Source organism: Heloderma suspectum, chromosome 2 (assembly GCF_057233095.1).
Source record: "Heloderma suspectum isolate Gila_16-S chromosome 2, 16-S_ref, whole genome shotgun sequence".
Classification (NCBI taxonomy): Eukaryota; Metazoa; Chordata; class Lepidosauria; order Squamata; family Helodermatidae; genus Heloderma; species Heloderma suspectum.
This window is the reverse complement of record NC_139459.1, coordinates 398,574,670-398,646,758: the sequence shown is the minus strand read 5'-3', so window position 1 is coordinate 398,646,758 and position 72,089 is coordinate 398,574,670. Positions and strand designations below refer to the sequence as shown.

Sequence of the window (72,089 nt, the reverse complement as noted above, 5' to 3'; positions counted from 1 at the left end):
ATTTCCCATTCTATTGTTTTCCTCCATTTCTTTGCATTGTTCATTTAAGAAGGCCTTCTTGTCTCTCCTTGCTATTCTCTGGAACTCTGCATTCAGTTGGGTATATCTTCCCCTTTCTCCCTTGCTTTTCGCTTCCCTTCTTACCTCAGCTACTTGTCAAGCCTCCTCAGACAGCCACTTGGCTTTCTTGCATTTCTTTTTCTTTGGGACGGATTGTGTTGCTGCCTCCTGAACAATGTTACGGACCTCCGTCCATAGTTCCTCAGGCACTCTTTCTATCAGGTCTAATCCCTTAAATCTATTCCTCACCTCCACTGTATATTCATAAGGGATATGATTTAGGCCAAACCTGAATGGTTTAGTGGTTTTCCCTATTTTCTTCAATTTAAACCAAAATTTTGTGATTAGAAGCTCATGATCTGAGCCACAGTCAGCTCCAGGACTTGTTTTGACTGACTGTATGGAGCTTCTCCATCTTTGGCTGCAAGGGACATAATCAATCTGATTTTGATATTGACCAACTGGTGATGTCCATGTGTAGAGTTGCCTCTTGTGCTTTTGGAAAAGAGTGTTTGCTAATATCAGCGTGTTGTCTTGGCAAAACTCTATTAGCCTTTGTCCTGCTTCCTTTTGTACACCGAGGCCATGCTTGCCTTTTGTGCTACTCCATTTCTTCTATGGGATCCTTGCCCACAGTAGTACATATAAAGGTCACCTGAATTAAATTCGCCCATGCTTGTCCATTTTAGTTCGCTGATTCCAAGATGTCGATGTTCAATCTTGCCATCTCATGTTTGACCACCTCTAGCTTACCTTGATTCATTGATCTGACATTCCAGGTTCCTAAACAATACTGTTCTTTACAGCCTCGGACATTCTTTTCACCATCAGACACATCCACAGCTGTGTGTCCTTTCGGCTTTGGCCCAGCTGCTTCACTCTTTCTGGCGCTACTTGGAAATTCCCTCTGTTCTTCCCCAGTAGTATATTGGACACCTTCTGACCTGAGGGGCTCATCTTCCGGGGTCATATCTTTTAGTCTTGAGGTACATTCCATGGGGTTTTCTTGGCAAGAATACTGGAGTGGGTTGCCATTTCCTTCTCCAGTGGACCACATTTTGTCAGAACTCTCTGCCATGACCTGTCCATCTTGGGTGGCCCTGTACGGCATAGCTTGTGGCTTCACTGAGTTATGCAAGCCCCTTCACCACAGCAAGGCAGTGATCCATGAAGGGGACAGTCTTAACTACCTTATCCTTATTAAACATTCCTAAAAAATTAGAACATTCCCCCTCCCCCCAGTCTTGCACATACATCTTTCAGGCTAGATAAGATCACTTTGGAATTACACCTTTGAGAAGATAACTCCCTCCCCAAGATTTGCAGATTAAACATAAGTCTATAAATTCACCCAGTCATCTATATATTAAGGTTTTTTTATATTTATAAGAACATAAGAAGAGCCATGCTGGATCAGACCAAGGGTCCATCTAGTCCAGCATTCTGTTTACACAGTGGCCAACCAGCTCTCGACCAGGAACCCACGAGCAGGGTAGGAGCACAACAGCACCCCCACCACCCATGTTCCCCAACAACTGGTGTACATAGGCTCACTGCCTCTGGTACTGGAGGGAGGACATAGCCATCAAGACTAGTAGCCATTAATAGCCTTTTTTTCCAGGAATTTGTCCAACCGCCTTTTAAAGCCATCCAAATTGCTGGCCATCACTACATCATGTGGTAGCTAATTCCATAGTTTAACTATGTGTCGTGTGAAGAAATACTTCCCTTTATCTGTCTTGAATCACCCACCAATCAGTTTCATAGGATGACCAGTTCTAGCATTTCGAGAGAGGGAGAAAAATGTCTCCCTATCCACATTCTCCACACCAGGCATCATTTTGTACACCTCTATTATGGCTCCCCTTACCCTCCTTTTTTCCAAGCTCAACAATCCCAGTTGTTGTAGCTTTCTCTCACAGGGGAGATACTCTAGCCCCTTGATCATTTTAGTTGCCCTTTTCTGAACCATTTCCAGCCCTACAGTATCTTTTTTTAGGTGTGGGGACCAGAACTTTACACAGTATTCCAAGTATGGTCACACTATAGATAGGGGAAGTCTGATGTTGGCAGTTTTATTCTCAATCCCTCTTCTAACTATGCCTGTTGATTACTCAAATAACATTTTGGCCCAAATGACAGGGCTTTAACTCAGCATTTTTTCTTTGGATAATATCCAGGTCAACTGAACCACTATTTTTTATGCCAGTTATCCAGAATTCATTGTGAACCTGATTGTGAACTTGTTATCTTCCCATTTATACTATTACTAATTTAATAACTAACTACTTTATTTATTTATTTTACTTTTTTTACATTTTTGAATTCTTAATTATTTGTCATTCGCCATTTGGCCTTTGGGGTTCATACTAAGACACATTGTTCTAACAGAAGTAGATTAGCCTTTTTTTTTTCAACAAGTCCAATAGATCGAGATCAGCTATTTCCCAAAATCCCTGACAATGCCTAATTCCAGTGGTGCCATGAACATCTGTACTAGCTTTGCTTTAAAATGGATTGTGGAGACTGAGACTTCTAGCTAGGGGTGCACGAAAGCCACTTACCTGGTCTCGCAGCTTTTCGCAGTGGGAGGGAGGTGCTTCGCTGCTCTCCCCCCTAAGTTCAGGCCGGGGGGGGGAGGCTTCCCGCCTCGCCCAGCCAAAATTCAGGCCGGGGGGGAGGCTTCCCGCCTCGCCCAGCCGAAATTCAGGCCAGGGGGGAGGCTTCCCGCCTCGCCCGGCTGAAATTCAGGCCGGGGAGGAGGCGCCTCGCCTCGCCCAGCTGCGAAATTAAAAGTTAAAAAAAAAAAAACGCCCCCGTGATAGGCTACGTGATGATTAACGTAGCCTATCACGGCTGACTTTGCAAATCTAGCCGTGATAGGCTACGTTAATCGTCACGTAGCCTATCACGGGGGCGTTTTTTTTTTTTTACTTTTATTGGAATGGCGGCGGCGGCAGCCGGTCGAAAGATTGGCTGCCGCCCCCGCCCCTGACGAAGACCCGACGAACCGCCGCCGGGACCCGCCACCCGGAGGGACATTCGGGAAAGGTAAGTCCCATCCCTGGGGGGGTGCAGAGGGCAGGGGGGTGCGGAGAAATTCTCCCCGAAACATCTTCGGGGGGCCGAACACGTTGGCGCTCGGGGTCCCGAAGTTTCAGGGAGAAATTCTCCTCCAACCCTACTTCTGGCCTTGGCTTGGAATCAAGTGTTGGCATGTGGATAGTTTCAGAAAGATAATGCAGATGTGTACATTGTCTCAAGGTCAACAGCTGCAGCTACAACTGAATATGTTAGTTTTATTGAAGATGGGATGACACTGTGACATATTTATACTTCTTTTTCTTTTTTTCCAGGAATGGATCCACAGATTACTGGAAGATCCTGTCCTTCCTCTTTGCCATTCAAGAGACCAACCAGAATCCCGGGCTGTTACCAAACATCACCCTGGGCTACAACATCTATGACAACTATCGCAATGCCAGAGTGACTTTGGATGTTTTTGTAGACCTGCTCTCACCTGGGCAGGCAAATGTTCCAAACTACAGCTGTGGAAAGGGGAAGCACCCATTGGCTGTCCTTGAAGGGGCCGGCTCTGAAAACTCCATCCAGATTTCAGCCATGTTGGGGATCTATAAAATCCCACAGGTATGGTGAGGTGGCACTTGCAGCCTGAGACTAATTCCACTGTAAGGATTGTCTTGGGCCTTCCAATTTACATTTGGGTACAATATGGGATATGGGGAGTTTGAAGTTCAAGGGGGTAAGAGGTGATCCTTATAGAGGGTTGATGCTTGGGGCAATGGGGCAAGTAGGAAGGTAGGTTTGTCAGTTTCTTGCCAGAGCTTAGAGGGGTAATGGCATAACTTGTTCAATTGACATCGTGTATGCTATGAGATGAGGCTGCATACATCTCAAAGGATGACGTTGCTCTAAGTAGAAGGTTATCACAGGACATTTGGAGCATGAAGAACAGAACTGGTTTCAACTGGTTTTAGGAAAAGGAAAAGGAGAAAGGATTTATTTCACTACAGTCAAGGGGAACTGAGGCATTTTGGGACTAAACAAAATGCATCAGAGATAGGTGGGAATTTCTGGGAAATGTGTGAGGAAAATATGCATATGAATCGAGATGTTCGAAAAAGATAGTTTTTGGAATATGTATTAGAGAGGAGAACATCAACATAGAGGGATATTTAAGTCTGAACTTGGCAAGGAGCGGAGTCTTGTTTGAGGAAAGGGTCCCTTTTACCAGAAAAAGAACTTGTATGAATGGCAACCAAAGAGAGCTTCTAAAGTGTATGTCTTACTTTTATCTTTGCTTTGCTGGCTGAACATTTGTGTGCATGTTTATTGTTTATCTTTCTTTAATAAATGCATTTAGCTTATGTTGTTGTTTTAGTCCTTATTTGTAGAATTTAAGTAAAATCTGAGTGAATGTGAACGCTCTGTTCTTAGTCCCCAAAGGAACCTCATCTCCAACATCAGGGCCATGCTGAGGCTTATAAAGTAGGTGTGCCTAGATATTCAATACCAGGGGATCTGAAATTTTGCCCCCAGTTTTTTCCTTACACCACTTACGGTTCTCTCCCAAGAAATCCAAATATGCTTCAGAGAACCCCACCAGAAGCTTCTCCTCCCCCTGAAAATAGGTGACCTGGATCCGCTGTATGCCACAAAGAATTATAGAATCATAGCATTAATAAATCCCTTCCATTCACAACAGGGTCCCATTCTGTCCTGGTGGGCCCATGGTGTCAATTCAAATCAAATCAAATTTTACTGAATAAGTCTTCAGACCATTTCAAACATGAAAAACACACCTTAAAACTAACCATGAAGACATGCATCTTAAAACATGAAACTAACATAAAAATAGTTAAGAGCAGAGACATCACACTGACAACAAAGGTCCGCATAGTTCAAGCAATGGTCTTCCCCGTAGTAACCTCTGGCTGTGCGAGCTGGACCATAAGGAAGGCTGAGTGAAGGAAGATAGATGCTTTTGAACTGTGGTGCGGGAGGAAAATTCTGAGAGTGCCTTGGACTGCAAGAAGATCAAACCAGTCCATACTCCAGGAAATAAAGCCAGCCTGCTCACTTGAGGGCATGATATTAAAGGCAAAACTGAAGTACTTTGGCCACATCATGAGAAGACAGGATACCCTGGAGAAGATGCTGATGCTAGGGAAAGTGGAAGGCAAAAGGAAGAGGGGCCAACCAAGGGCAAGGTGGATGGATCATATTCTGGAGGTGACGGACTCGAGCTTGGGGGAGCTGGGGGTGGCGACGGCCAACAGGAAGCTCTGGAGTGGGCTGGTCCATGAAGTCACGAAGAGTCGGAAGCGACTGACAGAATAAAACAACAAAAACATAGAAGGGTATATAGATGTATAGATATATACATACATCTTGATACAATAAGGGTTTATATACCCATTTTGACTGTACACATTTTTATTTTTGTTTTTAAAAAACTGCTACATGGTTCGTTTAATCAGTCATTTTTTCCCCATTCCTTTTTTCCTTAAACTGGCTGCATAAACTGCAAAGAGGACCACCCTCTGAGTCACAAACTGGTTGGAACCTCCTATGAAAAAACTCAGTTTCTCCTCAGCTGCCCAATTTCTCATAATGCCAAGAATTGAAAATCAATACTGTTCCTTGCAACTGAAATATAACTGGCAGGCCAGTGAGAGGTGGGCCGGAACTTCTACTTCAGGTGCACCACAAATGCTGTCTTGCCCCGGAGTGCCCCCAAATCTTCCTTGTTGCATCGTCACCTCCATTTGCTCGAATCAAAGAGAGGTGAAGGCTGTTAGTTTACTTTTTCCATTGGGAGGGAGTGATATTTTTTCTTCCTGAGACTGGATTTCAGCCGTGGCGAACTGTTTCACAAACCTTGTGTTTGACAGAGCAGCCATGGCCCTCTACACACTAGTATCTGATAGGGATGGGCAGATTCCCTACCTGTCATTCTGTGGGGGAATCCGCCCACGGGGGGAGGCGATTGGTCCCTCCCCCCAGAATCCGTCCAGGCTGGCTCCACTCCGCATCGATCCTGCAGAGCCGGCCACCTGCTCTGCATCACTGCTGAATGTCAATACAGCCGGCAGCTATGACGTATCGCTGTACGTAAGTCTCCGGACCGGACGCAAATGGTGCCCATTTTCTAAAGAATCTGGCCTCATTGGAGTCCGTGGCAGAAATCTCCGCCATCCCTATTATCTGATAATTGTTGCGCTAAAACATTTCCAATATTACAGCTAGAAACACTTAGAGCCTCACCACTAAAACCACAGTTTAATAACAATTCTGAGGAATGACACAGCCAAGATTGTTCCAAGGTTTTACCCGTCCAGTTCATTTAGGCATTTCTCAGGAGCCTGGCTTCAATTGAACTCACTTGCAGTTAGATAACATAAGTTGATGCAGATCTCAAAGTGCCTCTACTCCAAGTTCACTTCAAACTGTGTGACCCAGAGGTTCTGGACACACCTAAGCTGTTCATGCTGTCTATTTGTTAAAGAGAATTCTACACAAGGGCAAATCATGTGATTAACATGCCGTGAAGTTTTGTCCTCATTCATAGCCATAGAGCTTAGAAAGGAGAGGGCACTCTGGGACACCAGTACAGTGGGGCAGGTAAAATTATTTAGGGCACCCCTAAGAATTAAGCATGCTCCTATTCCCAGGAAACTTGGATGAACTCCTGTGACCTACCTTCCATTATGGAGGCTCAGGAGATGCTCTCTAGTTTAGGCTCTTTAGGGCATCTTCATTTTTCAGGGTTTTGTGACTGTGAAGCCTAAAGAATTAATTACTTCATCATTAAATTAAGATGATTTCTTAATTTACAAGGAGGTTTCACACAGCTAATTGCAAGGTAAGAGGCACCATCTTAAAAAGATGAAGAACTGGCATTTAGGGCTGAAACACAACAAACCACCCATCTCTTCCTTTCTTGGCCAGGTCACTTATGCTTTTGATTCTCAGGATCTGAGCGATAAAACTCAGTTTCCTTTCTTCTACCGGATGGTTCCTAAAGAAGAAACCCAGTACCCAGGAATTGTCAAAATTCTGCTGCATTTCAGATGGACAATGATTGGTCTCTTTGCAGTCGAGACCGATAACGGAAGTAGGTTCATGAGGATGTTGGCACCTGAGCTCATCAGGAATGGCATTTGTGTCATTTTTTCAGAAAGCCTATCACAACTGAAAGCAAATTCTGCCCGAGTCCGTCCTGGTTTATTACAAAGATGGCAAGAGGTCAATGTCTTTGTTTTTTGTGCCGAGATTAGTTCCTGGTTACAGGGAATACACATGTTGCAAGTTTCACTTGAAAGAGTGATGAAACCCAGTGAAGGGAAAGTCTGGATCACAACGGCGATGTGGGACATCACTTTTGAGTTAAAATATAGTAATCTACCTTTCCAGCGCATCTATGGGTTATTTTCATTCTTTCTCAAGAAAAAGAAAAAGCCAAATTATGGTGACGGTGTACTCGTTTTCTTTATGGAACAGTTGGTGGAGGAAGAATTTAATTGTTCTTATTCAAAGCATGCATTGTCTGTAAAAGGCTGGAAAAGATGCACAGGAAATGAGAAACTGGAGGCCCTGCCCCAAGAGGACATTGACCGAATCCACTCTCTAGACACCTACATCACCTACAACACTGTTCAGGCTGTGGCACATGCTTTAGATGCTGCTTATTCATCCAGACCGAGGAGGAGGAGGCTGGAGGGTGGAGATAGGGTGGACGTTCAAAGGCTTCAGCCATGGCAGGTATGCCCTTTTCCATCACATTTACCCCTTCTGATCAGACATCAATTGTACAATTCCGGAATCATTGCCTTGGATTTACAATATGAGACACTGAGGTGAAGTGTTGAAGACTTATGGGGGAAACCCAGTTGTGAAACTCCCGGGATTGCTCCCTTTTTTACCCCTTACACAGGCTTCAGAGGATGCAGCCCTTCTGGTAATGCCCCTGTCCCCATAATCACTTCAAGCTAGGGATGGGGGAGAATTTCTCCCGAAACTTCGGGGGGCTGAGTGCCAACGCATTCCGTCCTCCGAGGGTTGTTCGGGGAAAAATTCTCCGCCCCCCGGAATGGGACTTACCTTTCACGAATGTCCCTCCCGGCGGCGGGTCCCGGCGGCGGTTCGGCAGGTCTTCATCAGGGGTGGGGGCGGCAGCCAGTCTTTCAACTGGCTGCCGCTGCAGCCATTACAAGAAAAGGAAAAAAAAAAAAAAACGCCCGTGTGATAGGCTACGTGATGATTAACGTAGCCTATCATGGCTGACTTTGCAGATCTAGCTGTGATAGGCTACGTTAATCGTTACGTAGCCTATCACAGGGGCGTTGATTTTTTTTTTCTTTTGAAGTTCATGGCTGGGGAGACGTGGCGCTTCTCCCTGGCCTGAATTTCGGCCTGGCGAGGTGGGAAGCCTCCCCCCTGGCCTGAATTTTAGCTGGGCGAGGAGGGATGCCTCCCCCCCCTGGCCTGAACTTCAGGGGGAGCAGCGAAGCACCTCCCCCCCACTGCGAAGCAAGCTGCGAGACCAGGTAGCTTTCCCTATCCCTAGCATAGGGATGACTTTCGTGCATCCCTACTTCAAGCCATCTTGCAAGAGCACATATAAGTAGGGTAGAGAATCAATAGGCCTTTGCTTACATTCATCTAGATCCTTGTTTGTCTGTAGGATTTTGCATGTAGTTCCAGACTCTCATCGTGGTGTTGGAACTGGTGGGATTATTTTTCTCAGGTAAGCTAGAGAGGTCCTAAGGCCATCTCTGCTCAAAATCCCATGAATTGACTGACTGCAACACAGCCCCATCCCAACAACGTGCAGATGAGGTTGCAATATTCCCAACATAGAGATACTCAGGTGCTGATCATCTTTGATATTAAACCTACCTTTTATCAGAAGTGGACAAAGGTTTTGTTCTGAAAGCGTTCTTTAAATCAACTTGTGCTATTCAATGCCTTGAATTCAGTTCTCCCAAGCACAAGCTACGCATTTCTTTTTACAATGTCATCCTCTGTGAGACTACTCAGAAAGAAATCCTATGGAGCACAGTTGAACTAGCCCCCAGGGAGGTGTGTGTAGGTTTTCAGCCCCTGTGGCATCACTGACAATGATGAATGCTTCCTGAAAGATGCCCATGAAGGGCTGTCCTCCCTTTGCCTAAGGGAAAGTCCAGGCCCAGATCCAAGAACAAGGGTATATGTCTAACGGAATCTGCTCAGCAAACTCCTCAAGCAGACAAAGGGACTTGAGGAAGGAAATCAGGCCCCTTGTGAATGTGAAGCGACCCACCCAGACGTTTGAGTATGGAACAAGCCCTGGGAGATTCAAGCATGAAATGGGCAGAATTGAGATATGAAAGGAGGAACTGAAATCTCAAGTGTGGCTTCTTGTTTCCTCATTGCTGGTGCTTTCTCTGCCATTCTAGCTTCAACCTTTCTTGAGCAACTTCCAGTTTTACAATAATTCTTTGGATGGAATGTATTTGGATGAGAATGGAGACATGGCAGCCAACTTTCACATTGTGAACTGGGTGAAGTTTCCCAATAGGTCTATTGTTAGAGTGAAACTTGGGAGTATAGAAAGACGGGAATCCGCAAGCCTCAAAGTCACCATTGATCAGGATGCCATTGTGTGGCCCCAATGGCTCAACCAGGTGAAGGAAATAATTCCTTTCATGTCACAGTATTTGTTTATCATCTCCTAACCTCTATTTAACAGGTACATTTAATCAAGGCAATACATGACTTTGGGAAGCAACATGCCATTCCTTCAGTTGCACAGGCTTAACCTTTGGTATGGCATCCAGTTGAATTCTAGAAGCTCTTTTGGGATGTCTCCAACTCTATCCCTCCTTTCGACAGATGAATGAGCCCTAACACATTTTCCTTGCTGTTCCTTACCTTTCTGCTTAGGCTCTGCCTCATTCCAGGTGTGTGGAAAGCTGTCTCCCTGGATTTGTCAAGGTGGTTCAGGAAGGAAAGCTCACTTGCTGCTACGACTGTGTTCCCTGTATGAGAGGGACCATCTCCACACAGGAAGGTAGGTGGCTCTACAGGAAAATGCCATTGCTGGGGAGGAGGTCAACGATCCACACAGATATTTTTCTGAAATTTTCCCCTATAGGATTTCTAAATTTGGGTCCTATCTTGAAATATCCTCAGTCTGTCTGTATGTATGTCTGTCTGTCTGTCATCTATCTATCTCATCTATCTACAACAATTGTCTACCGCTCGATATCTAAAGGAGATTCTGGAGTGCTCAACATAAAAAGGCTAATCCATAAAAAGATTAAAATATTAAAATACCATATTGAAATTATCCTTTGAAAAACACAAAGGCAGCAGCAGGTCAGTTAACAAATATCTCCAGGAAAAGAGCTTTCTTCAGGAGGCATCAGAAGCAACACAGTGACCTAGAGGGGCAGGGAGTTCCAAAGAAAGGGGGCCACCAAGCTGAAGGCCCTTTTCCGGGTGGGCCATAGGTCCATGTGGGTCACACAACATAAGTTTGGAGGATGGACGGTGGGAGATGGGATGGTGACTCCATATGCTTACTTGGAAGCTTTTAAGTTGTTTTTTTAAAAATGTAAACCTGGATCCTTCCTTGCAATATCGATAATTCATTTCACAAAGTGAGTCTCAAGCCATGATGTCATAAGACGGACCTCTCCCTGCAGTTTGGTGGTTGAGACAGTGTATGATATGTTCCACCAGCCTACATATGTCTAGGGATGGCGGAGAATTCCGCTACGGATTTCAATTAAGTCGAATGCACTGGCATTTGGCCCCCCAAAATCCGTGGTGGAACGGCCTGACTTATTTACGTAGACTAAAACAGCGAAAAATAAGGAACGCTAATGGTGGCCGCCGTAGCCACCACCATTTGCGTGTGCATTGTTTTTTTTACTTTGCCATGATAGGCTACGTTAGTATTTACGTAGCCTCTCAGGGTTAAATACAGGGACGCAAACGGCGGCAGCTACGGCAGCTACCATTTCTCTCCCTGCTGCCCAGTGGCCGGATGTCTGGCTGTGGGTGGAGCAGGATGGCAGCTCCGCAGAATCCCCATGGAGCAGAGCCAGCCAGGCAGGACTCCGGGGGGAGGGACGGAGCGCCTCCCCCCCACCGTGAAGCAGATCCGCGAAACGGTAAGTGACTTTAGGACATCCCTAGATGTGTCTTCTCTATGTCACATCATACACACACTCCATGGTTAATACTGTTATGTTCACCCCACATCTCTGAGCAGTGGGAAATGCCAGGGACGGAATGTATTCCAGTGTTTGGTTTCCTTTGAAAGGACGTCAGTGGAGGCTTAGTGGCATTTTCCAACATATGTATATAAAAAACATGAGAGGAGGTATGGTGGATAAGGTCAAAGTTTTCTTTAGTCCAGTATTCTGTTGCCAGACAGGCTAATGTGAAGCACATAAGGAGGACATGACCGCAATAGCATCCTTCCACTCAAGTTGCCCCGTAATGGGTATACAGAGCCATGCTGCTTCTGACACCTAAAGGAATATGCAGCCATCATGACTAGGACCCCCTGAAAGCCTTTCCTCCATTTCTTTTTCTAATCCTCTTTTGTTTGAAGCTGTCAATCTTGTTGGCCATCACTACACCTTTTCTAAGCAAATTCCATACTTGAACTATGCATGTGTGAAGATGGAATCCCTTTTAACTGTCTGGAATCTTCCTCTGTTCAGATGCACAGTTGTTTGACCGAACATTAGGCAGCAGTGAAAAAAGAGATTGAAAAAATGGCCAGTGAGAAAAAAAAAAAAATCTGACCACATTTGGTTGTTCTATTCGGAACTGTGGCTTAAACGGAGGTCTGTCTCTTACCACTTCTGATGGACCATCAGAATGGGCACTTTACCAGATCTCTGTCTCTTCATTCTCACACCTGTGCATCCATTTGGAAATTTCCCCCCCTGTTTCTTTGTTTTTCCCTCTTCTCTTGTTCATAGGCTTTGTAGTTTCACACAATTCATGTCACCTTTTGTACAATAAATTGCACAGATAATATTGCTTATTACCACAGTTGGGTGTTAGTATTCTTTTGGTGATATTCTGCAACTCTTGATGGCCATTTCCATTCAAGCGCTCCAGGTCCCATCTCAGCCAGGGATTCTTCGCAACTTCATCCATCTCGCTAATCCTAAATTGGGAGGCACCACAGATGCATGTCCCTGGGACGTCATGCACTACAAATCACCCCATAGAGAAGGTGCATGTCTTGCAACACAGCCAATGCTGTGAGGTGCTGGGCAAGTCCCCTGCTGCCCACATCCCCTGCTGTAATCTCCTATCACAGATCATAGATACCAACAGGGACTCTTGCAAGAGAGAAGGATAAGCCGCATACTAAAATAATCCATGAAGGTCTTGTGGGTGAAGTGGGAAAACTTCACAGGCCATATTAGGCTTGCAGGCCAGATATTCCACACTTCTAGATTAAAGTCGTATTTAAAGATGGATTCTAAACACAGGAATCACCACATGCAGCTTGCTGACATGGGACAATTATGAATCCTAGCGTGTCTGACTGTGCCCTGCATGAAATTAATGTGCGCTGCCTATTACACTGAAAAAAAACTTTGATGGAATATAAAGGAACTGAGATTGCTAAGGATGTAAGGGAAATGCTCCTCTTGTTCTCTCCAGATGCAGAGCTTTGCACCAAGTGTCCAGACGATCAGCATCCAAACAAGGACCAAGACCAATGCATCCCCAAGAGATTAACCTTCCTGTCCTACAGTGAAATGTTGGGGAGCATCCTGGCTTCCTTTGCCTTGGTCCTGTCCTTAATCACAGGCTTTGTGTTAGGAATCTTCATTAAATACCTGGAAACCCCAATAGTCAAAGCCAACAACCGGGACCTTTCCTACATTCTCCTCATCGCCCTCCTGCTTTCCTTCTTGTCCTCCTTGTTATTCATTGGCCGGCAAAGGATAGTGACCTGCCTCCTCCGACAAACGGCCTTCAGCATCATCTTCTCAGTTGCCATCTCTTCTCTCTTGGCCAAAACAATCACTGTGGTGCTGGTCTTCTTGGCCACCAAGCCAGGGAACAGGGTGCAGAATTTGCTGGGAAAGAGTTTGGCCAGCTGTGTTGTCCTTTCCTGTTCCAGTGTCCAAGTTGTCATTTCCACCATCTGGTTGGGCACCTCTCCACCCTTCCCAGAGTCTGACATGGGCTCACAGGGAGGACAGATCATCCTGCAATGCAACGAAGGGTCTGTCGCCATGTTTTACACTGCCCTTGGCTACATGGGCTTCCTGGCTGCCATCTGCTTCACGGTGGCTTTCCTAGCCAGGAAGCTGCCTGGGGCCTTCAATGAAGCCAAGCTGATCACCTTCAGCATGCTGGTCTTCTGCAGCGTCTGGGTGTCCTTTGTGCCCACCTACCTGAGCACTAAGGGGAAATACATGGTAGCCGTGCAGGTCTTCTCTATCTTGGTCTCCAGTGCTGGGTTACTGGGCTGCATTTTTCTTCCCAAGTGTTACATTATTATTCTGAGGCCTCATCTGAATACAAAAGAGCATCTCATGATGAAAAGCAAAGAATAAATCCGATGCATCTTTTTACCAGACACCTGGATATTCTACTTTTATGCAAGAGTGTGTATTTGGAAAAACCGGCTTCTTTCCAACTTTCCAGAAAAGCAAACAAGGAGACATTGTTGCCATTTTTATCTTGCTAGGAATGGATTTTATGTTTACTTTAGTACTCTCGTTTTTATTGCTTCCTGCTTTTAACTTCTATTGAAATTCTAGCAATGTAAAATGCAAGGGTGGGGGGAGGGACTTCTCAGGCCTGAAATGTGGCACACTTTTGTTTCTATAAATAAACAAGAACAAATGCCTAAATTTTAGAAACAATGCCTGTTAGTACAGCTTTTGGATGGTGCTTGGAAAGGTTTGGGCAAGCACTTCCATACAGGAGAGGGAAATGTCATGCCCCACTGGAGGAGTCTTCCTCAAAGGAGTTAGAGCTCCCAGTGAGGAAGAACAGTACCGAAAGGCCATATCAGAAGACTGGGGAGACCCTGGACCCTTGAGGGCAATGGCTGTGGTTCCATCCCCACAAGGGGCTTCCTCTGCCCAGGATGAGGGCCTATGGGGGCTATTTATTTATTTATTTATAACATTTCTATCCTGCCCTCTATCATTACGATCTCAGGGCGGCATACAGGTAATATCAATGTAAACAGTATAAAACAATAATTTAAACACCTAAAAACATATTAAACTATAAAACAAGCTAAAACCAGCTAAAATCTAAAACAATAAAACTGTTAAAACAATGTTCTAGGGAATGCGTTTAGCCCTCAAAGGCTTTGATCAAAAGCCACGTTTTTACTTGGTGACAAAATTGGGGAGGTATTTCCACAACTGGGGTGACACAGCAGAGAAGGCCCTCTCCCACATCACACCATAGTGTAATTATCAAGGTCCCAAGCCACTTAGGGCTTCAAATGTCATCATCAAAATCTTGAATTCCAACCAGAAGAGTATTGGCAGCCAGTGCAATTCCTTTAAAACTGATGATATGGTTTGTATGAGGTGTTCCGGTCAGCACTCTAGCTGCTGCATTTTGTGCTAGCTGCGACTTCTGAGTCATCTTCAAGGGCAGCCCCACATAAAGTGCATTACAGTAGTCTAACTGGGAAGTTACCAGCTCATGGAGTACTGTGGCTAGGTTACCCCTGTCGAAGAAAGGCTGTAGCTGGCAGATCAGCCGAAGGTGGACCCAAGTACCCCAGGCCACGGAGTCTACCAGGGGCTCCAGTGACAGGGATGGGTCTAGGAGTACTCCCAAGCGATGCCCCTGCTCCTTCAGGGGGAGTGCAAGCCCATGCAGGACAGGTTGCTTACCCAATTCCCAGACTCGGGAACCACCTATCCACAGAGCTTCCGGCTCGTCAGGATTTAGCTTCAGTGTATTGGTGCTCATCCAGTTCATTATAGCCTGTAGGCACTGGTCCAGCACCTTCACCACCTCCAATGACAAGGAGAAATTGAGCTGAGTATCATCAGTGTACTGGTGACACCCCACCCCAAAACTCCTAATGACCTCTCCCAACAGCTTCATATAGATGTTGAACAGCATGGGGGATAGAATAGAACCCTGTGCCCCCCCACAGTTTAAAAGCCATGGAGTAGGACAAGAATCCCCCAATACCACTCTCTGGAATCAGCCCTGCAGATAGGAGCAGAACGTCTTGAGTCGTCTCCAAGTCATTGTAGCACAGTGCCCCCAACTCCCATCCTGCAAAGCCGATCCAGTAAGACACCATGATCAATGGTGTCAAAAGCTGCTGAGAGATCCAGGAAGATCAATAGGGTAGCACTCCCCCTGTCTTTCACCTGGAGTAGGTCTTCAGTCATACCACCCAAGTCCATTTCAATGCTGTACCCTGGCCTGAAACCAGACTGAAATGGGTCCAGATAATCACTTTCCTCCAGGAAGGTCTGAAGCTGCCCAGCCACCACGCGCTCCAGCACCTTGCCCCCAAAGGGGTATTGGCAATGGGGCGATAGTTCTCACACACCTCTGGGTCCAGGGAGGGCCTCTTCAGGAGAGGGCGCACTACAGCTTTTTTCAAGGCAGCAGGAACCACACCCCGAGAGAGTGAAGCATTTACCTCTCCCTGGACCCACCCAGCCAATCTAACCTTGCTTGATCGTATAAGCCAAGAAGGGCAAGGGTCAAGTTTACATGTGGTGGGCCAGACTGATTCAAGCATCTTGTCCACATCATCAGGCTGCAACAACTGGAACTGATCCTAGGAAACACAACCAGATGGAACACTGGACACCTCCCCAGACTCTGCAGTAACTGTGGCGTCAAGTTCTGAGTGAATATAAGCGACTTTCTCCTTGAAGTGCCTAGCAAATTTATCAGAGCAGATGACCGAGGGTTCCAACTCCACTTTCTCTGACCCTGCCTGTGCAAGATCCCAACAGGCCCTTCACCACTCAGAACAATTCTACTGGGTGACAGTTTGAGGATGAAATAATAGATGTATAATAAGATTTTTTTTTTTTTGCCATCTTCACTGCTGCATAATAGGCACAGTGAAGAGTCTTTGCTAATCGTCAATCATACGTGCTCCGAGACCTGCACCACCTGCACTCTAGTCATCGTCCTGACTGTTTCATTGCCTGTAGACCTTTTGTAAACCAAGGTGAATTATGGGCATTAAAGTGCTGGAGTGGGCGCTTGGGGGTGATTATATCGAAGGTCCTTCCCATCTCACCATTCCATAGTGAGACCAGAGCCTCAACCGAATTGCCAGCCCTATCAGACGGAAAATCCCCCAGAGCATTCAGTAATCCATCGGATTCCATAAGTCTCCAGGGGCGGACTATCTTAATTGGTCCCCCACCCCTGCAGGGAGGCTTTGCTACTGCCAATCCAAACTTCACAAGAAAATGATCTAACCATGACAACGGGGTTGTTGAAACACCCCCCAAAACCACATCATCCCTCATCCACCCAACGGCAAAAACCAGGTCCAGGGTTATGTCCTGCCACATGTGACGAGCCAGTGATGTACTGAGACAGCCCCATGGTTGTCATGGTTGCCATGAAGTCCCGAGCAGGCCCTGTCAGGATAGCCTCGGCGTGGATGTTGAAGCCTCCCAAAACCACTCTCCTAGGGTTCTCCAACACCACCTCTGAGACCATCTCAGCCAGCTCAGGCAGGGAGACTGCTTGGCAGCGGGGTAGGCGGTACACCAGCAGCATACCTGTTCTGTTTCTTTGGCCCAACACAAGGTGCAGATCCTCAAAACCGGTGCTAGGATAGATAGGTTTCATCATGAGGGAGATGGAATCCTTATGGACGACAGCAACTCCTCCCCCCACCCCGGCCCTCCAATATAGGACGGTGCTGTACTGAGTACCCAGGTGGACAAAGCTGAGACAGATCCATCCTGCCCAGCTCCCCCACCCCAGTCTCAGTAATGCACACCAGGTCAGCCCATTCATCCACAATCAAATCATGGATAATAATTGTGTTATTATGGACTGATTTGGCATTCAAAGCAGCACCAACAGATCAGAGGGTGGGGTGATAGGGCAACCTAGATTTTGAGGTATGGGGGAAGAACTGAAAGATGACAGATTTCAAATATCTTTCCCGCCTTTCTTTTACCTGACACATCCAACCCCCAATGCCATACCTCCCTCTGCCCGAGATTACTTCAATAGGGGCACCCTGTTTCTCCCTGTTCCCCTGGGATTCACCTAAGTACATGTACACCTCTAAAATGATATAAAACTAATGCCAACAGGCCAGTACAGCCAGACAAGAAGCCAGGCCAGTCAAAACTGTAGGAGCAACCTAAAATTAACATGAGCCTACTCCCCCTCCCCGCTCAAGCACACCACACTTTTACGCTTGCATCAGGCTGTCATCCAGGTCATGGCTAGCCTCTCATGCTAGCCAATTGCCCCCACCCCTCAGTTCTCAGCTAAGGGATGGTTGGGACTTAGCCTCCCCAGCTATCCCACACTGTCACCCTGGGATAGCTCACTCACCCAAAATGTGCACACACTCAGTTGCTCAAGGGAGGAGGGCGGAGGGGAGGAACCCGAGCCCTCATAACTCCCCAAAGGAGCAACCCAACAGGCCTGGACCAGTGGCACATGGACCACCTGAGCCAGCCAACTTATGTAACTCCTTCCAAGAAGGGACAGGTGGAGGTGGCCAGCAATAGCTGCCTCAGTACCCAGGGGCCTGGTCCTGCAGGGAATGGTTGTCTGTCAGGCAGAAGTCCACAGTAGCTCTGTCTCGGCAAGAGTCCACAGAGGAGAGCAGTCCTGATGCTAGTGGGGGAGGTGGCACCGGCAGCAGCAAGCAGCAGCAGGCACTCCCTCTTCACTGGATGGTGGCTTCTCCTTCTCCAACCGGTCCTGGCTAGAAGCTGATATCCCTCTGGGTAAAACACGGGGGGGGGGCGTTATTGTAACACTCCCGGTGAGAGATGGGCTGTTCATGACCCTGCCGAAGTCTCTCTGAGTGACTGGGAAATGGTTTGATGGTGGGGTAGCAAGCTTGATGTTGTTTCTGTGACCCTGCCCTGGTGAAACCGCTGCTGTTTCTTTTGCCCCTCCCTTTTTGTAGTAGCTCGCCAAATATCCCTGGAGATTCAACTCATTGCCACCCCGCTGCCTTGAGCTCTCAGGATAGGACAGGAGACGATTCTGTCAAAATATTGAATGGGTAGAGAAACCTAAGGAGCTTGGGACGACAGAAAGTCCATGATGGAAGAGCAATCCCTTTATAGTCCCTGCCAGGTTCAGGTCAGCCAGGCCTGAAAGGGGGAGGGGTGAGCGGGGGGAGGGGCTTTACCTCCCTCTCTCTCTCTCTTTTTCTTTTCTCCTCGGTGATTTTTTGTTTGTTAGGTCTTTGGCCTTCAATTGTTTACAATGGGAGAGAAGTTAACCGCCCTGGATCCAAGGCTGGCCCAATTTCTTCCCTGTGTCCGTCCGTAATGGCAATGAATAGGCTTTAGATCCAGTGGAGGAATGGCTAATTTCAGCTTATACATATCCAAAAGTATAACCAGCAGCATACTCGATCAAGAAAATTAAGTGGAGAATGCCTGGGTGTAAAGGAATGTTTTTAGCACGTATCTAAACCTCACCATCATTGATGCATGCCTTATTTCCAGGGACAGAGAATTCCAGAGTTCGGGGGCACCTTCATCATATGTATGTATGTATGTATGTATGTAATGTATTACATTTCTATAGAGCCCCAGAGATGAAGGTCTTCCAAAGCCCCTTTCTGTGTGCCCGTTGGATGCATCCAGGGAGTGTCCAGGACCACCCAAAGGGCTTCCCTCATGGTCCAAGGGAGTGGGCAGAAGGGTAACGGAATGAGGCACCCCCTCAGATTTAAAAACGGAACAAAGGGCATTTAGTGCTGGAGGGCCCCAGCAAGGTCACGGCATCATGGCAAGGGCCCGCAAACGTCCGTGACGGATCCCTCTCAATTGCAGGATAAAAGCTCCGTGTGATGAAGCCCATTGCACCCCACAGCAACTGAGACGCTGTTGCTGTGTAGACCAGTTTCCGAGGCACCCCACTCATAATCCGTCCTGGATACCTCTCAATGTAGGTGGTCCCTTCCCTGACCTCCTGTATACATTCTGAGCTACTGTTGTTGTAGTTTTGAGTCTGGACATATTTACCAGTCTGACTTCCTCTTCTAACTTTTTAAAAAATGGCCATCGGCAGGACGTGCCCATAGACTTATACGCAAGTCTTACCTCCTGGAGCGGAGGTAAGCGGCCCTGATCCGCTGCGGATTCCCGAGTGAGGATGATTCTTTGGAATCCGGCCTCATTTGAATCTGCAGCGGATTTCTCCGACACATCCCTAGCCAAAACACACAAGGGGCAAGGAACCTTACAGAACTGCACTTGAACAACACATAGTGTGAAAGAAGGGAATTTGCAGTGTTTTATAAACATATTTACAAACAAATAAGGCACAATTGATTATCCCTCCCCCCCAAATTATAGAGGAAGTGAGTATTTTCAGGGCATGTACATCAGATGAAATGGATCAGTGTATCAGAGATATCAACGGAATCAAAGTGGGTTGCCTTTTCGACTAGCAACAGTCTTCCTCAGGAGCTATAAGGCCTCTCTCTCTCTCTCTCTCTCTCTGTGTATCCATAACTATGTATGTCAGGTTTCCCTATCCCTCCAGCACACGCACTCAGGCAGTCTGACACTGGACACCCAAAGCAGTGAGATTTCTTTATTGCACGAAACCCCACTTCAAATGCTTAATGGTTACACTCTTTAGAAATCATATAGCTGATGGTCAGTAGCTATCGGCTCTATGTAATTCTGGAACAGTCCAAAGCTAAACACTACTACCGTGACTGAGATCCACATCAACATGGTTTGCCCGTTGCCATCTTCACGTAGGGATGTACGAATTGTGTTCCTTCCGTGCTGCTTGACGTCCGCAGTTTGCGTCCAGTTCTCCATTCCACTGTTCACACGCCCCCAGAATTCTCCTCTTTTTTTCCTGCTCAAAAATTACGTAAATAAATACATACCAACAAACGTAATTCCTGTACCTATCCTTCTCCATGAGTCTGCATAACATCCGTAAGAATCACTATTTTTCATAAATATTTACGTATTATTTTCCTTCCGCTGCCACGCAGTAATTCCTTTCAGCAAAAACACTTCCTCTTCCTTGTTGTTGTTGTTCAGTCGTTCAGTCGTGTCCGACTCTTCGTGACCCCATGGACCATAGCACGCCAGGCCTTCCTGTCCTCTCTTCCTTGTAGGGGTTCCCAAAAGAAGGCTGTCGTAGGTGTGCCTGAGAGATAAACTATTTGTTTAAAAGCAACACTGTTTTAAAGAATGAAAGAAACTTTTTAAATGACCATGCCAGTCCTGGAGCCCCGCATGCTGTATTATTCTCCCTGCTAAGCCTTATATTTCCACATCCAGCGTTGTTGTTGACATTGTGAGGCTAAAATGGAGAGGAGAGCCAACTATTTGCATGTCTACTCAGAAGTAAGTCTTATTGAGTTCAGTGGGACTTACTCCTACACATGACAGCACCCCACTTGCCCCCAGCTCCACTTTGTATTTCCACATCCACATCATGCTGCATTTGTACAAGTGTGACTGCTTCAGAAAGACCTTTCCATTAAACTGTCTCTTTTTCATGAGTTTCATAACAGCAGTGTGGCGCAGTGGTTGGACAGCCAGTGTAGCCTAGGGGTTAGAGTGTTAGACTGGGACTTGGGAGATGGGGGGATCTAGCCCCCACTTGGCTATGGAAGCTCACTGGGTGACTTTGGGCCAGTCTCAACCACACACATTGTTTGTGTGTTCTTTCTGAAGCAGTTACACTGAAGCAGTTATTATTGTAATATTATTATCCTTCTGATTACAAATTATACTGTGTTTTATTTACAATTTATTTATTTGCAAACAACAACAACAAAGCTGCATGATTGCTGGCTCCGCAGGACCCCGTGGTGCCGCTTCACAGAGGATTTTGTGGCACGGACTGAAAGGAATTCGATCTCATTTCAGTCTGTGGCGGAGTTCTCTGACATCCCTATCTTCATGGTCTGAAAAGAAAGTAAGGGACTCGGGATTCTTGATGTATCAAACCCAGGCAATCCATACACAGAAGCCCAACCCCGGACAAGGAATGGGAATGATTCCTGGAAAGACCCCATCAGGAAATCAAAGAATAAAATCTTGGATGGCCTAAACAAACCCACACCCATACAGAGTCCAACTTGGAATTTTTTTTTTTTTAATAGCCCCAGGCTACATGTTATAAAACATGTATCAAGGTCAAGGGAAGGGTGAACTCCTGTGCCACTGCTTTTGCATTGGCAACTCCACACTGCATGGGTCCAGGCAGAAGGAAGTCCAAAAGTCATAGATGAAACCGAGCCTGCCAGGATGCTGGGCTGATGACAAACAGAGACACACGGTCCACAGCAAATGAGAGCTGCAGTCTGTGAAAAGCCTCACAGTACTTTTCATGGCAAATCTTTCGCAATCTGAAGTTCCAAGTAAGGGAGAATCATAGAATAGTAGGGTTGCAAGGGGCCTACAAGGCCATATGCATGAGCATGTGCTCATACAAGAGCATGTGCAGAGTGCCTCCAAAGGCCCAGACGATGATGGATCCAAACAGAGAAGGCTTCGGGCAACAAAGACCAGATATTCCTAGCAAATGCACTTAACCTTTGCATGCACTTCAAAGGGAACGTGTGACTGTGAGACACCCCCTCTGAAATCCCCTGAGAGACAAGTCCCTTTAGCTGTGGTTGGTGGGAGATTCCCGCCCTTGTGCCTGTCAAGACGACATGGTCGTCCTCCATACAAGGAAGCAGGGGGTGCAGGCTTTACAAGTGGCAGGTCGCCTCCCGCCAATTGCACCTTCTTCCGTCCTTGCAAAGGAAGGATTTGGGAAGGCAGACGGCAGTACGGCTTCGTGGGATGCTTGCCAGGCTGTCTCTGGAACCTCGCACAGCACCGTGAAAAAGGGTGGGCGGTGGCCGCGGCTCAGGGAGCAAGCAACAAAGCCTGGTGTGAATGAGTCCATCCATCCCCCATACAATTAAAATTAATAGAAGAAAAAGAATCACTTCCTAAATGATATAAATATTCAATGTTGTACTGGTCCACTGAATAAGGGAAATAGCTAAGTATAATATACACTGATTTATCTTTATTTTCCACTTATACATAAATGAAATTGGAGACCACTGCGGTCCCTGTTTCCTATGGTTTCAAGAACACACCCACACCTTGCAGTAACTCCAGAGTGGCACCTAGGGGTGTACAAAACCCTGCTTACCTTGTTCCCCTGGTTCCGTGGGTTGGGGGAGGTGATCCGTTCCTCCCCCTGGAATCCTTGACGGGGGGGGAGGTGAGCTGTTCCTCCCCCCCGGAATATGCCTGCCTGGCTCCGCTCCACTGTCATTGAAGACAGGATGACAATGTGCTGCATATGTTTTTGTTTTGTTTTTTTCAGGAAAGGGCCAAAAAATGACTGGAATATCCTTTCCTTCTTGTTTGCCATTCAGGAGATCAATCAGAATCCCAAGCTCTTACCCAACATCACCCTGGGCTACAGCATCTATGAGAACTATTTTGATGCAAGAAGGACTTCAGATGCCTTAGTGGACCTGCTCTCTACTGGAGAGGAAAATGTGCCAAACTACAAGTGTGGGAGATGGAATTACCCATTGGCTGTTCTTGAGGGGGCTGAATCTGAAAACTCCATCCAGTTTTCATCCATGTTGGGCATCTACAAAATCCCACAGGTGGAGGGGGTGTTCGCAAGCTGAATCAAATGTTCTCCAGGGGACATCAGTGGGGACTTCCTGTCTCTGTGAAAATAGGAGGCATGGTGGGGCGGGAGAGCTGGATCAACGATGGGGCACAAGGGTTAAAGCCCCCTAGCCTCACAACCAGGCCCCATATTGTATGGGGAGTACGCTGGCAATTTGTGAAAGAACAATCCTGCACTCAAGGGCAAATCACATGATTAATGTCATCTGTAGCTTGTCCTCTCATTCATTCATATGTTTATTGCTCAGGAAGCAAGGGGGGCACCCATGTGTAATGACATGTGTTTGTATTTGGTTGTGCTGTATGGTGGGACTCAACTGAGTGTTGCACTGATTGATATAGAAGGACTCACCTGATTCTGTAAGGGGGAATGCAAGTTTGTATTGTGACTCACTCACCAAAAGCTGTCTTTGCAACCTTGCATTGGAGTGTTCTCTTTATGCTTAAGAACACCAGACATTACACCATGGACACCAGTGAGGGTGAGAGTGAACTCTTTTGCAGCTGGCTGTTGGCCACCCCTAAGAATACAGTGTGAACCCGTTCTGGGTTCTGTTTCTTGGCCATGTTAAATCTTGCATGGAAAGTGGGTTGAACAGTGTGGAACTGGCTTCCATTATGAAGACTCAGAAAAGGCTCCGTTGTTTCGGAAATCTTCATTTCATTAATTTAGTACATTTCTTCTCTGCCCATTAGCCAAAGCTCTCAGTGTGGTATTTTTTTTCCCAGTGTTCTATCATTAAGACATTAAGACTCTTTGTTCTATGGATGTGAAGTACGGCACAGGTAATTACCAATGGGGAGAGCAATCCTATAGCCACTAGACACTGTCCAGAGGGCCATAGGATTTTTCACCATGGCCCCTCCCCCTCCCCCTTGTAGCTTATGTGGAGAGATCCACAGTAGCTGTCTCTCCATGCTCATAAAATGGAGTGCAGAGAGGGTGAACAGGGGGCATTCCCGGGGAAGGGGCAGGAGACCAGAGAAGCTCCTTTACACTGCTTTGTATGGGGTCTCAAGGCCTGTTCCTGCCCCCTTTCCAAGGCCCTGGCAGAATGCAGGGCAGGTGGGCTACAGAGGAGAGGATCCTCTCTGTGTTCTGCCTGACCTCCACAACACAGTTGCCAGCCTATGACTTCAGAGGCTGGCGACTATCTCCATAGGATTGCACCCTAAGGGGTATCATCTGACCAGATTTCTGAAATATCCAATGAAGAATTGAAATATGGCTGTGAAACAAATCAAACCACCAGTCTCTTCCCTTCCCTTCCCTTCCCTTCCCTTCCCTTCCCTTCCCTTCCCTTCCCTTCCCTTCCCTTCCCTTCCCTTCCCTTCCCTTCCTCTCTCTCTCTCTCTCTCTCTCTCTTTCTTTCTTTTTGCCAGATCACTTATGCGTTTGTTTCTCATGTTCTGAGTGATAAAACTGACTTTCCTTTTTTCTACCGGGTGGTCCCTGAAGAAGGAAACCAGTACCTGGGAATTGCCAGACTGCTTCTGCATTTCAGATGGACATGGTTTGGCCTTGTTGCTCCAGAGACTGAGAATGGAGAGAGGGTCATGAGGACCTTGACACCTGAGCTCATCAGGAATGGTGTTTGTGTATGTTTCTCAGAAAGCATCTCTGGATTAAGTACAGGGGAACTGCAGTTCAAGTATGCTTCATTCAGCAAGTGGACACAAGTCAATGTATGTGTTTACTGTGCAGAGACTAGTTCTTTCTTAAATGGAATAGGCATTATGCATGACATAGTTGAAATGTTGACAGGATCCACTGTAGGGAAAGTCTGGATCATCACAGCTTTGTGGGACATCACCTCGGAATTGATGTTTAATTATATGACTTTCCAACACATGCGTGGTTAGTTTTCCTTCTTTATCCAAACAAATACAAGGGCAAAGCATGATAATTTACAAGATTTATTCTTTTCCATCAAAATGTTTTTGGAGAAAGCATTTAAGTGTTCTTATTCAAAGCATGCATTGTCTGTGAAAGGCTGAATACGATCCACAGAGAAAGAGAAACTGGAGGTCAAGATTTGTCAAGATCCAAGAAGATGGTGGTGGAGGGTGGAGACAGGCTGGGTGTTCAAAGGGTACAGCCATGGCAGGTATTCTCTGTTCCACCACAGATGTCTCCGTTGAACATGATGATAGTTTTACAGTTCCAGAATTATTGTCTTGTATTTCTAACATGACCCTATAAGAAAAGGAGGTGTAATGTTGCATATTTGTAGGGCAAGGGCAGTTGTGATTCACCTTGTGCTTTGCACCCTCACTTTAGTTTCTGTGGACACAGCCTGTCTAATGATGGCCCCATGATTGGTGCAACTCTTTTGTTTCTGCAGGGGTCCATTCCCATGCTCTGCCACTGGAATAAAACACCCTGTCTGTGCTCCACACATACATTCTCACAAAATAACAAATGAGTAGGAAACACTCCAGATGCATCTTAGATTTTATCCTCTGATTTCACTTTCTCCAAAGTGAGATAACATATTCTTGATGAGGGAAATCAGGCCCACCAAGTTTGCTGTTACTGTTCCAAAACTACATACAGAGATAGGATCTTCCATCTATCCTAACTGAATTTCTGTCTGTGTTTCTGGAATCTAACTGGTCCCCTCCTTTTAATACCCCCCATGACTCAAGGCTAACAGCAGTAACTTACTCTCTTCAGTAGAATTCAAGGTGTCTTCCCAGCTTCTATCAACATCAGCAGTTATTCCTCTGCCTAATCCCACACAGCTCATACAAAGAAGGCAGAATCATCTTTCCCAGTTGAATTCATACCTGCATATCCTGGAGGCTACAACTTCATTGTTGCTCTAACCACTGCACCTCACTCCCTTCAGTAGATAGCAAGGCTAACACTTCATTATTGCTCTAGCCATTGTGCCTTACTCCCTTCAGGAGATCTCAAGAAGGCCCCCCAGATCTTATCAAATTCTGTTTGGTGGGCTGTGGGGGGTGGGTTGAACCTGCTGAGAAATCAGAGTTTGAGGACAGTCCTCCTCATGCACTAGTTTACCAGCATTATCAGTACAGCTCCCACCACCATCCCGCCATTCCAAGCAGATTCACACACATATTCCAACCAGCAGACCAAACAGAATCATCTTGTCTTTCTCCTTCTCTGCTGCTAATAATATCAGGTAAATGGCAGTCCTCCCCTCCCCACATTGTAAATCAGCTGTGAGGGAGAGGGAGAGAGTGCCCTACGGAGCATGATGCCCAGGCATATAGATGAAGAAGACGAAGAAAACGAAGACGACAAAGACGGGGAAGACGAGGATGACACAGATGATGGAGAAGAAGCAGGAGAAGGAGAAGGAGAAGATTGTTTTAAAGACTATATGAAATGGAACTTTTAAAAGTATATACAGTTAGGGCCAGAACAAGGATAACTGTTGGAACAAGGATAACTGTTTTGGCAGTTGGCCTCTGTACACCACCACACTGAAGTTGAAAGAAAACACACCCAGATGGGAGCAAAGTCAGGACTTTCAGCTGTAATTCAAGGGGTTTGAAAAAAGTGGGGCACTAGCCATTCAGGAAGGACAGCCAATGGCATACGCACACACCCATCGTTGGAGGCTCATAAGTAATGGAACAAACCAACATCATTTCAAACTGAAGGATCACCTTTAATACTGGGATGAAAATCCTTTGCAGTCAATGACTGCCTGAAGTCTGGAACCCATGGACATGACCAAAGGCTGAGTTTCCTCCCTCGAGATGCTTTGCCAGGCCTTTACTGCAGCTGCCTTCAGCTGCTGCTTGTTTGTGGGTCTTTCTGCCTTCAGTCTTGTCTTCAGTAAGTGAAAAACGTGCTCTATTGGGTTGAGATCAGGTGACTGACTTGGCCATTGAAGAACATCCCACTTCTTTGCCTTGAGAAACTCTTGGGTAGCTTTTGCTGTATGTTTTGGGTCATTCTCCATCTGCAATATGTAGCGGCATCCTATCAGTTTGGCAGCATTCGGCTGAATCTGAGCAGAAAGTATAGCCCTATACACTTCAGAATTCATCCTGATGCTTTTATCAGCAGTCAGGTCATGAATAAACACCAGTGACCTGGTTCCATTGGCAGCCATACATGCCCATGCCATAACACTGCCTCCACCATGTTTGACAGATGATGTGATATGCTTTGGATCATGAGCTGTTCCTTTCCTTCTCCATACTTTTCTCTTCCCATCATTCCAGTACAAGTTAATCTTGGTCTCATCAGTCCAAAGAATCTTATTCCAGAACTGGGCAGGCTTTTTTAGGTGTTTGGTGGCAAAGGCTAATCTGGCCTGTCTGTTCTTGAGCGTTACCAGTGGTTTGCACCTTGTTGTGAAGCCTCTGTATTTACATTCATAAAGCCGTCTCTTGACTGTAGATGTTGACACTGACATGCCTACCTCCTCAAGAGTGTTTTTGACCTGGCTAGATGTTGTGAAAGGGTTCCTCTTCACCATGAGCTGAATTCTGTGGTCATCCACTTTCGTTGTCTTCCATGGTCTGCCAGGCCTATTGCTGTTGCTGAGCTTGCCCGTTAATTCCTTCTTTTTCAAGATGTTCCAAACTGTTGTATTGGCCACTCCCAATGTTTTTGCTATCTCTCTGATGGATTTATTTTGTTTCCTCAGCCTAATGATGGCCTCCTTCACTCGCATGGACACCTCTTTGGACCTCATGTTGGAGGCTCCAGTGAACAGCTACCAAATGCAGATGTAACACCCAGAACCACCTCCAGGCCTTTTATCTGCTTGATTGGTCATGGGGTACCCAGGAAACAGGCCACACCCGGCCATGCAGCTGCTTGTCAGCCATTCGTTCCATTACTTATGAGCCACCAATGATGGGGGTATGTGTATGCCACTGGCTGTCCTTCCTGAATGGTTTTGTCAACTTTTGTCAAACCCCTTGAATTACAGCTGGAAGTCCTGACTTCACTCCCATCTGGGTGTGTTTCCTTTCAACTTCAATGTGGTGGTGTACAGAGGCCAACTGCCCTGACAGTTATCCTTGTTCCAATATTTCTGGCCTTGACTGTATATCATCTCACCAATGCCAATGCATGGTGAACAGAAAGCCCTCATTGTTTCAGGTGAAAACCCTCTGGTCTCTTCAGGCAAAATGACAGCAAAATGGTTGCCAATGTGTGTTTTTCAAAGTCATTTTTGACAGAGGGAAGTTTTCCCTTCACCCTTTGGAATTGTTGCTGCTTTTTCTCCCAAAAGATTCCATAAATCACACTGAAATGTTCAGGGTGCACAATGAAGACTTCTGTCTGGCACCTGGAAATTTCAGAAAGATTAATCAAACCATTTGATTTCAGAAAGGATAGAACAACTCACCTCCTCTCATCATCCAGCAGGGTGGAATGCTCCATTTACAAATGGGCCATAACCGAACTGTGACTGCTGTGACAGTTATAATTGACAGGACAATCATAGGTATGTCCACTCAGAAGCAGCCCACTTGTGTTCAAAGACACTCCCAGGAAATTGTGTGTGGAATCGCAGCCTTAATTACACAACTGATCCTTTGGTGCCTTTGTATGGTGCCCAAAATGTGCCCCATAAAGTGGCCAGCCTCCAATTGCCTTTGGGAAAGGCCAGGACCAGACTTCAGAACCAGCTGGTGCTTGCTGTATGGGGGCCAGGTGAGTGTGGGGAGCATCCAGTAGGGTGCCTGTGTCAGGGTGCTACCTCCTCTTCATCCTGCCTGCTTGGTTGTCAAGGACAGCTGCCCAGGCAGCAGCGGGAGGAGGCACAGGGCACACCCCAGCATGCTTCAGCCACTAGCCACCTCTTGCTCACTAGCAAGAAGTGGCTAGTAGATAGGGCACTGCCTCCTCTTCCTCCTGCTTGGTCCAAGCTGTTCCTGGCTGCTTGCCAAGCTCCAGGGTGCTCGTTGGCTGGGCCCGCCAGTTCCTTGGAGTTTTGCGAGCTTGGGCCGGGGGGGCATGGGGGATTTCACCAGCCTCCCAGAATACGTCAGGCACTCGCAACATCCCTAGTAGTGATGGCCACCAACTTGGGTAGCTTTGAAAGGGGGTTGGACAAATTCCTGGAGGAGAATGGCTACTAGACCTGATGGCCATGTGCTGCCTCCAGTACCACAGGCAGTGAGCTTATGTACATCAGTTGCTGAGGAACATGGGTGGGAGGGTGCTATTGCGCTCATGCTCTGCTTGTGGATTCCTGGTCGAAAGCTGGATGGCCGCTGTGTGAACAGAATGCTGGGCTAGATGGACCCTTGGTCTGGTCAAGCATGCCTCTTCTTATGTTCTTATGTCTCATGACTTCAATTTCTCAACATGCTGAAGTCAACAAATGGCATCAGGGATGAAATGAGGTCCCCTGGTATTTTAAGAACACACACACAAAGCCACTTGAGTATGGAACCAATCCTCAGCCATAGGAGATTCCAGCAGTGAAATTGGCACAATCCGTTTCTCTTGTACTAAATGTTAGTGTTTTCTCTGTCATTCTAGCTTCATCCCTTCTTGAGGAACCCCCAATTTTACAATACTTCTATCATGGACGGAGTTTATTTGGATGAGAACAGAGAACTGGCAGCTGATTTTGACATCGTGAACTGGGTGGTGTTTCCCAATAAGTCTGTCATTAGAGATACATTTGGGAGTATAGAAAGACGGGGATCTAAAGGCCTCAAGTTTGCCATTGACCAGGATGCATTTGTGTGGTCCAAATGGATCAACCAGGTGAGCAAACTCATTCCTTTCATTTTACTATGTTTAATGACCATTTCTTAATCTATCTCAAACATATGTAACAGACTCCAGTCAGCTTTGCTAATCTGGTGCCCTGAAGTGTTTTCGATGGCAACTTCTACTCTCCCCATAGGACATGTTGGCAGGAGATTAGGGTATATTCAATGAAACACATCTAGAGATATTTTTTGCACTGAAAGGCTGCTCTGGGTAGGGAAACCACCCAGAGAGAGAGCTTCGGCTATTGGGCAGGATAGAAATGAAATGATGTGAAATGGAATGAATGAATGAATGAATGAATAAATAAATAAATAAATAAATAACGGCTTCTCTCAGTAGGGCAACCTTTGACTCCCTGTCAAGTCCAACTAGCAGCAGTTTTTCAAGATCCGAGAACAATGAATCTTGTCCCAGCTCTGCTACCTAGCTGTGCTCCAGAAGGATTGTCCTCAAACACAAACTGCAGGTTTTGTTGTTCAGTCGTTCAGTCGTGTCCGACTTTTCATGACCCCGTGGACCATAGCACACCAGGCCTTCCTGTCCTCCGCTCTCTCACTGAGTGTGCTCAAGTTCATATTTGTTGCATCGGTGATGCTATCTAGCCATCTCATCCTCTGCCGTCCCCTTCTCCTTTTGCCTTCAGTCTTTCCCAGTATCAGGGTCTTTTCCAGAGAGTTTTCTCTTCGCATTAGGTGGCCAAAAAATTTGAGCTTCAACTTCAGTATCTGTCCTTCCAATGAGCACTCAGGGTTGATTTCCTGTAGGATTGAGTGATTTGACCTCCTTGCAGTCCAGGGGACTCGTAAGAGTCTTCTCCAGACCCACAGTTCGAAAGCATCAATTCTTCGGCGCTCAGCCTTCCTTATAGTCCAGCTCTCACAGCCATACGTTACTACTAGGAAAACCATAGCTTTGATTAGATGGACCTTTGTCAGCAAGGTGATGTCTTTGCTTCTTACTATGCTGTCTAGGTTTGCCATTGCTTTCCTCCCAAGGAGCAAGCATCTTTTAATTTCATGGCTACAGTCACCGTCTGTGGTGATCTTGGAGCCCAAGAAAATAAAATCTGTCACTGCTTCCATTTCTTCCCCTCCTATATACCAGGAAGTGATGGGACCAGATGCCATGACCTTAGTTTTTGAATGTTGAGTTTCAAACCAGCTTTTGCACTCTCCTCTTTCACCCTCAACAAGATGCTCTTTAGATCTGAATGGTTTAGTGGTTTTCCCTATGTTCTTCAATTTAAGTAGGGATGGACGAATGTCCCTTACCTGTTCTCGAAGCTTGCTTCGCGGTGGGGGGGAGGCGCTTCGGTTCTCCCCCCGAAGTTCATGCGAGGGGGGGGAGGCACCCTGCCTCGCCCGGCTGAAATTCAGGCCGGGGGGGAGGCGCCCCATCTCTCGCCGGCAAAATTCAGGCCAGGAAGAAGTGCCCCGTCTACCCGGCCAAGAAAAAAAAAGTAAAAAAAAAAAATGCCTCTGTGATAGGCTACGTGACGATTTACGTAGCCTATCATGGCTAGATTTCCAAAGTCAGCCGTGATAGGCTATGTAAATCCTCACGTAGCCTATCACGGGTAAAAAAAAAAAAAAAGCACGTACGCAAATGGCGGCCCCCATAGGGCGCCGCCATTTGCGTTCCTTATTTGGTCCCTGTAGTCTACGTAAACATTAACGTACACTATGGCGAAAATAAAGGCAACACTATCTAAAAAGTACATACGTACTAAAAAGTACACGCTTTTTTTTTTTCAAAGTCACCCGTGACAGGCTACGTAACAATTAACATAGCCTATCACGGCTGACTTTGGAGATCTAGCCGTGATCGTTACGTAGCCCATCATGGGTTTTTTTTTTACTTCACTTGTAATGGCGGAGGCAGCAGCCGGTCGAAAGAACGGCTGCTGCCCCCGCCCCTGACGAAAACCTGACAAACCGCCGCCGGGACCCGCTGCCGGGAGTGACATTTGTGAAAGGTAAGTCCCATCCCAGGGGGGTGGCGGGGGGGATGGAGGGGGATGGCGGAGAATTTCACCGCCGATTTCGGGGAGCCGAATGCGTTGGTACTCGGCCCCCCGAAGTTTCTGGGAGAAATTCTCCACCATCCCTAAATTTAAGCGGCAATTTTACAAAAAGAAGCTCATGATCTGAGCCACGGTCAGCTCCAGGTCTTGTTTTTACTGACTGTATGGAGCTTCTCCATCTTTGGCTGCAAAGGACATAATCAATCTGATTTCAATATTGACCATCTGGTGATGTCCATGTGTAGAGTTTCCTCTTGTGCTGTTGGAAAAGAGTGTTTGCTATGATCAGCGTGTTCTCTTGGCAAAACTCTATTAGCCTTTGTCCTGCTTCCATTTGTACACCATGCTTGCCTGTTATCCCAGTGAATTCTTGACTTCCTACTTTAGCATTCCAATCCCCTATGATGAAGAGGACATCTTTTTTTGGTGTTAGTTCTAGAAGATGTTGTAGGTCTTCATAGAACCAGTCAACCTCAGCTTCTTCGGCCTCAGTGGTTGGGGCATAGACTTGAATTACTGCGATGTTGAATGGTTTCTCTTGGATTCATACTGAGATCATTCTATCATTTTTGAGATTGTACCCCAGTACTGCTTTTCCCACCCTTTTGTTGACTATGAGTGCTACTCCGTTTCTTCTAAGGGATTCTTTCCCACAGTAGTAGATATAACGGTCACCTGAATTAAATTCGCCCATGCCTGTCCATTTTAGTTCGCTGATTCCCAAGATGCCGATGTTCAAACTTGCCATCTCATGTTTGACCACCTCCAGCTTACCTTGATTCATTGATCTGACATTCCAGGTTCCTAAACAAGATTGTTCTTTACAGCATCAGATTTTCTTTTCACCACCAGACACATCCACAGCTGAGTGTTCTTTCAGCTTTGGCCCAGCCGCTTCACTCTTTCTGGTGCTACTTGGAAATTCCCTCTGCTCTTCCCCAGTAGTATATTGGACACCTTCCGACCTGAGGGTCTCATCTTCCGGCGTCATATCGTTTAGCTTTGTGATACGTTCCATTGGTGTGTTTTTTTCTGGGAATACTGAGGTGGGTTGCCATTTCCTTCTCCAGTGGACCTCATTTTGTCACAACTCTCTGCCATGACCTATCCGTCTTGGGTCGTCCTGGATGGCATAGCTTATGGCTTCACTGAGTTATGCAAGCCCCTTCGCCACAACAAGGCAGTGATCCATGAAGGGGAAACTGCAGGTTACCTGGTACTTAAATCATTTATCCATGTATATGCCACCACCAGTGTCCCTGGCTCTTTTCATATTGTAGGAGGTCAGGTACCTGCCCCAAGGTGCTTCCCATTTAAAATGTAATACAAGTAAAACAGCAGAGGAAGAGGAGGCCCCAGGGGTAGTACACAAGGAAGACACATATTTTTGTTTCAGTTGCATGTGCTCAGAGATACTTATGGGTTTCAAGTTAAACCCTAGAGCTCCTTTCCAATACTCTGTGTCATATCTGTAGATATATTAGCTCTAGGGGTGGACGAAAGTCACTTTTCTCGCAGCTTGTTCGCGGTGGGGGGGAGCGCGTCGCTGCTCCCCCCGCGAAGTTCAGGCCAGGGGGGGGAGGCTTCCCACCTCGCCCGGCCGAAATTCAGGCCGGGGGGGAGGCTTCCCGCCTCACCCGGCCGCGAACACGAAAGTAAAAAACAAACAAACAACAACAACGTCCCCTGATAGGCTACGTGACGATTCACGTAGCCTATCACGGCTAGATCTGGAAAGTCAGCCGTGATAGGCTACGTGAATTGTCACGTAGCCTATCATGGGTAACTTTAAAAAAAAAAAAAAAAGCGCGTACGCGAATGGCGGCCCCCATAGGGAGCCGCCATTCGCGTTCCTTATTTGGTCGCTGTAGTCTACGTAAAGATTTACATAGACTACGGCGAAAATAAGGGCAATGCTATTTGCGTTGCCCTTATTTTCGCCGTAGTCTACGTAAACATTTACGTAGACTACAGCGACCAAATAAGGAACGCGAATGGCGGCTCCCTATGGGGGCCGCCATTATCCGTACACACATTTTTTTTTTAAAGTCACCCGTGATAGGCTACGTGACGATTCACGTAGCCTATCATGGCTGACTTTGCAAATCTTGCCGTGATAGGCTACGTGAATCGTCACGTAGCCTATCAGGGGACGTGTTTTTTTTTTTCTTTCATTGCAATGGCTGGGGCGGCAGCCGGTCGAAAGACCGGCTGCCGCTCCCGCCCCGCTCGAACACCGGACGAACCGTCAGCCGGACCCGCCGCCGGGAGGGACATTCAGGGAAGGTAAGTCCTGTCCCGGGGGGGGTGCGGGGCGCGGGGGGGGCGGAGGATTTCTCCCCGAAACTTGTTCGGGGGGCCGAACACGTTGGTGCTCGGCCCCCCGAAGTTTCGGGGAGAAATTCTCCGCCATCCCTAATTAGCTCTAAATATTTTCCTTGACTTTCCTTTTTTTTTTTTCCTTAGCCTCTACCTTGCTCCAGGTGTGTTGAAAGCTGTCGCCCTGGATTTGTCAAGGTAGTTCAGGAAGAAAGGCCAATCTGCTGCTATGACTGTATTCCCTGTGCAGAAGGGACCATCTCCACTCAGGAAGGTCGGTGTTTCTCGAGAAAAATGCTGCCTTGACAACTTGACCTCTGCTAGGCATTCTCTAGGAATACTCCCTTTTTAAATTTTATCTTAAAGCTCTCTGAGTTGGTGGCCATCACTACATCTTCTGGTAACAAATTCCATAGTTTATGCACTGTGACTTATTCCCCCTCCCCGATTGTGCAAACCTAGTCACTGTGTGAAGAAGCATTTTCTTTATCTGTCCAGAATATACTACCAATCAGCTTCATGAGATGACCCCAGGCTCTAATATGATGAAAGAGGGAGAAAAAAAAAGTATCCCTTTTCACTTTCTCTGCAAAATGCATAATTTTGAACTCTTATTTCATGCCTCCCCTAAGCTAAACAGTCCCAGATGCTGTAACCTTTCCTCAAAGGGGAGTTGCTCCAGCCCCTTGATCATTTCAGTTGCTCTTTTCTGCACTTTTTTCTAAAACTCAACCATATCCTGTTTAGGTGTTCTTTACACTCAGTGAGCTGGGCTCCCTAGCAAGCCTGCATCCTTACATAGCTTTAGTTAGACTGCCCCAACTGCTGCAGAAGCCAATCAACTACTGGCTCATCTAATTCTCTCCATTAGCTTCAGTGACTGGAAGTCTAACTCAGTTACTCCCCCTGGAGTGGCAACTGTCTATTCATGGGAGAGGACAATAATCAGTGGGTCATTGGATGGGATCAGTCACCACAGGGTTAATTCACCCGGTGATGATGTGGACCTGGTCAATAGGTAAGTGATTGAGGAAAGGATGCAGTTTGAGCTCCCCTGGGAATGCTGAGTCATTGAGCTTGGTTCAGTGTGTTCTTCTCCCCACTCTGTTTTGCTTTTCTTGTTTTTTTAAACTAAATGAAGAGGTGATCTCTCAACTTGGATGAAGTCTATTTCTGAACTTTAGTTTATGACATCCTCTATAAGACCTCAGACCTGAACCTACACTGAACCCAAACTCAAACTAGCCTATACATTTGGGAGGAAGGGTTGTTTTTTGTTTAATAAGCAGACTCTTCCACTAGCTGGACTTACACACTTAGCCCTGTTCCAAATACGGATGGACAGACCTCCCGGAGTCCATCCCATGCGGTGCTTGCCGAACCCCCAGCGCTCAGGCATTCACTCCCTAGTCGAGCACCATTTCCCACTCAAATGGCTGCTCGTACTTTTCTGTAAGATTCCCGTCTGTGCAAATGGGGGCCTTAAAGGGGCAATGTCTGCAATATTACAGGCATCTATGCCGACCCAGGCAAGCAATGGGCTCATGGACTTGTGCTCAGGGGCGGGGGGAGCTGGTGATTTTTCCCCAAGCTTTGAGCCCCAACTGGGCATCTGCACCATCCCTAGTTCCAAACTTGGATTTAGTTTGAGTAGAGGGTTTTGGTTCTCTTGAAACCATTCTTTTGGAAAAGGGTGTCAAGAGTTCTAAGTTCCTGCTTTATTTCCCTCCTGGGATTTGGCTCCCACCTGTAAGTTTGTAAATGGTTACCCTACTGGGATTAGTTCCATTTGCTATGCCTTTGTTCTAGCTTCAGCTGAAGATTTATGAGTTTAAATGTGTTAAAATGTGTTTAATTTAAATGTGTTTAAATGTGTTTAAATACGTAGTTTAAACACAAATAAACACAAATACATGTGTTTAATGTAGTTTAAATGTGTTTAAATATGTAGCTGTGTGAATTTAATAAATATAGCACTTACCTTCTCTTGGTATGAGGTGCTTAGCTTGGAAAACAGATGTAGCTGGTTCTTGGAGGATTCTGCCAAATCTCCCTCCATCTGCATCCCCACCATTCTCTCCAATCATACTTCAAAGATAACAGTGGGGATTTCTCCAGAGGGTGGGTTTTGGACCCCAAAGCCTGCACCTTGCAAGAATGCATGGAGGAATTGCTGGTTGGTTGGCAAATCTTCACAGGTCAGTTTAGGCTGGGTACTGGACGATCCCCATCTGTGGGTACACTACATATCTAAAATGGGAGAATGAGGACCAGTAGGTTTGGGCTGTGATCTGCATGAAATTAATGTGTGCTGTTGTTGGTCACAACAGAAAAAATACCATTGCTAATATTTATAGTGATGTACAAAACTCCCTTTACCTGGCTCTGCCGGGTTCCGCTGGGGGGGCAGGCGCTCCGTCCCTTCCCCCGGAATCCTGGCTGGCTGGCTCTGCTCCGCAGAGATTCTGTGGAGCCAGCAGCCGGACATCCAGCTGCTGCCTAGCAGGGACGCAAATGGCGGCAGCCGTAGCCGCCGCCGTTTGTGTCCCTGTAGTCAGCCGTGATAGGCTATGTAAATACTTACATAGCCTATCACGTCTGGCTTAAAAAAACATACAAACCCACGTATGCAAATGGTGGCGGCCAAGGCCGCCGCCATTTGCGTTCCTTATTTTTGGCCGTCTTAGTCTACGTAAATACTTACGTAGACTAAGACAGCAAAAATAAGGGGGAATGCAAATAGTGTCCGCTACGCTATTTGCATTCCCATTATTTTTGCCATCTTAGTCTACGTAAATATTTATGTAGGCTAAGACGGCCAAAAATAAGGAATGCAAATGGTGGTGGCCGTAGCCGCCACCATTTGCGTACGCGTTTTTTTTTTTAAGCCAGACGTGATAGGCTATGTAAGTCTTTACATAGCCTATCACATCTTGTAAAAAAAAAAAACTGACAAGACTTCAAATGGCAGCGGTGGCAGCCGGTTGGAAGACCAGCTGCCACCGCCGCCGCCGCCGGCGGAGCCGCCGCCGCCCAGACGATCCGCCCCAGGTAAGTCTCATCCCGGGGGGGACCCACAGGGGGTGGGGGGGTAGGTTGTTCCACCACAGATTTCAGGCGGCCATCCCTAAATATTTAAAACACAAGAGATTGCTTCAGCGATTGAGCAGTATAGAAATGTAATAGACAGATAGGTAGATGATTGATAGATAGATGACAGACAGACAGACATGGACATGACAGAGATGTTACTCTTGTTCTTTCCAGATTCAGATTATTGCACCAAGTGTCCAGATGATCAGCATCCAAACAAAGACCAAGATCAATGTATCCCCACGGTTATAGTTTTCTTGTCCTATGAAGAACATTTGGGTATCATCCTGGCTTCCGTTGCTCTGTTCTTGTCCATAACCACAGGCTTTGTGTTAGAAATCTTCATTAAATTCCGAGAAACTCCAGTAGTCAAAGCCAACAACTGGGACCTTTCCTACATTCTCCTCATCTCACTTCTACTTTCTTTTTTGTCCTCCTTTCTGTTCATTGGCCAGCCAAGGAAAGCTACTTGCCTCCTCCGACAAACAGCCTTCAGCATCATCTTCTCATTTGCTGTCTCTTCTCTGTTAGCCAAAACATTCACTGTGGTGCTGGCCTTCCTGGCAACAAAGCCAGGGAACAGGATGAGGAACTTGCTGGGAAAGGGTTTGGCAAACTCTGTTGTCCTTTCCTGCTCCAGTGTCCAAGTTGTCATCTGCTGATCTGCACCATCTGGCTGGGCATCTCTCCCCCATTCCCAGATTCTGACATGCACTCCCAGCCTGGACAGATCATCCTGCAATGCAATGAAGGTTCTGTTACTATGTTTTATACAGCCCTTGGCTACATGGGCTCCCTGGCTGCCATCTGCTTTACGGTGGCTTTCCTAGCCAAGAGGCTGCCTGGGGCCTTCAATGAAGCCAAGCTGATCACCTTCAGCATGCTGGTCTTTTGCAGTGTTTGGGTGTCCTTTGTGCCCACCTACCTGAGCACAAAGGGGAAATACATGGTAGCTGTGCAGGTCTTCTCTATCTTGGCCTCCAGTGCTGCATTACTATGCTGCATCTTTTTCCCCAAGTTCAACATTATTGTACTGAGGCCTAATCTGAATATGAAGGAGCATCTCGTGATGAAAACCAAAGTATAAAACTGTTTCATATTGTGACCAAACATACCAATTTTCTGCCATTTGTGACCTTGTGTTCTCTGCTTTTCAAAAGAGGCTTAATTTCAATCTCATGGAAAAGCATGGAATATTTATTTACTTTAATTAATTTGCCATTTTATTCCTGTTACCCAAGTTTTATGTTTTAACTGTCTTATTCTTGTTTTTAATGGTCTTTGTTCTTAACTTGTTTTGAGATTTTGTCAATGTAAAACACCTTGGCAGTCCTGTTTGTGGCTGTAAGGTGGTATAAAATGTTTCTATAAATAAATTAACAAATAAATAAATACATCTTGGAAGCAAATCTAGTGCTCAAGACTGAACTGTATACATGACAGGTTCATCATCCTGTCTGTGGCAGGCCTATTGTTGTCCAGACATTATCCTTCAGCCTCTTCCCCCTCCCTAAACAAGGTAGGGAAATTTCCCAAGGGAAGTCTCATTTGCAAGTGTAACCCTCATGAACTAGCTAGTCCAGGCCATTAGAGGAAGAGTCCACATTCAGGGATGAGCTTGTTCTAGGGGCGTGCGAAACACTTACCCCATTCCGGCCAGAAGTCTGTGGTGGGGGGGAAGGCGATCCATCCTTCCCCCCTGAATCCTCCCCGGCCAGCTCCACTTTGTGGCAAGGCCACAGAGCCGCCAGCCAGGGTCAGCCACAGCCTAGGGATGTATGAAACTCACATTCCTTTTCACGGAATTTTTCATGGTGGGGGGAGGCACTCCGTCCCTCCCCCTGGAATCCTCAACGGGAGAAGGCGATCTGGTCCTCCCCCCCCAGAATCCTGCCCAGCCAGGGACGTCCGCAGCTAGATTTCCAGCCGCGGAAAGGCTGCTGCAGACGCAAATGGCGGCCACAATAGCGGCCGCCATTTGCATCCAGCCAGGCTGCTGTGATAGGCTACGTAAGTATTTACATAGCCTATCATGGCAAGCCATCAAAAAACCCCAAAACAACGACGTACGCAAATGGCAGCGGCTATGGTGGCCGCCATTTCCATTCCCTATTTTTCGCTGTTTTAGTCGATGTAAATATTTACGTAGACTAAAACGGAGAAAAATGGGGAACGCAAATGGCGGCCGCCGTAGCCACAACCATTTGCATACGCCGTTGTTGTTTTTTTAATTGACTTGCCATGATAGGCTACGTAAATACTTACGTAGCCTATGACGGCAAAGACCAGGATGCAAATGGGGCCCGCAAGCAGCCAGTCGAAAGACCAGCTGCCGACGCCATAGCTGCCGCTGTCGCCGCCCCCGCTCCCGCCCCTGCCACCGCCATACCTGCCACCGCCACGCCACTGCCCCCCCAACGCTGCACCTTCCACCGCTGCCCCCGCTGCTGCCACCCCGCCTCCGCTGCCACCCCTTCCGCCGCCGCTGCACTTTCCGCCCCTGCTACTGCACCTTCCGCCACCATTGCACTGTGACCGCCGAATTGCTGCCAAATACGCCGCATCCACCCCAGCTAAGTGCTGTCCCGGGGGATTCCGCAGGGCGGGAGGGGGGCAGGAGGATGTCCTGCCACGGATTCCGGGGGGCCAAATGCCAGTGCATTCGGCCTCACTGGAATCCGTGGCGGAATTCTCCACCATCCCTACCTCAGAGGAGCTAGAGCTCCCAGACATGAAGTGACCCCATAGTTACGGCGGCCATCATCTGCATTCCTTATTTTTCACCATTTTACTGTACGTAAATATTTACGTAGACTATTTCGGCGAAAAAAAAGAGGAACGCAAATAGCATAGTGGGCGCTATTTGCATTCCTTTTTTATTCGCCATTTTAGCCTACGTAAATATTTCCATAGAATAAAACAGTGAAAAATAAGGAATGCAAAAGGTCGCCGCCGTAGCCGCCGCCATTTGCGTACGCCTTTGTTGTTTTTTACTCAAATGTGATAGGCTACGTAAAGACTTACATAGACTATCACAGCTCCCTGGCTGGACACAAATGGCAGCTGCTACGGTGGCTGCCATTTGCATCCGCAACAGTCAGTCCGCGGACGGAAATCCGGAAATATTTACATAGGCTAAAACAGTGAATCAAAAAGGGACGCAAATAGCAGCCACTACGCTATTTGCATTCCCCTTTATTTTCGCCGTCATAGTCTACGTAAATATTTATGTAGATTAAGATGGCCAAAAGTAAGGAACACAAAAGTAAGCCACAGCCGCCACCATTTGCGTACGCGTTTTTTTCCCCCCCAGAGCCCTCCACGGCCGGAACTCCGGCTGCGGATGGCTCTGGCCTGGGTGGGCCTGGCCGGCTGCTCCATGGAGCTGCCGCGGAGCACAGCCGACCATTCGAGTATTCCGGTGGGGGAGGAACCTAGCGCCTCCCCCCTCTTCGAGGATTTCGGGGGGAGGAACGGAACACCTCCCCCCACCATCAACATAATCTGCGGAAAGGTAAGTGACTTTGATACATCCCTACCCCCACCCCAAGAAATGCGCGCAAAATGGAGCGCTTACCTGCTCCCGTCTGCGCTTCTGTGTGAATGGCGGCCATACTGCGGCGCCATTCGCTTCCTCCTTCTTCGTAAATACTTATGCCATTTGTGTCCCTGCGGAGGCCGTGATAGGCTACGTAAGTATTTACATAGCCCATTACGGCAGGGGCAAAACCCCCCAGCGTGCTCAAATGGCGGCAGCTACCGCCATGTGCTTATGCTGGGGTTTTCCCCCTGCCGTCATAGGCTACGTAAATTTTTACATAGCCTCTCATGGCAAAAGAAAGGGACGCAAATGATGGTGGCTACAGCAGTTGCCATTTGCATCCCTGCAAATAAACATTTATGTAGATTAAGACAGCGAAAATAAGGCCAACGCAAATAGCGTAGCATCTATGCAAATAAGGGGAACGCAAATAGCGTAGCGCTTTTTTTAAAAAAAATCAGCCGTGATAGGCTACGTAAACATTTACGTAGCTTATCACGGCTGACTGCAGGGACACAAACAGCGGTGGCTATGGCTGCTGCCATTTGCGTCCCCGCTAGCCAGCGGCAGGATGTCCGGCCGCTGGCGGAGCCAGCTGGCGGCTCCGCAGAATTCCTGCGGAGCGGAGCCGGCCGGCCAGAATTTCGGGGGGAGGGACGGAGCACATCCCCCCCCACTCGAATGTCACCCTTCGAAAAGGTGACTTTCGTACATCCCTATAGTTGAAACCCAGAAGCTCTGGCTTTATCAGGTCTCAGTTCGAACTTCAGAGCTCCTGGAAACAATGTCTTTCTATAAGCTCCAGTGTCTTGTATTCCTGCCCATGGTCTGTGACTGATCTGCTGTGCTGCTGACCTCTGGACCTCTGCTTGACTCTGCTCTTTGGACTGCATTTGTTTGGGACTGCTTAGCTGTCCTTTGACCTTGGCCTCAGGCCTTTTTCTTGGAACTCTCCTTCTTGACTGGTAAGACTTTGCTCTTGATCCTCGCCTTTATAATGACCTGCTATCTGACTTGCCCCTCAGTTTGCCGAAATGCTGAGCCTGACCAGCCATAGCAGGACAGGAAAAATTGGCTGAGCCAGGGAAGTGATCAGTTCCTCTTTGTGAGAGGGGTTGGTTGGGGATGTCCAGTGTGGGGAAATCTGGCATTGTGCTTTGACCTTGGCCTCAGACCTTTCTCTTGGAACTCTCATTCTTAACTGGTCACACTGAGCTCTAGATCTTTGCCTGTTTTCTGATGTATTCCTGACCAGGGCAATTCCATAGTGAAAAGGCTATACTAGGTGCTTCTTTTCCCATGTATACAAACACACACACACATTGCTATATTTGCTTTTTTTTAAGTATTTGTATTTTGTTTGTTTTTTAAGTCTTCTACACTGCTCTGAGGTCTTTTGACATGGAGCAGTGTATACTAGGGGTGGACGAAAGTCACTTACCTGATCCTGAAGCTTGCTTCGCAGTGGGGGCGAGGCACTCCATCCCTCCCCGCTGAAATTCTGGCCAGGGGGGAGCGCCCCGCCTCTCCGGCCGCGAAAGCTCTTCTCCTGCTGGGATGCAAATGGCGGTGGCCGTAGCGGCCGATGTTTGCATCCCTGGCCTGCAGTCAGCCGTGATAGGCTACATAAATGTTTATGTAGCCTATCACGGCTGACTTTGAAGGAAAAAAACAAAAAGCCCAAAGCCCCTGGTTGCGGGTACAGCAAAGACTTCAGCATAGAGAAGAATTATTGTATGTATGAAATCCTAACCTCCTCGCCACACAAGGGTCTTCCAGTGGTTCCCACTTAACACACATATACTATATTTTGTCTATATATCAGGTTAGTGTAATGGTATAGTGTGTATATATATATGGTTGCTTGATCACTTGGCCTAAGCTGATTCCAGTAATTGAAAAAAAGCTATACAACTTTGGGGAAAGGTCTGGATGGAGTTAATTTAACTGATAATAGTAGTGCTGTAGATAAACAGATCAACTCTCTGCACCATATAGTGTCTGACATAACAATGGGACAAAACAATTGGCTAGATTGGTTAACCTCTTGGCTCCCAAATCTTAGCTGGCTTAAAGCATTGTTCATCCTAATTCTACCAGTGTTGTTCATAGAGATACTGTTATGCCTTTGCATTCCTTGTCTTATGCGCTGTTTAACCAATCTGTTTTATGTCTCAGGTAGTAAAACTGCCGCCCTCTATGCTCTAATAGCCCAACAGGAAGTTAAGTGATATGTATGTTATAAAAAGTTTTGTATTGTGCTTTGCAGACTATTATGAGCATTCGCTTATCAGAAATGCTATAATTGTAATAAAATTATGCATTTAAGGGGGGAATGTAGCAGCCATACTAGGGGTCAGACTAAGTACCCTCATGCAGTCTCATGCTTCATGTACTTGCTGAGCTCTTGCTCTCTGAAATATATGTTTGTAAGCTGACGAGACGCAGGAATCTCTTAACTTGTCAACAAAGGCTAAGGTCATAGTGATATGTATATCATGTTCTCTGCTGTTCTCTGCTTATCATGGCTACCCTATAACCCATTTCTTGTATTATAAACAATGGTGCTAGGAGAGGAAATGCTGAATACTGCAAACCCACACAGAAAGGGGCGGGGGAGATTTTGCATATGTGTCATAATGTCTATAAAAACAATTTGCTGATATAAATTGGGGCTTTTGGCTCTTTGGAAGTGATTCCAGCCTAAAGCCCGTGCATTAAATAAAGAAGAACTCTTTTTCCTTCACTCCGTGGTCTCTCTGACTCTGAGTTCTGCAACATTATATTAAATTCTGTTTACCACCTTTGTTTTATTACCTCTGTTCTATTATATGTATATAATGGAGAGAGAGAGAGAGAGAGAGAGAGAGATTAAAGGGGCAGGGAAGTGCCCCTTTAGTTAAGGTGACAAACATCTATGCACCATGATTCAGACTAGGGATGCCAAATGCACTGGCATCAGATCTGGAACAGACCATGGAACATCAGACTGGTTTAAGATGGGGAAAGGAGTATGGCAGGGTTGTGTACCCTCACCCTACCTATTCAACCTGTATGCAGAACACATCATGCAATGTGCTGGGCTTAATGAAGCCAAGGCTAGAGTTAAAATGGCTGGAAGAAACATTAACCATCTCAGATATGCAAATGATACCACTTTGAAGGGTCAAAGCAAGGAGGAGCTGAGGAACCTTCTGACGAAGTTGAAAGAAGAAAGTAGGGATGTCATAGAATTCTGCCACAGATCTTGGGGAGGCCGAATGCCAGCGCATTTGGCCCCCCCGAAATCGGTAGCGGAACGGTCTGCCCCCCGGCCCCCCCGGGACAAGACTTACCTGGGGCGGATCTTCCTGGCGGTGGCGGCTCCAGCAGTGGCTCCAGCAGCGGTTCAGCGGATTTACGTAGACTACGGCGAAAATAAGGGCAACACTATTTGCGTTGCCCTTATTTTTGCCGTAGTCTATGTAAATCTTTACGTAGGCCACAGGGACCAAATAAGCAACGCAAATGGCGGCTCCCTATGGGGGCCGCCATTTGCGTACGTGCTTTTTTTTTTTTTCAAAAGTCACCCGTGACTATCACGGCTGACTTTGGAAATATTTACGTAGCCTATCATGGCAAAATACAGGGATGCAAATGGCAGCTACGGCAGCCGCCATTTGTGTCCCTGCAGGCTGCCCAGCAGCCGGATGTCCAGCTGCGGGCGGCACCGGCCGGCAGTTCTGCAGAATCTCCACAGAGTGGAGCCAGCTGGAGAAAATTTTGGGGGGAGGGACAGAGCCCCTGCCCCACACCATGAATGTCACCCTTCGAAAAGGTAAGTGACTTTCGTACATCCCTAGTTTGATCTAGGGATGGACGAAAGTCCCCTACCTGTCCTCAAAGCTTGCTTTGCGGTGGGGGGGAGGCGCTTCACTTCTCTCCCCGAAGTTCATGCGAGTGGGTGAGGTGCCCCGCATAGTAAACTATCACTGCAAAAAACAAAAACAAAAAACCAGTGGACGCAAATGGCGGCAGCTATGGCGGCCACCATTTGCGTTCCCTTTTTTTTGCTGTTTTAGCCTACGTAAATACTTACATAGGCTAAAATGGCAAAAAAAAAAGGGAATGCAAATGGCGGCCACCGTAGCTGCTGCCATTTGCGTTCCCTTAATTAAGCCATGATAGGCTACGTAAATATTTATGTAGCCTATCACGGATTCCACAGGGACGCAAATGGCGTCCCTGCGTTAGCCGTGATAGGCTACCTACGCAGATGGGGCCGCCTTTCACAAGTCAGCATGGACGGCAGCAGGTAGGTGCTCCGTTCCAGGCCCATTTCACGGGGCAGGGTGGTGGTGGGGCTTTGTTCCACAACGGATTTTAGGGGGCCAAATGCACTGGCATTCGGCCTCACCGGGATCCGTGGAGGAATTCTATGACATCCCTAGATCAAACCAGTCCATACTCCAAGAAATGAAGCCAGCCTGCTCACCTGAGGGAATGATATGAAAGGCAAAACTGAAGTTCTTTGGCCACATCATGAGAAGACAGGACACCCTGGAGAAAATGCTGATGCTAGGGAAAGTGGAAGGCAAAAGAAAGAGGGGCCGACCAAGGGCAAGATGGAGGGATGATATTCTGGAGGTGACTCACTCGACCTTGGAGGAACTGAGGGTGGTGACAGCTGATAGGAAGCTCTGGCGTGGGCTGGTCCATGAAGTCACGAAGAGTTGGAAGCGACTGAACGAATAAACAACAACATAAATATTTGAACACACACACTTCCATTGTTCCTCTGAAAGTGTTATATTAAATTCTGTTTACCACCTTTGTTTAATTACCTCTGTTCTAATATATGTATATAATGGAGAGAGAGAGAGAGAGAGATTAAAGGGGTAGGGAAGTGCCCCTTTAGTTAAGGTGACAAACATCTATGCACCATGATTCAGACTAGGGATGCACGAAAATCACTTACCTGTTTGTGGATTATCTTTATGGGGGGGGGAGGCGTTCCATCCCTCCCCCTGGAATCCTGGACGGGGGGGCAGGCGCTCCATTCCTCCCCCCCAGAATCCTCCTTTGCTGGCTGTGCTTCACAGCAGCTCTGCGGAGCAGCCGGCCAGGCCCCGCCAGGCCAGGGCCATCCGCAGTCGGTTTTCCAGCCGCAGAGGGCTCTGGGAAAAAAAAAACCACGTACGCAAATGGCGGTGGCTATGGCTGCCGCCATTTGCGTTCCTTATTTTTGACGTCTTAATCTACGTAAATATTTACGTAGACTAAGACGGCGAAAATAAGGGGAACACAAATAGCGTAGCGGACACTATTTGCGTTCCCCTTATTTTCGCCATCTTAGTTTATGTAATTATTTACGTAGACTAAGATGGCCCAAAATAAGGAATGCAAATGGCGGGGGCTGTAGCCACTGCCATTTGCATATGCCTTTTTTTTTTTTTTTTACCCAGACCTTTTAGGCTACCTAAAAACTTTTGTGTAAAAACAAAAACAAAAACAAAAAGCTGCAAATGGCGGCGGCGGCAGCCGGTCAGGAGCTGCCGCCGCCCGGAAGATCTGCCCCAGGTAAGTCTCGTCCTGGGGGGATCCACAGGGGGGCGGGGGTGGCAGGCCGTTCCGCCACAGATTTCGGGGGCCGAATGCACTGGCATTCAGCCTCCCCGAGATCCGTGGCAGAATTCTCTGCCATCCCTAATTCAGACAGGAACTTCAGACCTAGTCATAGTTCCTGAACATAGCTCTAAGTGGGCTTCTTCTTAATACAGCCAGGTTTACAGCCAACTCCAGAAGCACTCTTGTGAAACTTATAAGATCATAGAATAGTAGGGTTGGAAGGGGCCTATAAAACCATCTAGTCCAACCCCCTGCTCAATGCAGGAATCCAAGTCAGAGCATCCCTGACAGATGGCTGTCCAGCGTTGTCTTGAATGCCTCCAGTGTGGGAGAGCCCACCACCTCCCCAGGTAATTGGTTCCATTGTCAGATTGCTCTAACAGTCAGGAAGTTTTTCCTGATGTTCAGCCGGAATCTAGCTTCCTGTCACTTGAGCCCATTCCATGTCCTGCACTCTGGGATGATCGAGAAGAGATCCTGGCCTTCCTCTCTTTGACAACCTTTCAAGTACTTCAAGACCACTATCATATCTCCCCTCAGTCTTCTCTTCTCAAGGCTAAACATGCCCAGTTCTTTCAGCCTCTCCCCATAAAGTGTTGTTTCTAGTCCCCTGATCATCTTTGTTGCCCTCCTCTGAACCCTCTCCACTTTGTCTGCATCCTTCTTAAAGTGTGGTGCCCAGAACTGGACACAGGACTCCAGTTGAGGCCTAAGCAATGCTGAGTAGAGGGGAACTAGTACTTCACATGATTTGGAAACTATACTTCTGTTAATGCAGGCCAAAAGAGCATTTGCCTTTTTGCAGCCACATCACATTGTTAGCTCATTTCCTAAATCCATCTCCTAAATCAAGAAGCTTTTCGCTTCCTAGGATTAACCATCCCACCCGTGGCAAACTCCTTTGCTTCAGACTCTAAAACACCTTTGCCCCCCTTAAAGCTAGCTCATAGCATAGACAGAACTAATTCCTCTGCATTAACAGTTACCACATGCAGATTATAATCTGCCTAATTATGAATGTTCTTTTGACACAGTCTCTATTCTGAGTGAAAGACAGAGAATACAACTGAATCTATTTCAGCAGGATCCTGAATACCAATAGTGACATGGGAGAGATGTGTAAACATGGAGGAATCATCTTGATTTTTTTTTAAAGCCAGAGTCACATTCCACCTTCTCTCTGCTTCTGAGGGAAGGGGTGGGAGGGATGGAACTCACTTGGTGAACTTTTGCTCATTCTGTGCTGGCACGTGCCATGGCACTTTGCAACAGATTACCCTGACGTAATCAAAAAATATGACAGTGCAAAGATAACTGTACCATATGTATGCCCTGGATGGTAAAATCCTATTCCCCGAATTCTACCCAACACATCCTCACCACTTGCTGCCAAGCACTTGGCCAGAGCACTTGACACGTGTCCCGTGGATTGAGGGTACTGTTGGTATGTGCACATACAACTATCCAGATGCAACCACGGCCCTCCTGAACACTGCAGGCTCAGGGGTTTTATCCTCTTTTTCCTTCGTTGAGGCCTATGGCATCAAAGAGGGGTTCAATGTGTTCTTTGTTGATCCCAAATTCCAAGATTGAAGGTTGTTTACTGACAGACTGACACATTCTTCTCATTCCCCAACACCTCTCAAGGTTGGAGACTGTCACATTCTTCTCATTCTCCAACACGCCTCAAGGTTGTACAAATACCGTTCTTTGTTATTAAAACATCTGGTGATGCCCCTCTTTATTGGCCCATCTCCATCTTTTGTAACTGATACTTTGGCAATCTTCAGCACATACGAAAGCACCCCCATTAGGCCTTCCTGCAATAAAACCATCCACTCTCTATTCACACTCCCTCTTCCCCACCTTTTCTGACCTGGGCTAGAATGTTTCCATTGACACTCTAATGTTTTGGCTAAAAGGATTTATAATTCAAGATCCTTTCAGGATCACAGTGACACAGGTCAATCCCATGAATTAGAAAAAAAGAAGAAGGGACAGATAGCAAGCTTTTAGAAAGGAACCTAGTAAGAAGCAATCTTTATTGAGAGTAAGAAAGCTGGATTAGGTGCATGAAAGAGTACAAATCAAATAATATATAAAACAGTATTAAGGAGAGAAATTCAAAGAGTTAAAGGATATAGCATTTTTAGTCCAGCTTTCTGCACACATATCTGTAACGTGTCACTGTTGCACTCATGCCTGCTTGTCCTGGGTTTCCCATCCACAGCTGGTTGGCCACTGTGTGAACAGAATGCTGAACTAGATGGACCCTTGGACTGAACCAGCATGGCTCTTCTTATGTACTTATGTCTCTATTTGGATCAGGAACATAGAGCTCATGTATGTTGGTTTAAGCTCCCCTACCCATGCATTTTTGTCCTGAAATCTCTCCCTTGGGGGGGGGGAGGTTTTTTTAATTATATGGGGCTGAGAGATTTCTTTTTCCTTTTGGGGAGAGACATTCTTAATCTTTAAAAAAAAAATTCCTGCTGAGAAGGGTGGAATATCAGGGCAACAATGGCTGGGTTGGGAAGTCCCATCCCCCCACCCCCGAGCACCATCATCCTGATCTAAATTGGGACCACGCACACTCACTCTTCAGTAAATAAACCATAGCTGAGCTAAGTGCGATTACAATAATGTTTTGTTTGGTCCTCAGAAGGAAGTCCTTTGCCTCTGAAAATAAGGATGTGGGGCTGGAACTACAAGAGCTATAAACTACACTCCTGTGCAGCTTACTGAGAAGTAAGCCCTACTGATAGGGCCTGAAAAGTTCCCTGAGCCATCTCACATCCCATATTTTCTTATACAGTTGGATTTCGTTTAATGGGACATACTGTCTAGTAAGTCAGGATAGAATGGCAGCCTCCATTTGGAATCCACACCCTTTATTGCAGGAGGAGGTTCCAATGAATGGCTAGAGAATGTCCCCTTTCATTATAATGAAGCACAAAGTGGGTCAACACCTGGTTCCCTAGATTTTGACTTAAGTTTCTAATGGAATTATTACCCTACAATTAAGCTTTTGATTTGTTCTGATTAGCACACATATTTACCTGCATTTATTGTCCGAGATGTACACCTAAAAATATTACAGCACCTTGAAATGAAATCATGATTACCATTAGTTAAGCATTTATAATCCCATGTGTCATATATGTTGACTTGCAAGAAAGCAGATTCAAATACTTTGGGGAGAAATTTCCTTTTCAAAATCCAGGGAAATTCAATGACAAAAAACAAAAAAAATCCTCAAGGACAGGGAACTGGAAGATAAGACTGAGGCCTGAAGTGATGTTTCTTGTGACCAGGTATGATGTTGTGCAGTGCCACAAATTATGCTTGCTTACAATGTACTCTCAATGAACTCCCACTTTCCCTTGGCCTTTCAGGCCCACATCCAGATGGAGTGCCTGGGAATAGCAAAGATGTTCCATGTTGTCCTGGTCCAGGATTAACTTAAGAAACATCTGAGCCTTGCTGCATTGCTAGATGAATGCAATGCATTCATCTACTCCTCCTGTGAGTTGACCCATGCGTGTGGGTTGCTTTCATCCGTTGGACTAGATTACCTTCACGATCCCTTCCAGCTCTTTCATTCTATGAGATGGTATTGCTTTCCACTTGGGTACTTGTATGGCAGACTGGTAGCCTCAGTTGCATGAAGGCTTCAGTTGCATAGATGCCATGCATCTATTCTAGTGAACAGACAAATCTGGGTCTACCATTCTGCCACTGAAAGCTATTCAGCTCCAAGGTAGTGGTGAAGATCAAATGGCCATTCAGATCCAAGGTAGTGGTGAATGCCATACCCTGATTAGGGATGTCCGAAAGTCACTTACCTTTTTGAAGGGTGACATTCACGGTGGGGGGGAGGCGCTCCGTACCTTCCCCCAAAGTTCTGGCTGAGGGGGGAGGCACTCTGTCCTTCCCCCCTGAAATTCTGGCCGGGGGGGAGGCGCTTGGTCCCTCCCCCCCAAATCCTGGTCGGCCGGCTCCGCAAATGGCGGTGGCCGTAGCTGCCGCCATTTGCGTCCCTGCAGTTGGCTGTGATAGGCTACGTAAATGTTTACGTAGCCTATCACATCTGATTTAAAAGAAAAAAAACCCATGCGTACGCAAATGGCGGCGCCCATGGGCCATTTGCGTTCCTTATTTTGGCATGTCTTAGTCTACGTAAACATTTATGTAGAGTAAGAAGGTGAAAATAAGGGGAACGCAAATAGCGTAGATGCTACTCTATTTCCGTTCCACTGATTTTCGCCGTCTTACTCTACGTAAATGTTTACATAGACTAAGACAGCGGAAATAAGGGGAACGCAAATAGCGTAGCATCTACGCTATTTGCGTTCCCCTTATTTTCGCCGTCTTAGTCTACGTAAATGTTTACATAGATGAAGATGAGCCAAAATAAGGAACCATTTGCGTAGGCATGTTTTTTTTTTCTTTTAAATCAGCCGTGATTTTTTAAAAATCTAGCCATGATAGGCTACGTAAATCTTTACGTAGCCTATCACATTGTGTGTTTTTTTACTGGAAATGGCAGCGGCGGCGGCTGGTCGGAAGACCGGCTGCCGCTGCTGCCGCCGAATCACCGCCGAACCGCCGCCGAACCGCCGCCGGAGCAGCCACCGCCGCCGCCACTGCCAGGAAGATTTGCCCAAGATTCTCCGGCGGCGGATTGGCAGCAGCGGCTGCAGCGGCCACTCTTCTGACTGGCTGCCGCCACCGCCATTTCCAAGTTTAAAAGAAAAACAAAACAAAAAAATGTGATAGGCTACATAAAGTTTTACGTAGCCTATCATGGCTAAATTTTAAAAAACACCATGATAGGCTACGTAAATGTTTACGTAGCCTATCAGAGCTGAGTAAAAAAAAAAAAAAACCCGCGCGTACACAAATGGCGGCGCCCATGGGCACCGCCATTTGCGTTCCTTATTTTGGCATGTGTAGCCTACGTAAACATTTACGTTGACTACGGCAAAAATAAGGGGAACGCAAATAGCGTAGCGTCTATGCGGTGTTTTGTTTTTTACGTATGGGCGGTGTTTGTTTTTTGTTTTTACTCAGCCATCATAGGCTACGTCCCCTTCATGGATCACTGCCTTGTTGTGGCGAAGGGGCTTGTGTAACTCAGTGAAGCCATAAGCTATGCCGTGCAGCGCCACCCAAGACGGACAGGACATGGCAGAGAGTTCTGACAAAATGTGGTCCACTGGTGAAGGAAATGGCAACCCACTCCAGGATTCTTGACAAGAAAACCCCATGGAACGTATCACAAGGCTAAAAGATATGACGCCGGAAGATGAGCCCCTCAGGTCGGAAGGTGTCCAATATACTACTGGGGAAGAGCAGAGGGTATTTCCAAGTAGTGCCAGAAAGAGTGAAGCGGCTGGGCCAAAGCTGAAAGGACACTCAGCTGTGGATGTGTCTGGTGGTGAAAAGAAAATCGATGCTGTAAAGAACAATATTGTTTAGGAACCTGGAATGTCAGATCAATGAATCAAGGTAAGCTGGAGGTGGTCAGACATGAGATGGCAAGATTGAACATCGACATCTTGGGAATCAGCGAACTCAAATGGACAGGCATGGGCGAATTTAATTCAGGTGACCATCATATCTATTACTGTGGGCAAGAATCCCTTAGAAGAAATGGAGTAGCACTCATAGTCAACAAAAGGGTGGGAAAAGCAGTACTGGGGTACAATCTTAAAAATGATAGAATGATCTCAGTAAGAATCCAAGGCAAACCATTCAACATCACAGTAATTCAGGTCTATGCCCCAACCACTGATGTCGAAGAAGCTGAGGTTGATCGGTTCTATGAAGACTTACAACACCTTCTAGAACTAACACCAAAAAAGATGTCCTCTTCATCATAGGGGATTGGAATGCTAAAGTAGGAAGTCAAGAAATCACTGGGATAACAGGCAAGCATGGCCTTGGGGTACAAATGGAAGCAGGACAAAGGCTAATAGAGTTTTGCCGAGAGAACGCGCTGATCATAGGAAACACTCTTTTCCAACAGCACAAGAGATGACTCTACACATGGACATCACCAGATGGTCAATATTGAAATCAGATTGATTATGTCCCTTGCAGCCAAAGATGGAGAAGCTCCATACAGTCAGTCAAAACAAGACCTGGAGCTGACTGTGGCTCAGATTATGATCTTCTTGTTGCAAAATTTCAGCTTAAATTGAAGAACGTAGCGAAAACCACTAAACTATTCAGGTATGACTTAAATCATATCCCTCACGAATATACAGTGGAGGTGAGGAATAGATTTAAGGGATTAGACCTGATAGACAGAGTGCCTGAAGAACTATGGATGGAGGTCCATAACATTGTTCGGGAGGCAGCAACGAAATCCATCCCAAAGAAAAAGAAATGCAAGAAAGCCAAGTGGCTGTCTGATGAGGCTTTACAAGTAGCTGAGGAAAGAAGGGAAGCGAAAAGCATGGGAGAAAGGGGAAGATATACCCAACTGAATGCAGAGTTCCAGAGAATAGCAAGGAGAGACAAGAAGGCCTTCTTAAATGAACAATGCAAAGAAATCAAGGAAAACAACAGAATAGGAAAGACTAGAGATCTCTTCAAGAAAATTGGAGATCTCAAGGGAACGTTTTGTGCAAAGATGGGCATGATAAAGGACAAAGAAGGCAGGGACCTAACAGAAGCAGATGAGATTAAGAAGAGGTGGCAAGAATACACAGAAGAACTATACAGGAAAGATCTGAATGTCCCTGATAGCCATGATAGTGCGGTCACTGAACTTGAGCCGGACATCCTTGAGAGTGAAGTCAAGTGAGCCATAGGAAGCATAAGTAACAACAAAGCTAGCGGAGATGACAGTATTCCAGCTGAGCTATTTAAAATCCTAAAAGATGATGCTGTTAAAGTGCTGCATTCAATATGCCAACAAATTTGGAACACTCAACAGTGGCCACAAGACTGGAAAAGGTCAGTTTACATTCCAATTCCAAAGAAGGGCAACGCCAAAGAGTGTTCAAACTACCGCACAATTGCGCTCATTTCACATGCCAGCAAGGTGATGCTCAAAATCCTACAAGCTAGGCTTCAGCAGTATGCGAACCGAGAACTACCGGAAGTACAATCTGGGTTTCGAAGAGGCAGAGGAACTAGAGATCAAATCGCCAATGTTCGCTGGATCATGGAGAAAGCAAGAGAATTCCAGAAAAACGTCTATTTCTGCTTCATTGACTATGCTAAAGCCTTTGATTGTGTGGATCACAACAAACTGTGGCAAATTCTTAAAGTGATGGGAGTACCAGACCACCTTACCTGTCTCCTGAGAAACCTGTACGAGGGTCAAGAAGCAACAGTAAGAAACTGACATGGAACAACCAAATGGTTCAAAATTGGGCAAGGAGTACGACAAGGCTGCATATTGTCACCCTGCTTATTTAACTTATATGCAGAGTACATCATGAGAAACGCCGGGTTGGATGAATCACAGGTAGAAAATTAAGATTGCTGGGAGAATTATCAACAACCTCCAATATGCAGACGATACCACCCTAATGGCAGAAAGCGAAGAGGATCTCAAGAGCCTCTTGTTGAGGGTGAAAGAGGAGAGTGCAAAAGCTGGTTTGAAACTCAACATTAAAAAAACAAAGATCATGGCATCTGGCGCCATCACTTCCTGGCATGTAGAAGGGGAAGAAATGGAAGCAGTGACAGATTTTACTTTCTTGGGCTCCAAGATCACCGCAGAGAGTGACTGTAGCCATGAAATTAAAAGACGCTTGCTCCTTGGGAGGAAAGCTATGGCAAAGCTAGACAGCATAGTAAGAAGCAGAGACATCCCCTTGCCAACAAAGGTCCATCTAATCAAAGCTATGGTTTTCCCAGTAGTAATGTATGGCTGTGAGAGCTGGACTATAAGGAAGGCTGAGAGCCGAAGAATTGATGCTTTCGAACTGTGGTGCTGGAGAAGACTCTTACGAGTCCCCTGGACTGCAAGAAGGTCAAATCAGTCCAACCTAAAGGAAATCAACCCTGAGTGCTCATTGGAAGGACAGATACTGAAGCTGAAGCTCCAATATTTTGGCCACCTAATGCGACGAGAAAACTCTCTGGAAAAGACCCTGATGCTGGGAAAGACTGAAGGCAAAAGGAGAAGGGGACGACAGAGGATGAGATGGCTAGATAGCATCACCGATGCAATGAATATGAACTTAAGCACACTCCAGGAGACAGCACAGAACAGGAAGGCCTGGCGTGCTATGGTTCATGGGGCCACGAAGAGTCAGACATGACTGAACGACTGAACAACAACGATAGGCTACGTAAACATTTACGTAGCCTATCACGGCTGACTGCGGGGACGCAAATGGCGGCGGCTACGGCCACCGCCATTTGCGCACCTGGCCAGCCAGGATTCGGGGGGGAAGGGACGGAGCACCCCCCCAGCCAGAATTTCGGGGGGAAGGGATGGAGTGCCTCCCCCCCAGGCAGAATTTCGGGGGAGGGACGGAGCGCCTCCCCCCCACCGCGAAGCAATTTCGTGAGAATTATCAGTTTGCTAATCCCTAATGCTAATCATGATTGGCCATGAGCCTACACTGCAGAAACCAATGTATGAACCCCCCAAGCTGCCCTCCAACTGCCCCACTCAGCCTGGAGCCCCAACAATGCTCTCCCCATACCTCCCACCCCCAGCCCTGACGCCCCAATTCCGGGCCTCCACCACAGGCACAAGCCCTCACCCCCAGGTCCCCACTCCTAGCATGAACTATGCCTTGGAGGGGAAATCTCTTGTGATTACAGTATTCCTCAGAGCAAACCCATTGTGTGTAGGCATGAGCTGGGGTATCCCCATGCTTTAAAAGTGGGGACATCTTCTCTTACAACTCCAGTGTTGATATAGGGATGTATGAAAGTGACTTACCTTCTCACGAAATTGATTCGCGGTGGGGGGGAGGAGCTCCGTCCCTCCCCCCCCCCGAATCCTGGCTGGCCAGGTGCTCAAATGGTGGCGGCCGTAGCCGCCACCGTTTGCATCCCTGCAGTCAGCCATGATAGGCTACGTAAATGTTTATGTTTATATTCGCGGATTATGTTGATGGTGGAGGGGAAGGCGCTCCGTCCCTCCCCCTGGAATCCTGGATGGGGGGGAGGCGCTCCTGGCCAGAATCCTGGCTGGCCAGCTGTGCTTCGCAGGAATTCTGCAAAGCCGCCGGCTGGCTCCGCCAGCAGCCGGACATCCGGCCGCTGGCTAACAGGGACGCAAATGGCGGCGGCCATAGCCGCCGCCGTTTGTGTCCCTGCAGTCAGCCGTGATAGGCTACGTAAATCTTTACATAGCCTATAACTTTTTTTTTTAACTGGAAATGGCGGCGGCAGCAGCCGGTCAGAAGACCAGCCGCCGCTGCCCCCGAACCGCTGCCGGAGCCACCACTGGAGCCACCGCCGCCAGGAAGATCCGCCCCAGGTAAGTCTCGTCCCGGGGGTGGCTGGGGGCAGACCGTTCTGCCACCAATTTCGGGGGGCCAAATGCGCTGGCGTTCGGCCTCCCCGAGATCTGTGGCAGAATTCTATGACATCCCTACTTTCTTCTTTCACCTTCGTCAGAAGGTTCCTCAGCTCCTCCTCACTTTGACCCATCAAAGTGGTATCACCTGCATATCTGAGATGGTTAATGTTTCTTCCAGCCATTTTAACTCCAGCCTTGGCTTCATCAAGCCCAGCACATTGCATGATGTGTTCTGCATACAGGTTGAATAGGTAGGGTGAGGGTACACAACCCTGCCATACTCCTTTCCCCATCTTAAACTAGTCTGATGTTCCATGGTCTGTTCCAGATCTGATGCCAGTGCATTTGGCATCCCTAGTCTGAATCATGGTGCATAGATGTTTGTCACCTTAACTAAAGGGGCACTTCCCTGCCCCTTTACTCTCTCTCTCTCTCTCTCTCTCTCCATTATATACATATAATAGAACAGAGGTAATAAAACAAAGGTGGTAAACAGAATTTAATATAATGTTGCAGAACTCAGAGTCAGAGAGACCACGGAGTGAAGGAAAAAGAGTTCTTTATTTAACGCGTGGGCTTAAGGCTGGAATGACTTCCAATGAGCCAAAAGCCCCGATTTATATCAGCAAGTGGTTTTTATAGACATTATGACACATATGCAAAATCTTCCCCGCCCCTTTCTGTGTGGGTTTGCAGTATTCAGCATTTCCTCTCCTAGCACCATTGTTTATAATACAAGAAATGGGTTATAGGGTAGCCATGATAAGCAGGGAACAGCAGAGAACATGATATACATATCACTATGACCTTAGCCTTTGTTGACAAGTTAAGAGATTCCTGCGTCTCGACAGCTTACAAACATATTTCAGACAGCGAGAGCTCAGCAAGAACATGAAGCATGAGACTGCATGAGGCTACTTAGTCTGACCCCCGATATGGCTGCTACATTCCCCCCTTAAATGCATAATTTTATTACAATTATAGCATTTCTGATATGCGAATGCTCATAATAGTCTGCAAAGCACAATACAAAACTTTTTATAACATACATATCACTTAACTTCCTGTTGGGCTATTAGAGCATAGAGGGCGGCAGTTTTACTACCTGAGACATAAAACAGATTGGTTAAACAGCGCATAAGACAAGGAATGCAAAGGCATAACAGTATCTCTATGAACAACACTGGTAGAATTAGGATGAACAATGCTTTAAGCCAGCTAAGATTTGGGAGCCAAGAGGTTAACCAATCTAGCCAATTGTTTTGTCCCATTGTTATGTCAGACACTATATGGTGCAGATAGGTGATCTGTTTATCTACAGCACTACTATTATCAGTTAAATTAACTCAATCCAGACCTTTCCCCAAAGTTGTATAGCTTTTTTTCAATTATTGGAATCAGCTTAGGCCAGGTGATCAAGCAACCACACACACACACACACACACACACATATATATATATATATATATATATATATACTATACCATTACACTAACCTGATATATAGACAAAATGTAGTATATGTGTGTTAAGTGGGAACCACTGGAAGATTTCTTGTGTGGCGAGGAGGTTAGGATTTCATACACACAATAAGACTTCTCTATGCTGAAGTCTTTGCTGTACCCGGGACCAGGGGCTTTGGGCTTTTTGTTTTTTTCCTTCAAAGTCAGCCGTGATAGGCTACGTAAACATTTATGTAGCCTATCATGGCTGACTGCAGGCCAGGGACGCAAACGTCGGCCGCTACGGCCGCTGCCATTTGCATCCCAGCAGAAGAGCTTTCGCGGCCGGAGAGGCGGGGCGCTCCCCCCCGGCCAGAATTTCAGTGGGGAGGGATGTGGCGCCTTCCCCCCGGCCAGAATTTCGGCAGGAAGGGATGGGGCGCCTCCCCCCCACCCAGAATTTTGGGGGGAGGGATGGAGTGCCTCGCCCCCACTGCGAAGCAAGCTTCAGGATCAGGTAAGTGACTTTCGTCCACCCCTAGTATACACTGCTCCATGCCAAAAGACCTCAGAGCAGTGTAGAGGACTTAAAAAACAAACAAAATACAAATACTTAAAAAAAAGCAAATATAGCAATGTGTGTGTGTTTGTGTACATGGGAAAAGAAGCACCTAGTATAGCCTTTTCGCTATGGAATTGCCCTGGTCAGGAATACATCAGAAAACAGGCAAAGATCTAGAGCTCAGTGTGACCAGTTAAGAATGAGAGTTCCAAGAGAAAGGTCTGAGGCCAAGGTCAAAGCACAATGCCAGATTTCCCCACACTGGACATCCCCAACCAACCCCTCTCACAAAGAGGAACTGATCACTTCCCTGGCTCAGCCAATTTTTCCTGTCCTGCTATGGCTGGTCAGGCTCAGCATTTCGGCAAACTGAGGGGCAAGTCAGATAGCAGGTCATTATAAAGGCGAGGATCAAGAGCAAAGTCTTACCAGTCAAGAAGGAGAGTTCCAAGAAAAAGGCCTGAGGCCAAGGTCAAAGGACAGCTAAGCAGTCCCAAACAAATGCAGTCCAAAGAGCAGAGTCAAGCAGAGGTCCAGAGGTCAGCAGCACAGCAGATCAGTCACAGACCATGGGCAGGAATACAAGACACTGGAGCTTATAGAAAGACATTGTTTCCAGGAGCTCTGAAGTTCGAACTGAGACCTGATAAAGCCAGAGCTTCTGGGTCTCAGCTATAGGGATGTAGGAAAGTCACTTACCTTTTCGAAGGGTGACATTCGAGTGGGGGGGGAGGCGCTCCGTCCCTCCCCCCGAAATTCTGGCCGGCCGGCTCCACTCCGCAGGGATTTTGCGGAGCCGCCAGCCGGCCCCGCCAGCGGCCGGACATCTGGCCGCTGGATAGCGGGGATGCAAATGGCAGCGGCCGTAGCCACCGCTGTTTGTGTCCCTGCAGTCAGCCGTGATAGGCTACGTAAATGTTTACATAGCCTATCACGGCTGATCTTTTTAAAAAAGCGCGCTACGCTATTTGCGTTCCCCTTATTTGCGTAGATGCTACGCTATTTGCGTTGTCCTTATTTTCGCTGTCTTAGTCTACATAAATGTTTACGTAGACTAAGACATGCCAAAATAAGGAATGCAAATGGCAGCCATTTGCATACGCGCGTTTTTTGTTTTTTGTTTTTAAATCAGCCGTGATAGGCTACGTAAACATTTATGTAGGCTATCATGGTGTTTTTTAAAAATCTAGCCGTAATAGGCTACGTAAATCTTTACGTAGCCTATCACATTTTTGTTTTTGTTTTAACTGGAAATGGTGGCGGTGGCAGCAGCCGGTCAGAAGACCAGCCGCCACAGCCGCCACAGCCACCGCCGCTGAACTGCCTCCGGAGACGCCGCCACCAGGAAGATCCACCCAAGGTAAGTCCCGTCCTGGATCCGTGGCGGAATTCTCTGACGTCCCTACTCAGCTACTGGTGTACGAAACCCCTTTTACCTGGCTCCGCCGGGTTCCGCTGGGGGGGAGGGACTCTGTCCATCCCCCCTGGAATCCTCACTGATGGGGGAGGCGCTCTGTGCCTCCTCTCGGAATCCTGCCCGGTCGGCTCCAGACATCTGGCCACTGGGCAGCCCTGCAGGTATGCAAATGGCAGCTGTTGTAGCCACCATCATTTGCGTCCCTTTCTTTTGCCATGATAGGCTATGTAAAATTTTACATAGCCTATCACAGCAGGGGGAAAACCCCAGCATACGCAAATGGCGGTAGCTGCCGCCATTTGAGTACACTTGGGGGTTTTGCCCCTGCCGTGATGGGCTATGTAAATACTTACGTAGCCTATCACGGCCTCCGCAGGGACACAAACGGCGTAAGTATTTATGAAGAAGGAAGAAGCAAATGGCGCCACAGTATGGCCACCATTCACACAGCAGCGCAGACAGGAGCAGGTAAGCACTCCATTTTGCGCGCATTTCTTGGGGTGGGGGTAGGGATGTACGAAAGTCACTTACCTTTCCACGGATTATGTTGATGGTTGGGGGGAGGTGTTCCGTCCCTCCCCCTGGAATCCTCGATGAGGGGGGAGGTGCTAGGTTCCTCCCCCCCGGAATCCTCGAATTGTCGGCTGTGCTCTGCGGCAGCTCCGTGGAGCAGCCGGCCAGGCCCACTCAGGCCAGAGCTGTCTGCAGCTGGAGCTCCGGCCGCAGAGGGCTCTCAGGAAAAAAAAAATGCGTACGCAAATGGCGGCGGCTGTGGCTGCCGCCATTTGTGTTCCTTATTTTTGGCTGTCTTAATCTACGTAAATATTTACGTGGACTATGATGGCGAAAATAAAGGGGAATGCAAATAGCGTAGTGAGTGCTATTTGCGTCCCTTTTTGATTCACCATTTTAGCCTATGTAAATATTTCCAGATTTCCGGCCGCGGACTGACTGTTGCGGACGCAAATGGCGGCCACCGTAGCAGCCGCCATTTGTGTCCAGCCAGGGAGCTGTGATAGGCTACATAAGTCTTTATGTAGCCTATCACGTCTGAGTAAAAAACAACAACGGCGTACGCAAATGGCGGCCACTACGGCGGCCGCCTTTTGCATTCCTTATTTTTCGCTGTTTTTTTCTATGTAAATATTTACGTAGGCTAAAATGGCAAATAAAAAAGGAACACAAATAGTGCCCACTATGCTATTTGCGTTCCCCTTTTTTTTTCGCCAAAATAGTCTACGTAAATATTTACATACAGTAAAACGGTGAAAAATAAGGAACGCAAATGACGGCCGCCGTAACTCTGGGGTCACTTCATGTCTGGGAGCTCTAGCTCCTCTGAGGTAGGGATGGTGGAGAATTCCGCCACGAATTCCAGTGAGGCCAAATGCACTGGCATTTGGCCCCCCAGGATCCGTGGCAGGACATCCTCCTGCCCCCCTCCCCCCATGCTGAATCCCCCGGGACGGCACTTAGCTGGGGTGGATGCAGCGGATTAGGCAGCGATTCGGTGGTCACAGTGCAATGGTGGCGGAAGGTGCAGCGGCAGGGGTGAAAAGTGCAGCGGCGGTGGAAGGGGTGGCAGTGGAGGCGGGGGTGGTGGCAGTGGGGGCGGCGGTGGGAGGTGCGGCGTCGGGGGGGCGGTGGTGTGGCGGTGGCAGGTATGGCAGTGGCAGGGGCAGGAGCGGGGGCGGCGACAGCGGCAGTGCGGAGTCGGCGGTGGTGGCTGGTCTCCTGGCTGGCCGTGGTTGGGCGCAGCGTACTCAAATGGCGGCGGCTACAGCGGCCGCCATTTGCGTTTGCTATTTTTAGCCGTTCTAGCTTACATAATTATTTCTGTAGTCTAGAAAGGTGAAAAATAATGAACACAAATGGCGGCCGCCATAGCCACCACCATTTGCGTACGCTTTTTTTTTTACTTTGCCGTGATAGGCTACGTAAATATTTACGTAGCCTATCACGTTTAAGTACATGGACAGAAATGGCGGCTATGGCAGCCGCTATTTGCTTCCCTGCAGGCTTCCCAATGGCCGGATGTCTGGAGTTGGCCAGCGGCTCCATGGCTTGGCCGCGGAGTGGAGCCGGCCAGGCAGGATTCCGGAGGGAGGGACTTAGTGCCTCCCTCCCATCGAGGATTCCGGGGGGAGGGATGGTGCGCCTCCCGCCCCAGTGGAAACATAATAGAATGGAAAGTAAGTGTTCCATCTATCCCTACTCTGAGGAGGGTTCCTCCAGTGGAACATAACAGTTCCTCATCCAATCTCGAAGTGGTTGTCCAAACTTCTCCAAGCACCTGCTCAACATCCACAAGTTCTATCAACAGGCCTGGTTTCTAAAATGTATTTATTGATCTGTTGTTGTTGTTTACAGGTAGGAACATTTTTATACCAACTTTCAGACCTGAAATGCTTTTGCAATGTTGGAAAGAAGACCACCCCCCCCTCCCCCAATGCAGACTATTGTATAAAAATAGTAGTATCTTGGGGTACTTGGTAACAATATGAATCAGATTTATTCTTTAGTTTTTGTCATCAAATGCTCCTTTGTATTCAGATCAGGCCTCAGCAAAATGATGTAGCACTTTGGAATAAAGATGCAGCCCAGCAACCCAGCACTGGAGGCCAAGATAGAGAAGACCTGCACGGCTACCATGTATTTCCCCTTGGTGCTCAGGTAGGTGGGCACAAAGCAGACCCAAACACTGCAGAAGACCAGCATGCTGAAGGTGATCAGCTTGGCTTCATTGAAGGCGCCAGGCAGCTTCCTGGCTAGGAAAGCCACCATGAAGCAGACAGCAGCCAGGAAGCCCATGTAGCCAAGGGCACCGTAAAACATGGCGACAGACCCTTCGTTGCACTGCAGGATGATCTCTCCAGGCTGGGAGTGCATGTCAGAGTCAGGGAATGGTGGAGAGATGCCAAGCCAGATGGAGCAGATGACAACTTGCACACCAGAACAGGAAAGGACGATGGAGTTGGTCAAACTCTTTCCCAGCAAGTTCTTCACACTGTTCCCTGGCTTTGTGGCCAAGAAGACCAACACCACAGTCATTGTTTTGGCCAAGAGAGAAGAGACAGCAACTGAGAAGATGATGCTGAAGGCTGTTTGTCGAAGAAGGCAGGTCGCTTTCCTTGGCCAGCCAATGAATAGTAAGGTGGACAAGAAAGAAAGGAGGAGGGAGATGAGGAGAATGTAGGAGAGGTCCCGGTTGTTGGCTTTGACTATTGGGGTTTCGAGGAATTTAATGAATATTACTAACACAACTCCTGTAATTAAGGAGAACAATAGGGCAAAGGACACCAGGATGATCCCCAAAGTTTCTTCATAGGATAGGAAGGTTATAGCCTTGAGAATACATTGATCTCGGTCCTTGTTTGGATGCTGATCATCCAGACACATGGTACAATGGTTTGAATCTGGAAAGAATGAGAGCAACATCTTCCTTACACCCTTATCAATCTCTCTTCTTGTATATTCCATTAAATATAACTTTGTGGTGTGATTAATAACACACATTAATATCATGCAGGGCATGGTCAGGCCTGTTGGTCCTCAGTATTCTCCCATGTGAATAGGCCACAAAAAAATCATGGCTCTCTAAGTCTTCACGTGTGGCTCCTGTGGCAGGCTTGGCCTTCCCGCCCATCATTTGAGTTAGCAGAAGGTGGGTATTGGGGGTGGGGTGGGTCTCAGCCAAATCCTCCCTTCTCCAATTGAGGCTCTTTTGCACTGCCCCTATGGGGATGGTTCACAGCATGCAAACTTCCAAAGACTTGCCATCAGACAGGTTCCTTCTTTTGGAGGATGCTGTATGAGCAAAGTGTCCTCCTCAGCCAAGCCAGTGAATAGAGCTCTCCTCCAGCTACCAACTTGATTTGTTTAGCTTCAGCCTTGGCAGCATCCCTCTAATATTGTGCTTATTTTGCTTTCCCAGCTCCAAACTGTGCATATTTAAATATGCACTTTTTTAACTTCCTGTTTTACGTAGCAAGCAAAGGCGTGGAAATGGCGGGTGCTCACCGAATGGGATTGCAGTGAGCCTGGGGAACTCGCTGAGCTCGTGGGAGGCCTGAGTGCAGGTCTGGAGGGGGGGTGCAAGCAGGCGTGCTGCTTCGGTGAGTGCCCGGAGAAACCAAGCTATGGTGAATTCTTACAATGCTAAGTTCCTTCCACTACCTCCCCACCTACCCCAAGATGCATCCTCCAAGGTCATAGAATCATAGAATCATAGATTCTATTATTCCAACTCATAGGGTTGGAAGGGGCCTATAAAACTATCGAGTCCAATCCCCTGCTCAATGCAGGAATCCAAGTCTTAGCATCAGATGGCGGTCCAGCCTCATCTTGAATGCCTCCAGTGTGGCAGAGCATTCTGCCCACCTCCCCAGGTAATGGGTTCCATTGTTGTATTGCTCTAACAGTCAGGATGTTTTTCCTGATGTTCAGCCGGAATCTGGCTTCCTGTAACTTGAGCCCGTTATTCCATGCCCTGCACTCTGCGATGATTGAGAAGACATCCTGGCCTTCCTCTCTGTGACAAACTTTCAAGTTCTTGAAGAGCGCTAGCCTATCTCCCCTCAGTCTTCTCTTCTCAAGGCTAAACATGCCCAGTTTTTTCAGTCTCTCTTCATAGTAAGGATGTCAGAGAATTCCGCCACGGATCTCAGTGAGGCCGAATGCCAGTGCATTCGGCCCCCCGAACTCCGTGGCGGAATGGCCTGCCCCCCCACCCCCCCGCGGATCCCCCCCGGGACAAGACTTACCTGTGGCGGATTTTCCAGGTGGTGGCGGCGGCAGCTGCAGCTGCAGCTGTGGCGGCAGTGGCTGAGGTGGCCGGTCTTCTGACCGGCTGCCGCCGCCGCCATTTCCAGGCTTGTGTAAAAAAAAAAAAAAGATGTGATAGGCAACGTAAAGATTTACGTAGCCAATCATGGTTGGGTGGGTTAAAAAAAAATCAACAACGTGATAGGCTACGTAAATCTTTAGGTAGCCTATCATGGTTGGGTGGGTTAAAAAAAAAAATCGCGTACGCAAATGGCGGCGGCTACGGCCGCCGCCATTTGCATTCCTTCTTTTTACCATCTTAATCTACGTTAATATTTACGTAGACTATGACGGCAAAAATAAAGGGGAATGCAAATAGCGTAGCAGGTGCTATTTGCGTCCCCTTTTGATTCGCCATTTTAGCCTACGTAAATATTTACGTAGGCTAAAACGGTGAATGAAAAAGGGACGCAAATAGCGCCCGCTACGTTATTTGCGTTCCCCTTTATTTTCGCCGTCGTAGTCTACGTAAATATTTACGCAGATTAAGACTGCCAAAAAGAAGGAATGCAAATGGTGGCGGCCATAGCCGCCACCATTTGCGTACGCCGTTTTTTTTTTTTACCCAGAGCCCTCCGCGGCCGGAAATCCGGCTGCGGACGGCTCTGGCCTGGCTAGGGATTCCAGGGGGAGGAACGGAGCGCCTCCCCCCCTGGCAAGGATTCCGGGGGGAGGGATGGAATGCCTCCCCCCCACCATCAACATAATCCGCGAACAGGTAAGTCACTTTCATACATCCCTACTTCATAGGGCTTTGTTTCCAGTCCCCTGATCATCTTTGTTGCCCTCTGAACCCTCTCCAGCTTGTCTGCATCCTTCTTAAACTGTGGTACCCAGAACTAGACACAATGCTCCCGATGAGGCCTAGGCAGCATGAATAGAGGGGAACTAGTACTTCTGGGTATGCTTCTATTAATGCAGCCCATAATAGCATTGGCATTTTTTGCAGCCACATCACATTGCTCGCTCATATTCAGCTTGTGATCTTCAACAATTCCACGATCCTTCTCACTCGTAGTATTGTTGAGCCATGTATCCCCCATCTTGTAACTGTGCATTTGGTTTCTTTTTCTGAGGTGCAGAACTTGGCATTTATCCCTATTAAATTTCTTTCTGTTGTTTTCTGCCCAGCTCTCCAGTCTATCAAGATTACTTTGAATTTTGTTTCTGCCTTTCAAGGTATTAGCTATCCTGCCCAATTTTGTGTCATCTGCAAATTGGATCAGCATTCCCCGCACCTCCTCCTCCAAGTCATTAATACAAATGTTGAAGAGCACTGGGCCCAGGACTGTGGTACTCCACTCGTTACTTCTCCCCAGTTTGAGAAGGTCCCATTGATAAGCACTCTTTGAGTGCCTTGTGAAATAAATAACGGCTCTTTCCAGAAACAACCCCTTTAAACAAGCCTTCACAAAAGATGTCTGGCTGAATCTTTGCCCTCCTCCCCAGGATCTGCATTCCCCTCCAGACTCACCCACCTTCCTGGGTGGAGATGGTACCTTCCGCACAGGGAAGACAGTCATAGCAGCAAACTGGCTTTCCTTCCTGAACCACCTTGACAAATCCAGGGCGGCAGCTTTCCACACACCTGGAATGGGGCAGGGGCTAAGCAGAACAAAGACCACCAAGGAAAATGTGTTAGGGCTACTTTATCTGCAGAAATGAAGCACAGAGCTGGAAAGGACCCGACAGGACCTGTAGTGAAGCCCATAACTAATTATCAGGACATGCAACTGAAACTACTCCCAAGCTGATTCCCTGTTTACTACCCCTGTGGCCTCCTTTTTCCTCCCCTTCCTTGTTTCCCTTGTGTAAATTCTTTGATTGGAAGCACCTGTCATGTTTCCCAGCCTTGACCCATCCTCTGGCTCCGAAGAGGACTCAGAGGCTGAGGAGACTCCCTCCATTAACCACCCCCTGCTATTCTAGGACCTTCCAGACCAGAGGATGTGCCTCTGCCTGATTCCTCAGATGCAGAAGACACTTCCCTATTTACCGACTTCACCACCCCCATTCCATAGAAACCAGTGGCTACAGATCTGGCAGTAGCCCTTTAAGAACCCGAGTCTCAGCTAACTTGGAGCTGGCCAAGGTCCCATAAGACCCTGCCTGGTCTAACCTTGCCTTGCTATTCACCGCACCAAACCTGACTTGCCCCAGTGCCATAGAACTTGACCTCAGTTGACCTGATGCCATGGGACCTGACCCCACTCAACCTGACCTGATTGGGTGTGACCTGACTTGCCCTGATGGGGATCTTGTGTTGACCCTCCTTTCTTGCATGTGCCTTGCTGGTTTCAGCCCCTCTGGGTGCCTTGAACCAATTCGGTCAGTACAGCACCTGGGGCAGGAACCTGTCCTCTTGTAGTCTGTCATGTGCCTTGCATGCTGCAGGGGCTAAATGGAAGGATATTTTATTGAAATACCAGGTTATCTCCGCAGCCAGTGTTCAAAGGCAAGGCTTCTGGTGCACAGCTGCTTAGCTTTGCTGGGGAAAGCCTCAATACCCTCTGAGGTCTTGAAGTACTGCTGCTAGTTGGAAATAATAGGGCATCAAAGGCACCCTCAGATCAAAGAATCATAGAATAGTATGGTTTGAAGGGGCCTACAAGACCATCGAGTCCAACCACCTGCTCAATTCAGGATCCAAGTCAGGACATCCCTGACAAATGGCTGTCCAGCATCCAGCATTGAATGCCTCCAGCATGGGAGAGCCCACTACCTCCCTAGGTAAATGGTTCCATTGTCATATTGCTCTAACATTCAGGATGTTCAGCCGGAATCTGGCTTCATGTAACTGGAGCCCTTATTCTGTGTTCTGCATTCTGGGAGGATCGAGAAGAGATCCTGGCCTTCCTCTCTGTGACAACCTTTCAAGTACTCAAAGACTGCTATCATATCTCCCCTCAGTCTTCTCTTCTCAAGGCTAAACATGCCCAGTTCTTTCAGTCTGTCTTCATAGAGCTTTGTCTCCAGTCCCTTGATCATCTTTGTTGCCCTCCTCTGAACCCTCTCCAGCTTGTCTACATCCTTCTTAAAGTGTGGTGCCCAGATCAATCAGCCTTCCGCAGCCTGGTGTCCTCGTAATGTTTGGGGCTTCAACTCCCATCAGCATCAGCGGGCTGGGAGTAATGGAAGTTGCAATCCAATACATCCGCAGGGCATCAGGTTAGGGAAGTCTGACCTTGAGTCTGTTACACTTACTATTGGTTAAGAGATGGTAAAAACAAATACAGCGAATGTAAAGGAATGTTTGCCTCACCTTGTTGAGCCATTTGGGCCACACAATGGCATCCTGATTGATGGTGAATTTGAGGCCTGGGGATCCCTGTCTTTCTATACTCCCAAATTTCACTCTAATGACTGACGCATTTGGAAACACCACCCAGTTCAGTATGTCCAAGTCAGCTGCGAGGTCTCCATTCTCATCCAAATACACTCCGTCTATAGAAGTATTGTAAAACTGGGGGTTTCTCAGGAAAGGATGAAGCTTGGATGAGACAAAACTTCAGCACTTAGGAAACAAGAATCTATATTCAGTAGCTCAGAGTCAGGTATGTCCATTTTATGAATCTCCTATAGTTGGTCCCAGACTGAAGTGACTGGGTATGTTTTGTTATCATTCGCAAGGGACTTGGTTTCATTCCCAATTGCCCTTTATCTGCTTTAGCAGTTTTTGAAGGTGAAGCCATTAGACATATGCATTTGTTCTACAATCTGCTCCTGGTCTTACACTCAGGAAATGGAGTTGGGACACTTCATGGGTCACATTTTGGGCACCATTAAAAGTCAGGAAATAGTCACATAATTGAGGCTGCAATCTTACACATACTACTTATCTGTGAAAAAAGTTCAACTGAAATCAGTAGGGTTTGCTTCTGAGTAAGCACACAGGGGATTGCATTGTAAATGTTGTGGTTTGGATACAGACTTAGTCATACTTAAAGTAGATCTACTGCAATTGCTGGGGCTTCAGTTAGTGATGACCCCCACTACAAAGCTATGATTTACTCAACATAAAAACATATACAAGAAATACTGCTGTACATATTGCAAAAACATATGTTCAATACAAAACAAAGGGGGAAAGTACAGATCTGCACATTATTAAAAGCCACCAGACAAATTAATCATGTACAAATGCTTGACGGAGGGAGGGGAATTCTTTAGTGGAGTCAGGTAGTTGCCAAAGTAGCAGCCAATTCAGTACGCAGGAAGAAGCCATCTCCCCTATGAGAGAAGGTTACAACAGCTGGGATTGTTTAGCTTGGAAAAAATGACAGTAAGGGGAGACATGATAGAGGTCTACAAAATGTTGCATGGTGTGGATAATGTGGATAGGGATACATTCCCCCCCCCCATAATACTAGAACCCAGGGTCATCCTATGAAGCTGATTGCTGGGAGATTCAGGACAGATACAAGGAAGGACTTCTTCACACAGCACAGAGTTAAAATATGGAACTCACTACCACAGGATGTAGTGATGCCCACCAGTTTGGATGGCTTTAAAAGGGGGTTGGACAAATTCCTGGAGAAGTCTATCCATGGCTACTAGTCCTGATGGCTATATGCTATCTCCAGTACCAGAGGCAGTGAGCCTGTGTACACCAATTGCTGGGGAACATGGGTGGGAGGGTGCTGTTGCACTCATGCTCTGCTTGTGGGTTCCTGGTCAACAGCTGGTTGGCCACTGTGTGAACAGAATAGTGGACCTGATGGACCTTTGGTGTAATCCAGCAGGGCTCTTCTTATGTCCTTATGTCACCTTCCCCACCCAAGGGATCTCCCATGCAGAGGGCAGGTGAGGTGGGTGGGGGGTCTTACTCCAGCGATGAAGCATGACGTTTTGGCCACTGCAGAGACAGAGGAGTTGAGCCAGTGCTGGCGGCGATGACAAGATGGGCTGTGTCCTCTGAGGCCATGTAAGGAGGCAAAACAAATACCAGGACAGGGATGTTCACTACTGGGTCCCTCCTTAAATATACAACAGATCACTGCAACATTTGGCATTTTCTCACAGTCCAGTTCCAAGGTAACTATTCTGGAATTGTACGATGGATTATCATGGTGAGCACAGATCTCCATTATGGAAAAGGGAATATCTGCCATGGCTGTAGAGAACATCCAGCCTATCTCCTTGATACAAGAGGCAGAATGGATTAGAAAGAGCCAGCAAGATGGCTGACTCCAGTGGAGAATTAGAAGGAATCGGCCACTGCAGACTCAGGGGAATTGAGCCAGTACTGGGAGCTTTGGAAAGCTGGACTGTGTCCTCTGAGGCCAGTGGAAGGGGGTAAATGGGGGACCAGCACAAGGAGTTCTGCCACTGGGTTTTCCCAAGAATATGCAACATTTCATCATATATCCATATATTCTCATATTACTCTTTCTTTATTTTATTTATTAGTACCATGTGTATATTTATCTCCTAAGGCAGTGTACAACAGTTTGGAAGAATGGTTTTTTAAAAATAAATAAATAAATAAATAAATAAATAAATAAATAAATAAAACAGCAAGGACAGTAGAGGTACACATTTGAAAAGGCTAAATTGAAAATATGCACCTTCTTTCTAAAAGCTAAGAGAGTAGGAGCCACTCTTAGTTCTTGGGGGAGCTCCTTCCATAATTTGTGGGTGCCACAGGGAAAAGCCCATGCTCTCAAAAGGCCCTCTCTTCCTTACCTTAACACACATACCAAGAGAAGCAGTCCCTTAGATAGCCAGGTCCTATGTCAGTTAGGGCACTGAAGCTTCCAAGGCATAGAAAATTAAGCCAATCATTCTGGGATTGTACGTTTTATTGCCATGTTCAGAAGATATGTTTGTGATACTAAATGGAATACCTGCCATGGCTGTACTCTTTGAATGCCCAGCCTGTTTTCATCCTCCACCACCATCCTCTTGGATCTGGTCAAAAAAGCAGCATCTAAGGCATGTGCCACAGCCTGGATGGTGTCATAAATGAAGTAGCTGTCTAGAGACAGGATTCTTTCAATGTTCTCTTGAGACAGCACCTTCCGTTTCTTGTTCCCTGTGCATCTTGTCCAGCCTTTCACAGACAATGTGTGCTTTAAATATGAACAACTAAATGCTCTCTCTGAAAGCTTTTTCAGGGAAAAGAAAAAGTGTTCAAAACCATCATATTGTGCCTTTTTATTTGCCTGAACAAAGAAGGTAAATAAACCACAGATGTGTTGGACGGACGTCAACTCCAAGGTGTACATCAATTCCAAGGTGACATCCCACAAAGCTGTTGTGATCCAGACTTTGCCTACAACAGGTTTCATCATTGTTTCCACTGCTTGTTGAATAATGCCTATTCCATTTATGAAGGAAAAAGACTCTGCACAATAAACAAAGACATTGACTTCTCTCCACTTGTAGAATGAAGCATGAGGAAGCCGCACTTCATTTGTATTCAATCCTGAGATGGTTTGTGAGAAAACAACACAGATGCCATTCTGGAGGAGCTCCGGTGTCAACATCTTCATGAACCTCTCTCCATTGTCGGTGTCAAGTGCAACAAGACCAACGAACGTCCATCTGAAATGCAGGAGCAGTTTGACAACCCATGGGTACTGGGTTCCTTCTTCAGGGACCATCCGGTAGAAAAAAGGAAACTGAGTTTTATCTCTCAGAACATGCGAAACAAAAGCGTAACTGACCTGTTAAGAAAAGGGAGAGACTGGTAGTTCATTTTGTTTCAGGACCAAAGTTCAAGTCTTCATTGGATATTTCTCAAATCTGGCCAGATTATTCCTTTTAAGATGTGCCAAATATCATACCAATGGAAGATAACACCTTAATTCTATAATGAATAACATTTTCAGAAAACCAAAAAATCTCGATGCCATAAACTATAGTGCATCTTCTGCATCTCCTTAATTGAATCCAGTTCCAAACAGTACATCCCACTTTCCTAGCAGTATTTAATGTGGCCAGGAAACTGAACCCAGAATGGGAGCAACACCTGCAAAGTAGCTTACCCGCCCTCATCACTGGTGTCCCCATGTGCCCCCCTTGCTTTCTGAGCAATAAGCATAGGAATGAGTACCAAACTATACATGATGTTGAACACGTGATTTTTCCCCCCGATACTGTACTCTGTATACAAAGTTCACAAAGAACAATAGATGAGAGTGGGGCTGGCTGTTTTGTTGCATCTAGGGACTGTGCTGTGGCTGGATTTGACTAGAGCCTCATGTGATTGGACCAGCTCTGGGAAGAGGCTTATCAAAAAAAGCCCTGGCATGGGCATTGGGTTCAGCCATGGTGGGATCGATCCCACAAGGCCTTGGCCTCCCTGATGGATGGCCTTCTTTGGGAGAGAGACAAGGGGAATGTGAGCCTGTTATTCTTTCTCAGTCTCTCAAGGCCTTTTGATACTATTGACCGGAGTATTCTTCTGAACTCTCTTAGTGAGTTGGGAGTTGGTGGCACCATTTTCGACTCTGGCATATGGGGTCAATTCCAGAGTTGGCCAACGTGTATATGAAACCATTGGAAGTGGTCAGTAGGAGATTTGGGATGAGGTGTCATCAGTTTGCAGATCTATTTTATTGATTATTCATATTGATATACCTCTTTCCACAAAGGTATCAAAGCACTGGACATCAAATATGAAGGAATGCAAACGACAATGAATATAACCATAGACACAACAAAATATAAATTAACCATTACTATAACTTCACACTCTACTGTGTGCTTGAAACCATAGCTGGCTGGGTCACACTTTAGGGAAAGCCTGTGTAAAGAGATAATGGCAACCAGTTCTATTTCTCTGTAACATTTCAGTCAGGAGAGGCTGTGCATATGCTGAACTGGTTCCTGGATGTGGTTATGGGTTGGATGGTGGCCTAGAAATTGAAGCTGGATCCTGCTAAGACAGAGACACTATGTGTGCCTGGTTCCCAGGACATGGAATTAGATTGTTTACTTGTTGTGGATTGGGTTGCACTCCCTCTGAAGAAACAGGTCCGTAGTTTGGAGGTGGTCCCTAGATCCATTTTTGTCACTGGAGGCCCAGGTGACATCAGTGGCCCAGAGCATCCATTACCAACTT

General features: G+C 47.0%; 1 protein-coding gene and 1 pseudogene across 1 annotated transcript; one reads left to right on the top strand and one right to left on the bottom strand.

The window, feature by feature from the left end:
• Positions 1-21,973: 21,973 nt before the first annotated feature.
• LOC146356605 (vomeronasal type-2 receptor 26-like) lies at positions 21,974-38,213 on the top strand (annotated as a pseudogene).
• Positions 38,214-61,708: 23,495 nt separating this feature from the next.
• LOC146356604 (vomeronasal type-2 receptor 26-like) lies at positions 61,709-65,544 on the bottom strand. The gene is made up of 3 exons (XM_084830218.1): positions 65,500-65,544; positions 63,218-63,278; positions 61,709-62,613 (listed from the first exon to the last, which is right to left on the bottom strand). Exons 1-3 carry the CDS (start codon positions 65,542-65,544, stop codon positions 61,709-61,711), a joined length of 1,011 nt encoding a protein of 336 aa, XP_084686344.1.
• Positions 65,545-72,089: the final 6,545 nt, after the last annotated feature.

Coding starts and splice junctions, on each gene's coding strand:
- LOC146356604 (XM_084830218.1), bottom strand. CDS start 65,544: ATGACTGTCTTCCCTGTGCGGAAGGTACCATCTCCACCCAGGAAG. Junction 63,279..65,499: donor TACCATCTCCACCCAGGAAG/GTGGGTGAGTCT, acceptor CCCCCCCTCCAG/ACCTGCACTCAGGCCTCCCA. Junction 62,614..63,217: donor GCTCACTGCAATCCCATTCG/GTGAGCACCCGC, acceptor CATTCTTTCCAG/ATTCAAACCATTGTACCATG.